At 43.7% G+C, this 72,089-nt stretch overlaps 1 protein-coding gene across 1 annotated transcript; it reads right to left on the bottom strand.

Annotated features, from left to right (window-relative positions):
* Positions 1-27,097: 27,097 nt before the first annotated feature.
* PTCHD1 (patched domain containing 1) lies at positions 27,098-62,466 on the bottom strand. Its single transcript, XM_082043762.1, has 3 exons — positions 61,645-62,466; positions 47,692-48,352; positions 27,098-30,026 (listed from the first exon to the last, which is right to left on the bottom strand). The coding sequence occupies exons 1-3, from the start codon at positions 62,071-62,073 to the stop codon at positions 28,372-28,374; spliced, it is 2,745 nt and encodes a 914-aa protein (XP_081899888.1). The 5' UTR covers positions 62,074-62,466; the 3' UTR covers positions 27,098-28,371.
* Positions 62,467-72,089: the final 9,623 nt, after the last annotated feature.

The following is a 72,089-nucleotide window of genomic DNA, read 5'->3' as shown; positions in this document are numbered from 1 at the left end:
TTTATTTTATTTTATTTTATTATTTTAAATTCATTGTACAATGGTTGTGACTGTTAATTTAGGATGAAGATTGTGCTAGCATGACTATGCTGAATTTTATTGAGAGTAAACTGCTGCATATACCTGAAGCCACACTAAAAATAAAAGTCAGGACAAGGCAATTTGCTTTATGAGCAGGGTGATTCACCAGGGGCAAAAGAAAGATCCAGGGGAATCAAACTGATGTCAGCAAAACATTAGTAACACATGAGGATTTATCATAAAAATCCAGTTCTGCTTAAATGTTTTTGTTGTAAACAACTGCTGCTGAAATGATGTGCAAGAGCAAACACCATACTCCACTACAGTGTTTGGAGTCTTTCTCTTTTCACAATCTAAGTGCACCAGTTTTCTTTGGCTTTCATAACTCTGGCAGGTAAAGTGTAGAGCGTGGTGTGAAGGGCCATGTAGTTTGACCGTTATTAGCACAAACACATGAAACAGTATTAAATAGAAAATAGAAATATCTCAACATTGTATCAAGTGCTCAGTTTGTATTTACAGGTCAGATTTGTGAAGATGACAAGTCTTTGTTTCCCTGACTGTTGAATAGAAGAGGTGGGAATTCTAGAGCAAATAAAGCTTCGCTGCTTCCCCCCACCCCCATTTCATTGCTTTGATTTATTTACTTTTTGTTAGCTGTATTTAACAGTTTCTCTCTCTCCTGGAATAAAAATTTGTAAATTCTAAATGTGTAAATGTGTCATTTGGCTTTCAAGACATTTTGTTCAGTGACAGAATGTGAAAATGCTAATTTGTTTTTACTCATTGACAGGGTAAATATGAAGCTATGAAGTATAAATCTTTTTTCTGGAGTTGCTGTTGAATTAAAACCCTATTCTAACTTTCCTTAAAATGGAAAGTTTAATTGGAAGCAAGTTGAACACTGTGACAACATGCAGCAAACACACGTATTTTTTCCATTTGTACATTGTGTACTTCTGGACATTTGAAATCAACCTGTTGGGTTGTATATGTATTTTTTATACTGAAATTTGGTGTGAGCAGGTTGTACAAAAAAAAAAAAAAGGCAATTATTTTGTAAAATGCACTGATAAGCTTTTTCCTTTCCCTAATAACTATAAAAGGCAGACGTACAACAGTAGAAAGGGCTCGCCTATCAGCAAAGCATATTATGCAATGGTGCTGAACAGAAGATTCCTCCTGCAGACACCAGGAACTCATTTTCCATGGGATATTAGGAGGCATTTTCCCTTTCAGTTTGAACTCACATAATGGCTTGTGGCTGGAAGGGACTTCCGGGGATCATCTAGTCCAACCCACCAGCTAAAGCAGGTTCACCAGAGCAGATCACACAGGAATGTGTCCAGGAGGGTTCTGAATGTCTCCAGAGAAGAAGACTCCACAACCTCTCTGGGCAGCCTGTTCCAGTGCTCTGGCAACCTCAAAGGAAAGAAGTTTCTTCTCATATTCAGATGGAACCTCCTATGCTTCAGTCTGTGCCCATTGTCCCTGATCTTATCATTGGGCAGCACTGAAAGGAGTCTGGTCCCACCCTCTTGACACCCACCCTTAAGATGTTAATAATTCCATTTGCTGCAACTCAGCCATCAGCACTTCATAACTCTGCATTAAAAAAAAAAAGCTGACCTAGAAATAAACTTTACCAGAAACTACAAGCATATTGGCCCAATACAACTTTGCAGAAGCAATAGAAGCGGATGAGTTTCTGTGCCAAACCAGGTTCAACCACTATTAATCCTTATTCTGCTGCAATTTAATATCCACGTTCCTCTACTCCATCCATGTTGCTATATTCTTAATCCAAAAAAACTTCCTTGTTTTCCAGGCTGCAGGCCTCAGGTGGGTGAGCTGGGAAGACTTCTGCTATTGCTGTTTCCAGCACAAGGTGGGGAGGTGCTCTGCATCAGAGCAGGGAGGTGGGCAGGGGTATCCCAATCCATGAGAGGGGTAAAGGGGGCACAGCAGAACTGGGAGAAGGATGGGGCCAACTGGAGCTTCAGGGAGGTCCCTTCTAGGACCACCAAGGGTTTTGAAAGGATTGTGGTACCACGTCCTTGTCATGTACTATAATTTTTCAAGTTGGTGCATTTTATCTTAGCTATCACGAGATGGAAAAAATTTGGGATTTTTTTTTTTTTCCCAGTTTCCGATTTTCCTCATGGAGCCACACAGTTCATAGCAGACTGTTCTGTTTTGTGTAAAGAAAGTGTCTTTTGCTCTGTTAGAGACTCTCATTGAGCTTTCTGGCAGGGTGGCACAGTAGAGGTTGCGTTCTGGTGGGTTTGCTCTGTGTTGCGGCAGGAAGGGAGGCAGCCTGGAGGGTGGCGGTGGTGGCACTGGGGCTGGAGAGAGGGGGCTGGACCACTGGTGGAACCAGTGCTTGGGGTGACATGGTCACCTCTGGGACTTCCCCCTCAGCGAGCTGAGCTCTCTGTCCTCTCAAGGCTGCTCACATGAAAAATGCTTAGTGGGAACTTGACCTTTTCTTTCTTGGTCACCGGGAGTCTGGGAAAAACAATAAGCTTTTATCAAAACTGTTATTTTCTTGCGAAAAGGTCACTACTGTGTAACAATGGGGATTATTTTTTGTTCGTTTTTATTGGCTGGTGTTATTGTTCAGTCATTTCAGGAGGGGAGGACAAAGAACCCAGCTGTTTCAAGGCACGAGTTGAGGTGCTATAAATACAAAGGGAAATGGGTGGGTGGGCTGGGCACTCTACGGGAGTCATAAGCTTTGATGAATGAACAGATTTCTTGATTTCCCTTACACTCATTGTTGGTTTCTTATGTTGAAGCATGGGAGAAACTGTCAGAAGATTTGTTTTCTGTTGGTTGATTGCTGAAAGTCTGAATGTTGAAGGCTACTGTTAGTGACTAACACAAGCACAAAGCCACTGAAAAGCCAACAAACTTGCAGTATTTACATGTTTTCTGTTTCTCTGTTTTGTTTCTGTCGAGGTAGAAGGGCTTCAAAAACTCACAAAACCGAAAACATGGGGATTTTTTGACTGATTTTTAATTACTTGGCACTTAGAGCCTAAATTACTGTTTTTTTGTGGAACGTCTCATAAATGTCAAGTTTCAAAAAAAGTATGTGGTAAACATTTGAGGGTGATACTGCATGTTTTGCATGTTAAACAACATGATGAAACATAATACAGCTTAACCATGGCATGGCAACATGTTTTCCAAAATTAACTGTGCCAGTTGCAAATGAATCTCATGGACTTATTTCAAACTAGTCTGGAGCACGAATGTTTCTTAGGTGAAGTCTACAGAAGAGAATGACTCTTATATGAATTATAAATATGCAAGAAAAATATAGGCCGGCAGGAGGTTTTTAAAAACTTTTAATCCTTTTTCGGAATGTTTCTTCTCTCAAGTTGTCTGTTAACAACTCTGTGGTTGCTTAGATGGGTGTTTAGTCTCATCAGAGACTCATCTTCACCAGCACAAATGCCCATTCAGAAGTGGTACCAAATAGCTGCAGAGCACTGTCCTTGTTCAATCATTTGTCAAAACATCCTGGTTCTATGAGTGAATATAGTGAATCCTGCAGATGAGAGATGAATTGAAAACTGACTAAGCAAATTGAAAGTCAGACGGATCCTTTCAGTGCAGAACCATCTTATATTGCTCATGGCCCTTATTTAGATTAACTCTTCTGTGTTTATGGACTAATGCCATGTAGTAGTAGGGCTGCGATACTAACAGTGCTTCCATTGAGATGAATAGCAAAGCCAGCTTAACACATTTCATGGCATCGGTGTTTCCTATAAATTAAGTGTGCAGCACTACATTTTATTGACAGGAAACAGTTAATTTGTCTCAAGGCATCTGGCTCTCAATTTCATCAACCTGCAGGATCCTTAAACTAAGAAGAATATACATAATATTATGTCAAAAAGATAATTATTTCCAGAAAGCAATCACTTATGTATGAAACATTCTACTGTTTCATATAACAAGCACTGGAATAACTGTCTATGCTATACCTAATTAGAAAGTAACAGTCTCAGGAGGGGATAAAAGCAAATAATTTTTCATTTGTTTATTGAGAAAAAACGTTATATATGTATAAGAAATATATGTTTTTTTTATATTTATTATATATATATATATGCACTTCAGCCTCCCTTTAGTTATTTTGATGCATTTAATGATAGCATTTCATACTTTATCAACTTCCATCCAAGCAGTTAACAGACGTTAATTGAGATCCATGGTCTCACACCTGTCACTTCAATGAGAGACAGTGAAGTGGAACTGGAAGAAAAGTGAAGGGGCTGGTGGCCAGAGCTGTGGGTGGCCCTTGGTGAACAGTGTGCTGAGAGTCTGCCTGCGATGCCTTCCCAGCACCAACAGCTCTGGGACCTTTGCTGCAGGAGCTGCAGCTTCTGATGTTGTCCTTGAAGCTTCCCTATCCAAAGTCACATTACTATATTGCATTATTGGTAGGTTTTCATAGTCAGAGAGACCAGCTTGGATAGGGACTCCGAACTCAGAAATTAGAGCGCAGAGAAAGATGAATGCTTTCTATTTCAAAAATCCTGTAATTCTGAAGAACCATCTTACGTGGCCCAATGTGTCATTTTTGTGAGCGTGGGGCTGTGGGGCTGGTTCCCTGAGCCAAACAGACAGTCATAACTCTTGGGAAAGCACCGGGCACCTCCTGATACCTGCTCTTGACCCACTGCCTCTGTCAGGGCTGAGGTATGTGGGGCATCCCCCTGCAGCTGTGGCTCATCTTGGGCTTTGCTACCATGCTTACGATGCAGTCCTCCTCCCACCATCCTCAGAAACATGACAGAGCCAGGGCTGGCCAGCATCAAGGGACACATATTTATTGCATATAGTAAGCATAGACAAGGTGTCGTTATTTCTATTATTAGTTAGCGCTGGGGCTATGGGAAATATGCATTACAAGTTTGCCCTGAATTTGAGAGCAGGCTGCAGACCCCACATCTGGTTTCCCACTCAGACTGCCAGCCCAAGGCTGCAGGTCTTTGCTGGATGGGTGAAGCCTTCCAGCTCCTGCTGGACCAGCCCCCTGAGGACACACAGGGAATTCAAAATCTCTCCTTAAACACTATGCCTACAGTGCTGGGGCAGAAAACACCAGCAGTGAGTGAACCTGGGGCATGGGCAGTGGCATTTGAAAGCATTTGGAGCTGTTTAAGAAGTATGAACTGTTTCAGTGATGGTCACAGCATCCCAGCTGAGTGAGAAGGAGCTCCCTGTTGAGACAGCAGCTCCTTCAGCTTCTTACATGTTGTAATGCTCACAAATGTCTGCCCAACGTGAGCCATTTTCCAAAGCTTCCCTTGTGCTGCTGGAGCCCACCTGGAGCTGCAGGCACAGGGGGTACAGCTGGAGCACCAGCTAGTATTAAGCTGGCTGGCTGCTGATTAGTTTGGCTATTGACAGGCTGGCTTCTGGTCCCACACCTCAGGCTTGGGCCTAAATGGTGATTTAGAGGTGCTGCAGAAAGATGGGTCTGTCTGGGTTTGACAGGTGATGCTGCAGCCTGGTTGGCACAGGAGTGTGAGCTGCAGTCAGGCAGTGTGGCTGCCTGGCACTTTGTACTCAGCTGTGGTAAGGGCATCACTTGGAATCGATGTAACAACCTTTCCTCATTTGATGGATTTGACAGGTTTGATGAAACTCCTCCTAAAAATTATACAGACCAGACCCACATGAACATCCTCCCCTCGTCAAAGCTATCCATGACCTCTGTAGCACTCATGGTATCAGTAACTATGATAGACGGTACCCCGTAGCCTATAGTTGCCCCATACATTCATATACACCTAAATCTGTAGTTGGGATAACAGATTATAAATTGATTATACAAATAAATAAATAAAGCTACCAGATAATCGATTATGTTATGATATCATTCTAATATATTATTTATTAATTATGAGTAAATAAACACACATACATAGAAAACAGATTATGTAAATAAATAGTATACAATTGGACTAACGTTATAAAAATTACATTCATCAGTCAGCCGTAACTGCTTTTAGGTGTGGATAGTAGGTATGTTGTTTGCAGAACAGATGCTGCTTATGTTGGGTGAAGCTCCTGATAAATCCCTCCACAGTACAGATGGGTACAGTCATCTGATTCAGTTGGGATTAGGTCTGTGTAATTTAGTATTGTGGAGAGAGATGAAAAGATTTTGGAGAGGGTGATACCTGTTAGTGGAAGGGATAAATTAGAAGTGCTGCTAAAAAGCTTTGGGTTTTACTTTCAGATACAGAGAAAGGGCATTATATAGAGAATTTACCCTGCAATCTCTGACTAACAGAGGACTGGCCACCTGACGGAGAAAATTACACTAGATAGTGTCGTCATTTAGTCAGCTGAGGTTATCTGGTTATCCAGAGCCCATATGGATATTCATTCTGTTTGTAAAAGCTTTCCTTAAATAAAGTAACCTGAATTGAGGCTTACTCTAGGATAGAGCAATATTCATATAATTATTTTTCTATGTTTTAGAACTTCCAAAATTTAAGCATTTATATTTAAAATGTTCACTGTCAAAACGTGTGTGCAATTTTTGTTCTCTGAAACAATCTTGCTACTTGAAAGAAAGAGATGTCTGCCTTGCTTGAGTGGAAAAGCTCCAAATATTTTAGCACAGGTAGAGCTCTAGAGCAGGACTGAAATTTGGGTGAGGAGTTGGGTTGATGTCAGGGTTTGTTCCTTCCTTTCCCTGTGAAAAGTGTGGTTTATGTTGTCTTATTTTATTCTGCATGCAGGGGCTGGGTGTCCATGGCAGAGAGGCATGTGGGAGTGGGTGCGGGATGGGTGGGAATGAGGAGGCAGGAGCAGGAGGCAGGACTGAGCCCTGTGGGCTGGAGAGGGGTCTCAGGCAGGACTGAACAGGAGGCACCAGGAGTCATGAGCTGCCAGGAGGGTTGAACCTGGCCTGAGGAATATAAGAGGTCAGGGTAATGTGTGCAGGGGTAAAAATTCACTTACTGCCATTGCCAAGTGTAGCCCTTTTGCTAATAGAGTGGCCATTTCCCATTGGCATCTTCAAGACACCTGAGCAGGGGATTATTCCCGCCTCATCAGACAGTTTGGGGCTGCAAGCATGCAAGTCGGCAAGCTCCTAGCCCCTTCCTCACTTGTAAGTGGGTTGCTTACAGCACCATAGGGAGACACGGGACAACAAAAAAATCAGTTTCCAAGTTGCTTCTGCAAACCTGACTTTGCTAAACTGAAGGTAATAAGTGCGGTCTTGAGTTACATGTTCACACACAGCATTTTTCATAGGCTGGCTATGGCGTACATGGGCTGGGGGATGTATCACAGCTATGGGGAGAAAAAGGCTGTCACCTCCAGGACCTCTGCATTATTTGCTGGAGGAACTGGGAAAGTGTGCAGTGAATAAGATGGAGCAAGGGTATGTCTCCTGGGATGTGCTGTTAAATACTGCCCTGGAGAACTTGATTTTCTTCCTGATGCTGCCTGAATTCCACAGGGATTTAAATCACATCACTTCACTGACATTTTTCACAGGTGATGCCTGTGTGTTCCTCAGTTTCTGGATTTCTTATCTGAGCCCTTCAGTCTGACTTGTTGAAATGAGATGAAGAATGCTTGGAGTTTCCAATAGAGACCAGGAGAGCTCTGCTTTGCTCTGGAGAAATATAGTGCAATAAAATGCCAGGTTCCCTAAAAAAGTTAAACTGTTAATGTTTCAAATGAGTTAACCCTGTTGACCTTAATTATATTTGTGCCTCACGCCTCTATTTGTAACATGGATGTAAGGAAGTCTCCTCATCTCCTGAGTCATTTAGGAGAACAAAGTTGTAATTTTTGGGAAAGTGCTCATATGCTGAGGAGTACATAGGGAGATGGATAATTCTGTCTCTGCAATGGAATTTGAGTAACTTGTCATAAGGTAGGCATTAGTGGAGCACCGCACCGAACAAAGATGGAAGCAATATAAGGAATTAACTCTGACAGTAGTAGCTGCTCTTTCACCATTCTCCCTACGAGGAATATCAGGTGAGCAGCTATGTCCCATCTATTCTGTGTAAAAAGAGAAAAGTCAGGAGTGTTGCGGAGAGGACAGTGTATGGCCACTCAGGTAAGGGCTACCACAACACACAGTTGATGGAGCTAAGCTAGGTTTGCAAAGGCACCTTGCCTCAGGAGCCCGGTGTTCAGCACTACCAGCTGCTCCTTGGGTTATGGTTGTACTGCACAACGCAGCACTGAGTTAAAGGCACCAAAAGAAAGTGCAAGGAGGGAGACTGACAAAATGCCATGTGTTGGTGCTCACTTGCTTCTGCCAAGCTGTGCCGAGTGTCCTTGCCCTTGGGTGCCCTCTGCTTTGAAACGCTTTTGCCCAAAAGTGCTCATGCACCTTAGAAAGAGCAGCCGGTGAGAGCTCACGGTAGCGGTAGGTACGCACATATGCGGAAGGGCTGAGTTGGAGAATTAATTTGCAATTCAAATGTAGTTACTGAGGTAGACAAATTTAATTATTTAGAGACATTCAAGCCAGATTTCTGAGTGCCACACTCATGTGTATTTGTCAAAAATGATCATTTGCTTCATTTACTCTGCAATGATTTTCATATTTTGAATTGTCACCTCAGCTCTTAAAGCTGTGATGTATGGCTGGCACTGAAGTATCTGAGGAACTCCAGACAAAGAGTAAATGCTTGGGAACGTGGCCGAGACTGCTCTTGCTCCAGTATGACAACAAGCAGGCTTCATTGCTTAGTGTTTGCCTTCAGAGCTAATACACACCACCATCTGGCAGGTGTACACAAAGAGAAAGCCGTGCATCAAAAAGTCAGATTATAATTGTGCCTAGGTGGGTAACCATGTGGAGGGGGCCAGCAACAGAAGCCCCACATTTCAGAGAGTGAAACCTCAGCAAGTGAATTCCCCACGAGGTAATGTGAGAATCTTGCTCACCTAATTCGCCTCAGTAATTTTACTGAGGTGAACTTGCCCGAGAAAGGCAGGCAGGGTCCATGCAGGTCTGGTGAAAGATACAGAAGGAATGTGCTTGAAACAGAGATAAAAATGACAATGCTCTGGTAGCGCAGAAATGGAAAGAAATGGCTAGTAGACGAGCAGCAAAATTTTGGAGAGCATACAACTGATTTTACTCTTTTCAGATGCCACATTATGTACAGTACATAATTTTCAGCCCAAGCAGATCTGACACTAGCATATTTTAGAGGTTTTTCATGTGGAGTGCCACACTGCAGCTCCAGGCCCTCCGTTCCTCATGATTAATGCATTCTGCTTTCTGTGTACGAGGAACCTCGAGCTGCACAGGTACATACCAGGCACATAAAGGGGAACAATTCAAAAAGGGATTTTCTCACAACCCCAGTGACTGGAAAATCCAGAGAATTTTACTTATTCATGTGACCTGACCTCATAGCTTTGGTGAACTCTAACCCTCTATAAATAAGAAACCTGCTTGTTCTGCCTTTTGATGGATGATTCTGCTTTACTGCCCAACATTTTACAACTGATGCAGTATTTCTGGAAAAGCTCATATCATGCAAAACAAAGATATACTTTTGCATCATAACAAAAAATATTATGGAACAGTGTCCTTAAAAATAGTCTTTATTCAATATTTTTATTCTATCAAATTTGTTTTCTTGCCATACCTGCTGTACATCATTGTGACATGTTCTTTTGCTAAAAGACTTCTAGAGGGAAATATTAAGTTTTCTTTCCTTCAGTATTATGTGCTTGGAGACCTTGATTTTTAAAAGGGAGAGAAATCTTCCTCCTGTTTTAGGGCCTAGATATAGATATGTTTGATTGTAGAGGCCACTCAGGAACATATCTGAATTCGTTCCCTTGCTTAGCTGTGGTCAGAATTCAAAGCACAGAGTACGCAAAACTGTAAGTCACTCCTTCTGGCTAATTAACATGATTGTCTATTATCTGTCTTCCCATCTCACATGGGACATGTAGAGAAGGTGACAAGTCTGATGGCTCCCTATGGATTGTCGTGGCTCTGGTATCTAGACTAACATTAAAATGAAGAATCATTAGGCTTTTGCACTGACAGGATGCTCTTGAAGACCTGAGCGCATCATGTTTTTGGGTATGCTTTCACACAATGGTGTTTCTCACTCATGCTGGTGCATATGGTGCAATGAGGTGATCTCCTCATGTGCCAGCAGACAGGCAGGGCGATGGGGCGACCTGCGGGTAGTGGTGCCTGTGGTGCCCCTGCCCGTCCCCTCCTCAGCACAGTGTGCTGGAGCTGGTGTGGTGGAAACCATTTGTCTGTGAGGAAGTGGGGCTCTCCTGTGCCATTGGGGTGGGGTAGTGCAAGGGCAGTCTGACCCCATCCACCAGAGGGCAGGGGTTGAGGTCCCTGAGGGAGCAGGGTTGGTGCCCCTATTATAGACCAGAGCCCCATCAGAGAGGTGATATCAGCTGTGAGACTGTGCTCCTGCCTCTGTGAGGTCAATGGGAAGGTGGGAAATGGGCATCCCCAAAAACTCCAGAAACCTGGCCACCCACCAGCCCCTCCAGACTGCCATGGGCCTCATGGACTCCCTGCCCATAGCCTCTGTGACACTGTGTCCCCCTGTGCTTACCCACAGCTCTCCACCACCAACACCTGAGTTTCACAAGTGTCTGAAAGGAGACCTACTCGCTCATTGGCTCTTAGGGTAGCAATGTTCATTTTTGTCTAAACTGCCAAGAAATTTTTGGACTGGTGCCATCAGTGAAGCTTTACTCTTATGTGACACTATTGCTGCCTTGTCTGGCCCCCGTTTGCAAGTTGTCTTATCAGACCCATCAGGTGGATGGATGGAAACATCAGTGGTCCTAGAAATGTGGTCTCAGTGTGATGATTCAAGTGTTTGAATACTCACTTTATGTGGCATGTTGTAAGTCTGAAGAGAATGAAATGAATAAGTTTGGGCTACTCATAAATTTTTCAGTGTACTTTGCAAAGGTGGTGGGGGAGGCTAGGCAGGTGTCGGTAGCAGTCAAAAGAAACAGCAAAAGAAGAACTATTGATGGCTAGTGGAGAGGTGTTCATTTACTCATTTATTTGATTTTCCTGTACCACTTCCTGGCTAGTTTGCACTAGGTCCAGTGTGGATTCATGAAATTTGAATGAGTTTACAACATTTTTTAGAGAGCAGTCCTTGCACAGGAAAAAGAAAAACAAACAAACAAACCAAAGAAGAATCTTGTATTCAATTATGCAAGAACAGGGAGAAAGTACAGAGCAGCTGACTCAAGGCAAATAGAGTAAGTGTTGGAGAACATTGCAGTGCTGCCGATCTATCTTCTAATGATTATTTATTAAGAACAGACAATATGTAAGGTCTCCCTTTCTGGATTCTTTTCAGCTAGGTACCATCAATAGGGACTGGCTAACAACTGTGGTTTTGGGATAGACATACATTAGGAGTATGTTAGAGGCTACAAAGAGAGGGAAGAATGGCGTGGATATGGAAAGAGTGTTGTGTTTGCATTTTACATAATGGAAACAACATAGATTTGAATGCTACTGTTCCTATTGATTCTTGTTGACTTCATTGAGATGCAGAGTTTGATTTTATGTGGCCGAACATTTAAGCAAAGCTGTTACTGGCTTTTCAAGGCAAAAATTCAATTACTGGGATTTCACATCACTTTCTATTTTCTCAGAATTATTTTAAGATCTGGTATCATCACTGCATTTTCCCAATATCCTTTTTATTCTTTACTGATTTTTCCTTTCTACCAAGGGCATCATTAAGGCATATTTTGTCTTATTTTTCTGCCTTTTTTTTTTTCCATTCCACTTATTTCTTTGCCTCCTTCCCCCCTGTTCTTTTCATCTCTTTTCTCTCCTTGCATGCTTTCTGTTCTTTCATTTGCCCCTTTTTATCTCCACCATGGAAGCTCTCCCACTTTAATAGGTCACCAACAAGCAGTCAGCAGTTTTAGATGGCCTGTCTTTTGCAGTAAAGAAAACAAGCCTTTCCATTTGTGAATAAAAATGTTCTTGATAACTTTGAATGCATTTCTCTAGCAGTTTGAAATGGTGAAAAGGAAGTCTGAGGTGTGCTTGTGAGGAAGACAATTCTGCAAAGGCAAATGCTGTGGTGTATATGACATTCTCCACTGAAAGTTAAAGGACACATGCTTAAAGAAGGCATTTGATGGAGGTGGATGCATTAAACATCTAATACAGTGAGTCTTGCTATCAAGTGCTGCTTGCAACACAAATATTTCATAATGTTCAGTTACTGAACCCCTTAATTGTCTCCACTGAAGTCACAGAGAAATTTATAGAACTGCCTCCACGTAGTGTGATCATCAAAAAAGATCTGAGCACATCTGGAAAAACAACTGTAGTCCTGTTTAAGCTTTTCTTCCTCTTCAAAATTTTCTTGCTGAAGGACCTTGCCAGTTCTCTGTCATGTTTTGGCATCCTTGGTATGTTACACACCAGCAACAATGCCTGCTGTGTTAGCTAGTCTGTCTGGCATCTCTGAATTTCATGACAGAGGTCCACACAAGCAGTTAATTGTTTGTTCCAAGAAGCAGATGGAGAATTCCTTCTGTTGGTCCCTGTACCATACCCTATCAACTTCTTTGGCCTAAAATGGGGGAGACTTCCAGTAAGGTGGTCATTTCCTTTGGGTAGGACTATTAAAATGAGATTTGAGACTACAGTCACAATCATTCTCCTACCACTTGGGTGCAAACCAAGTGTAAGCATATACATAATGGTGAATGAGAGCAGCTCAACCAAAAATATGGAAGAAATGAGGGACATAAGTGGTAGAAAAGGGATGTCAGGAGGAGTGCTTCTTCTGTTTCCATGGTAAATCTTGCTTTTCTTTAGTCAACTAATTTGGAAAGTGGAAGCCCAAGAGGGTCCCTAGTTTGGCACTGTCAGCAATTCCCACTCGCTATCTTAATTTAGATGCCCCCATCTAATTCAGATGCTCAAGTTAGGAGGTCAGCCCCATCCACTGCATCGATGGAGAGGGAGATCTTGCAGAGCCTGTTGAAAGCAGGACCTTAATTCAGTGTGAAGGAATCTTTGAGTTGAGGATGAAGGGAATCCAGTGGGTTGCTTGCCTCAGGTAGGTGGCATGAATACACAATTGTGGAACAAAGCAACTGCAGTAAAAACGCACTCACCTAAATCTGTGCCATCATAATTTTGAATAATGAATATGTGAGAGGAAACCAATTTGCTTTTAGATATCCCACAAACAGAAAAAAAAAAAATCAGATAAATTATTCATTGTGCATTATTTGCATAGGCCGATAGGAACTCGTTAAACGCCCAAAGACTGATTCACAAGAAGGAAATGGAGAAAGTATTTAGTCCGGTATTTCTCACCTCCTAAACTTCCAATAATTGTCTCTTCAGCGAATGAATTTGTCTCTTTCTTCTGCTGTTATTCTGTACTTCCTGGACCATCCTTACTGAACATTTTATAGTGGAGTCTTTCTGTGAGCGGGAGAGCTTGATTTCACAGCTACATATTACCGTGCATCAGAAAACAGTAGAAGACATCACATTTTCTCCACTTACTTGTGGGTGAATTGCTACAAATTTTTAAATTGCCATACTTAAAAGTATTAGCTACAGATACATAAATCTCCCATTTTTTAAAAACACATCCCAGCCGCTACAGGCCAAGAATCCAGCTTTTACGTTAAGTAATATGACAAGCAATTCTAGGTGCCTCTGTTTCTGAATACCCCATCTAAGTAAATTTAAAGGGACATAGCTTGGGGCAACCTGGGGGCAATGAGTTGGAAAATACTAGATTCTTGTAGAAAAGGGCTGAACCAGTATCTAGGTTGTTTCAAGCAGCTTTTTGTGTAACTTGGTCTTTACACCCTGGTTCCACAGCCAGCCTAGGCAGCATACTCTCAGTGCATACATATTCCTGGAATTAGGATATGCAAATTGAATTGCATTTGCTGCAAACTAAGCTGATTTTGTCTTATCCCACCTTCAGGGGACACGAGAAACATTTGATACCTGTCCTTCTTACACATCCTTTTCATACAGAAAAGTGTTACTGTGGTTCTCCTCAAGTTCATCTCTCCTAAACTAAATAGGCTTTACCACAGAAGGTGTATTTTCCTGACTCCTTGTTCTCATTCATTTCTGTATGCCCACAGTGTTCAGATGAAGACTCACCAGCTTCCAGGAGAGCAGCAAAAACATTTCTTCCATGTTTTCTGTATGTTATTCTTTTAATAAATTGAGTAAGGATTAGATGCAGTGGCTTTGTAGCACTGCCGCAGTTTTTACTCATGGCAAAGCAGTGACCAAGTGCAACCTCAGATACGCTTCTGCAGAACTGCTGTTTAACCAGTTTTTCCACACCTTGTGTTTGCACTGATTTCTCTTTCCCATGTGGATTTGCCTTTTCTGGATTTCTGATTGTTGATTTCACATCATTCTTTCAGTGGGTCGAGTGCATTTTGACATTTGTTCTCAGCCTTTGAAATTCTGCAGTCCTTCCTGACTTAGATGATATTTTATTAATATGCTCTCCCCTCCATTGTCCATGCTGGTAGTAGTTAAAGCACTGAATAGAGCTGGCCCTGGACAGCCCATGTGGGATCTTCCTTTCACATGTCTGCTAAAGGTAACATTGAATGTCCAAAATATATGGATACATACACATACAGTGCAAATGTGTAGCTATAGAGTACAGAGATGGAGTTGAAATTTAATATGGTAATTCCTATTGTGCCACAATAACTCTGGGATTTGAACACAATTGAATTTCATAGTCACTTTCTTTTCCAAATAGTGCCATTTGACACTGTAATTGCTTTGTATTCAAAGCACAGATTAAAACTGCTGCCACAAAAAATTACAATGATTCAGTAACCGTTGAAAAAATTATGCGGCCTCTCCCCATATGATTTAATTCTAGCACTCATCATACCTACACTAGACTCACCAACTTACGTTGTTTTTAAAGATTGGTAGCATGATTACCCCTTGCTCCCTCGGTAGTATTTTGGATACCTGTCACTAGATCATCTTTTTTGTTTCTGTGGTTTAGTGAGAAAAACAGAAAGCTGTTCATTTTGCCAGAATTACAGATTGCTTTCCTTTGCCAATGGAAGTTTCATCAGCTTAGGCTAGAGGTGAACAGGCTGAGATCACCCTTTTGCATTGGAATCTCTTATGTGCCTGCATGTGAGATAAATGAGGATGAGAATAACGGAGGAGAGAGAAGGAGGATGGCAGTGCAGGAGGGCAAGGTGCCAGGAAAAGCTGTCTTTAAAGAAAGACAGAGCTGTCTGGCAACGTGTGTTGTCGCTCCCAGAGTAGAAGGCAACAGTCCTGCTGCAGGTCAGCAAATCAGTGCCTTCACGTGACATGGAGATGTGGTGGGACTAACTATGGATCCTTGGGCAAACTGGCAGGAGGCTGGCTTTCTGGAGAGCTGCACCTCAGCTCCCTGGTTTTATGACATGCCAGAGGTTTACCTGTTCTCCAACCACACACGGAAGACTTTTCCCCCCCTTTCCTTTGCCATGGGGTTTGTGGCTGAGGGGAGAGCCTGAGTGTTAGAAAACCTTTGATGTTTCATTACTGGCACAATGGGTTGTAAACACGTTGCTGGAAAAATGCAGTCCTTTAAGCAGTGACCTAGTTAAAACTCCTACATCTGCAGAAATTTGGTTTTCCCACCTAGGCAGCTCCTAGCTAACCCTGGGTAAGCCGTCCCTTTTCTCTCCCACCCTCTCTGGAAGGCTGTAGCTCTCTCTTCGCAGGTGTAAGTCAATCACACGGGCATTGCATATTCCTCGCTAGTCAACACCTAGTCCCCTGGGCATTGACCGAGTCATTGCCTACCCATCGGCCTAGCCAGGAAGTTGTGTAATGCTGCAGAGACACAATGAAGAAAGGGATATTTTTAAATGTGTGCTTTATTTTTTTTTAAACCTGTATAAATAAATACAAAATGACAAAGAGGTTCATGTTTACTAAACATTGCATTTGATTGTATGACGTTACACAGTGTGTGTCACAATAGTTCACCTCGTAATTGTGTCCTTTTAGCTGTTGGTGCATAATTCTATAACTCATAGGATACAATTAGTCCTGAAGCTGCATCCAGCCACCCTTTTAGTGGAACCCCTGAGTGCTTACGATTGCAAGAGTGTATTAGGGGAGCGCTTGAGCCAATTGGCCAAAATTGGAGAATTTCATAAGAGAGGACTGGCATAGCAAAAGAAGAAGCTAATGGGAGGGGTAGAGTGGATTCTCAAGAAAATAAAAAGTATTAAAGCTTAGGAGCATTTTTATTTCTGATTTTCTTCCCCTTGGCAATAAACAGAGATATATCTGAAGTAATCAAAGTCAGCAGAGATCACAGATTCATTTAGGAATATGATTCTTTTCATGCTCACTGAGAGCAGGCAAATGGACAAACCTTGCATGATCAGTTTTTACCTGAAGAGCTGGTTAATATTTTGATAGGGGTAAAAATATACTCAAGCACTTGATGAAATGCTGATTCTCCAAACCACTTACCATCCTCAGCCAGTGAAGGTCAACTGTCAAGGTTTTACAGACTCTGGTCATGATTTTCTTGCTTACTTCTTTAAATTACACTCCATGTGCTTTGTCCTGTTAGTTCTCTCTAATTATCTTCAGAAGGCTTGAATAGAGCTATTTTATCTTCACATTTAGAGCTTACAAAAGTATTTGCTGGAAACAATTTTTGCACTGTTTGGCCTCTTTAAAGCAAATTGTTGTTTTCAGGTAGGTTAGAATTTTGTATATATTTTTCCCATTATTCTGAAAAATACATATTTTTCATATGTATTTTAGGAATAGTGGTAGCTGTAAGAGATGACACTTGGCTACTTGGGATCTATGATTGACCACCTATGTATGGTTTATATTTGCTCATTGTCTGACTTAATGTATATTGATGGGAGCTTTGTCTAAAGAAGCAATTACGGATTTGAATGGTGAACTGGTGACACTATACATAAGCCATAACAAGAATTTAGAAACTATCGAGAGGCTTTGGACTTTGACAATCTTTCCCTGACCTAATTTTTCATGGATCAGGGGATTTTTGGTAGCGTTTAGCCGATTCTGCATTCAAATCTGTGTTTCCATGTGAGTACCACATTTGCTATACTTTTCATTTGCTATCGCCTTTCTGTGAAGGGCTGATTGCTTGTGGTTCCTCTGCCCCGTCTTCCCTGGCCAGTGGAGTTAGAGCTCAATACCTTCTTTCCCTTTGGCAGCATTTTAAAATAATCTTGGTGGGTATCTGCCTTCCTGAGGAACTATTTACCACTTTACTGTTCCATAAAACGATTGTATCCAAACACTGGTACCCCACTGCTTTGATATTGGACATACTGCTGTTACCTGGGTCCGTGACAAGGCTGAGACACTACAGAGGTAACTCAGAAAAGATACGTTTTTTCTCAGCTCACCTTCTGCCTCTCCCCTCCTGCACAGATGTTTTTGTAAATTATTTTATACACCTTGAGTTTTTCAGACTCACTAAGACTTTCCCATCAGAACAAAGGCAGAAAGGTGAACCTTTTTTAAAAAAGAAACCCCAGTATTTTCTCCTGAAACTCTCAAATCCAACAACTCTAGCTTCCTTTCCTCCCCTTTCTGATGTCTTACTTCCACTGGGCAACATGTTTTGAAGCCAGCTGTTATACTCTGCTCAGACTACACTGAAAACCCATAGTTCTTGGCTTAGGAGTGGAATATTAAGCACCTTTTGAAAATTCGGTAGTGTAAAATGAGGTTAACAAAATCACTGGTAATTGATGCTGCCACTTAACAAAATCAGCTGCCACTTAACAAAAATAACAGGACTTTCACTTGCTTTCCAGTTCTCTTCTTCCCACTGTGGCCACCTCCATTTCCAAAAGTATCAACAGAGGATAGAGATGGCAGGTGTGGAAAACTATCTGAGGTGAAAAAAACAGTGCATATTTAAAAAGATTTGTTTGATCTAAACAAAGTGTCTTTCACCAAACAGTTATCTCAATAAAAGCTGCAATATGAATCTCAGATGGGCTGTGTGGCATGAAAGCAAAGGCTGAGGGCTATCAAGCAGTGGAAAAGCACAAGCTTAAGTATGCCTGGATGGCATCCATAGCAGTTCTACATCTTCGAGTGTCTACAGAGAACCAGATAGGCCAATTATTCTTAGAAGCTTTTAAAGAATGGTAAAGATATGCATGCTCTCTTTTGCAAGGCTGTCTGATGAAGGTGTAATAAGGCTTTGCCCTGCAGTGGCTTGGGTACGGGTTGTTACCCATCACACCTGTGCTGGCCCATGCTTGCCTCTGTGTCCTTGGTCCTCGGTCACTCAGGTGGTGTCAGATGGACCGTCTGCCTCAGAAAGAGGACTGACAAAACAAAACTCAACCTTTGGCTTCAAAGGGAGGAGTAAAACAGTTGTCTGTGACATGCTAGGCCGTGCTTTAAACAAGTGTTTTATAATAGCTGTAACGCCCATGAAGTCAGTGGAAAGGTGTTGATGTACACAAAGAATGCATCATTAAAGTGCTTTTTTCCCATCATTTTTTCCATTTCTCCTTCACCCAGGCTCCACAGTTTAAAGCTCTGTTGGTTGCAGTTGCCAATAATCTAAAACTCTTACCTTATTTTCAGCCTGGTGCTGCAACAGACCACCTGAAGAGCTCTCCAGGGCTGTGAGTACATTCGGGAGTTTTTCCTGTGCAGGTTTTTTATGGAGTTCTCTACAATAAATTTAGGCATTTCTCATCTGAGTCGGCTTTTTTTCCTCCCTTGATTTTCCTGTTTCCCATACGTATTTGTCATTTCTGCCTGTGAAATGTTCTCCATGAATTTGTTATTTGCTTCTCACTTCAAACATTTTGTATTCTGAAATCTTGGCTTTTGAAGCACACACTAGGCAAGAAAAAAGAACTCACCGATGCAAGCAAGCCTTGCTATAACACTGAAGTCATGTATCTCAGCTCCAAATTTCCCTTTCCTAAGCGCAATCCTTTTAACCTTTTCCTGTAAATTAGATCCTTCAGGTTTGGTGTCACCACTGGCTGCATGGCAATAACTCCTCCTTTGTTGGAGAGGTTTGAAGGGTGCCGAATGACTAGCTTAAACGGTTTTCTCATCCTCTCTCTTTACTCTCCTAATTTCTGCAACTTTTGTATTGTAAATCTACTGTATAGCATCCACACAGATAGTGATATTAAATATAATGTTCTAAAACTGAGCTTTGAATGTTTCTCCTTTCCAGATCTAATATGTCGTGTCACTTGTATGTACCTGAGGTGTGTCAGAGCAGAAAAATGTTGTTGGCTTTCCTGTGACAGCTGCTGTAGCCACTCTTCCAGTAAGATCCAAACCATTGGCAGAAACGGCTCCCAACAGAGGAGATAATAAGCAGGAATAAACCTGAAATTATAATGTGGCCACTGTCTCTGGAGCCAACACCAGGAGAGGCTCAGCAGAATACCACCTCTCTTGCAGGCAGGGATACTGATTGGTAAAACTGTCAATGGGCAAGTCTGGAACAGCTTGCAATAGCATACTGAGAGGAAACAAAAGAGAGAAATTCGATTGCAGATGTTCTTGACTCAGGAATCACCTTCAGAGAGCCAGTATTTGCCACTTCACGATGTACATAATCTGCCTGAGGCCTCACTTTATCCAGAAAGAAAACTGATCACATCTTCAAAAGAAAAGAAAAAAAAATCCCTCCAACAGAGGAGTATTTTATCAGGAAGGTATAGATATTTCAGAAACATCAAAAGTCGGCTGCTCTTCTCTAGGAAAGAGTAATGGTGAAATAGAGTGAGGGTCCATTTGTTATATTTCAGCAAGTTATGAGCCTGAATCTATCTGACTGTTCTCTTTTTCTGTATGATATTGTGTATATATCATGCTAAAGTCTCCAGCTCTGGGCTCCAGATTAGATTATGAATGATATCCACCTTTTATTCCAAAGCAAAGGTAATGGATCTATATTTGAATTCACATAATTAGGCAGCTGTGAATTTTTATTTTCTGCACATGGGATGACCCTGCCTTTTATTAGACAGCCTGAATATATGTTACAGCTGCAAATCTTATGTGTGCTCATCCTATTTTGCTCACCCCTTGTTCTGCCTTAGACCTTCCTTCCCTTGCAACTCAGTTTTTATATAATTTCTCTCCCATCTGTCTGACACAATAAAACCTGAGTATTTTCCTTTCTCAACAGCTCTGCATTTTTGCAGCTAGGTTCTTTCTTCCTACATTTCTTACCAACTTCTAACTACATTTCTGGGCTGGACTTTCCTCCTCTTTATATGGAGACAATGTAAGTAGGGTGTATAAAAAATACATCATTGGTATGGGGGTGTAGGCACTGTACATATATTAGTGGGATATCTCATTTTTCTGAATATAGCTGACAAATATAAAATAATTTTTACTTGTAGCATCGGTGAACAGATTGCTTATTATGAGATATAATCAGTATGTGAAGGCATATTTTTTTGCAAGTTGTGTTTTCTGGCATTGTTTGTATACATTTAAAATTTTGTTTCCAGCAAACTTCACCTGCTCAATTCAGTAATTTCCAGGAAGATAAGAGTCAGTCTTGCTCAAAAGTATGTCTGTTCACAGAACAGAACATATTTAAGGGCACTGAATGTGGCTGAAAAGAATCAGAATAGAATATTCTGCATTCATTTATAACATATTCTATTGTATATACTCTGAGTACCCAGCTACTATGTTCTTTATCATGATTCTTATATTTCCTGTATCTATAAATTTTCAAGTGAACTTTTATTTCTGCTAATGGACTGTTAGATGTCTTGGTTTTCAGTCCCTTCTAGCTAGATTCTTGGCATGCATTTCAGTTATTCTCCGACAATAAAGTGAAATCAGCAAAACAGATCCAGTTCTCCTCAATAAGTTCTATATTGCCATTAAGCATTACAAGTTTAACTAATGTTTACAGAATTAATATGTGAGCACACTTCACTCTTTTTAGCCCATAAGCCTGCCTAGTTTTGGTGTGCAAATTAGTTGTATAAAGAAGGAAATGTGGCATTTTGAAATGGCATATGCTGATTTCTATGCAGCTGTGCGAGAATTGCACATGGAATTCAGACATGCTGTTCATGAACATTTGTTGGACTCAAATGTATTCCTTGATAACATAAAAATCAGACTTACCATGCCTCTGTTCTGAAGGTATATGTATAGATGAATTTTCAGAATAAAACATACTGATTACACATTTGGAAAGCCTGATTTTTGTAAATTAGATCTATGGAGAATTGTACGAACAGCTCTTGCTAATTCAGACAAATGAGGCGCACCAGCCTTGTATGGGAGTTTTGCTCTTTTTAGTTCCTGTGCAATGCTTAGATGTAGCCTCTCTTACATTAGATTAGCAATTAGAAAATGGATATAATTTGATTTTCTGTTTCAGCCAGAATTTTTGTCAGTAGTGCTTGTGGATCCTGGATTTAAGACAACGCAAGAAAGAACAACTGGAAGGGACAAGTCCAGGAGCCATAACAGGTGACACAAGTCACCTTTAAATGGAAGACGCAAACTTCCCATTAACCTAAAGTGACCGAAAGCCTTTGGCAGCCAAAAGCCCACCAGCTCTCAGGCCTGCTGCTCTTTGCAGTGACTCAGGCTTGGGTCTGGCTCACCTGCTTTTTAGAGCAAATTGATTTTTATCTTTTTGCTACAACCAGGAGTGACACAGCAGCTGTAACTATCACCCTTGTCACTCAGTGCGGTGGCTTGCTTCTCCATCAAAGTAGTTGGGCCTGCAGGGGTGCTGCTCCCCTTCCTCAAAGCATTGGCAAAACATGTAAACAGGTGGTCTCTCTGGGTGTGGGAAGAAGATGATGGACCATAGTGATCAGAAGACCCTGGGGCGGTGGCTGTGGTTCTGCTGAGGAACAGGAGAGATGGTTCTCTCAGTGATGATGGGGCTAAGGTGTTGGTAAGGAAATTTTTAATAGCAATAATTTTGTTCAATAGTAATACTTCAGGTCTGTCTACCAGGTCTAGTTCTTGTCTGAGCAGGTAACACTAGTTCTTGGTCAATCAGTTTGTGATTTTTACCTTAGCTGTTGCTTTGCCTGCTCTGGCAGGGGTTCTGCTGCTGGATTAGCTAGAAACCCCCCGCAAAACCACAGGGATCCCAATAACATGGAAATTAGTAGATGTGAAGTGCATTTTCCCTGTGCTTGCTGCTGGGCAGCGTGCAGCCTAGGACAAGAGGGGCTACTGCAGAAGCAGCGTGCCCTTCATCTTTGGGATGTCATCAGCTCTGTGTTGCAGCAGGTGGCTCTGCACTGCTCCACCACTCCTTGCTGATGGGAACTGGAGAGGATGCACAGCCTGGTTATTTGGGTTAGGCCAGGTGAATCGGTTTGTTAGACTGGTCATGGCATGGGACTTCCATAGCAGTTTGGGAGCACAGGAAGCAAAGAGAGAGACAGCCATTTTATTTTAGGCTTATGCTATACATTGAGAATCATTATACAATTTTTTTCCCCTAAATTAATACAAAAATAGTAAAAATAGGTTAGAAAAAGCCCAAACAAAAACCCCTGACATCTTGCAAGCCATTTATTTGACACACAGATTAAGACTTCTTGAAGCTTCAACAACCTAGAATTCTTTATGCTTTTGTTTTTTCTTTTCCCAAATTAAAAAAATGTGATGACTTGCAGAACGCCAACTCCATCAGACTGATTCGTGCCTGAGAATCAGCATGAGGTGATGCTGAGGTACCCTCTCTCCAGGCAGGAAGCTGTGTCAGGACCACAGCAGTGGGGCAAGTGGTGGCATACTTGGGCATGCCACTATGTGCCATGGGCAGGAATACGTCTTCAAACCCCTTCCTGGGATTCCTTTGCCATGTCTTTCTCAAAAAAACCCAAACTGAAACAAAGAAGTTCTGCCTTGCACTTTCCTGGCAGCAGATGGGTTTCACAAGGGCTCCCTGGGAACCCAGCTCCACCACAATTTGGAGCTAAAGCTCCTCCCTTTTCTGTAATGAGACTGGGCAGAGGGTGAAGGGGAATAAAGCTTCCCCAGCCCCTGCCCTGGACTGGGTCCTCTGGAGATGCTCTGCAGCAATAGTGTGGAGCCTGGTTGTGCATAGAAGATGCTGCCCAATTTTCTGGAGGGGAAGGTGCTCCCTCCCCTTCACACCCCCTTCTCATCAGAGCAGTGTGTACCCAAGGAAGGCTTACTTATTTCAAAATATGGATAAGAAAATAAAAGACAAGTCATTTTATTGATAAGTGTAGGGATAAAGACATGGAAGAAATACTTCACCCCTAGGTAGCTAATTATACAATTTTATTTGTATGGATTGGGATTTCAACACCCACGAAGGCAGGTGGGGAGAAGGCTCTGGGTAATTCCTTTCTGATCAGGCCTTCCAAATAGTGGCTCCTCACGGGGCTCATGCGCTGGTTCAGCACAACCCAGCAGCTGTGTCACGATGCGAGGACTGGTTGTGCCTGTCCCCAGGAGCCGCTGGGCTCGGCTGTGGGATGGTGCCACAGGGACTGTCCCCGCCACAGCACCTGGTTTGGTGTCCCCAATACCCCCACAGCAGAGTCCCCAATACCCCCACTGCCTCTCCTGTGCTCCCATCCTGCCGCCAGCTCCTGATCATTTAGGAGTACCCACAGTAATTGGGGGTCCCCGGCCAACCCACGGCTAACTCCTGTTGACTCTGCTTCCTGGTCCCGCATCTCCTTGAACACACCATCTACTTTCAAAGTTCCCAAATAGGAGAAACATCAGTTTGCTGTGTTGTGAAACGACCACTTCTTGTCCCACAAAACCCACTTGCTAAAGAGCTGTTTCTGGCTTTCTCACTATTCTAAAGAGAAGTCATGTTTTTTCTTGCGACTCTCCTGAACTTTGCCTAGTCACGCCACCACTTTCTTTTGTCTTGGTTAGGTGGGATTTGGTGGCTCATAGGAGGACAGCCGGCCTAGAGAAAAGCATTTAAAAGTACACCTTTCAATTTACAGTATACATATTACCTGAATTCAGCGCTGGCTCAGAAAGCTTCTGAGAGCAGATGCGAATCCTCACATGGCCAATGTAACCTCAGGCCACTTTGGTGCTGTTTTCTCTCCAGGTTCATGCGGTTGACTGTGATATATGTGTTTGCTTGTCTTTGGAAAAGAAGCTCTTGTTCTTTGCCAGACAGGTTTTTCTCAGCCTTCACAGCTCTTATTTTAATCTAAACAGAACATTTTCATTTAAAGCTTTGGACAGAAAATTCTGGTTTCATCAATTAATTTTTTAAAGAGAAGTTATTCCAGCTATACCAACTTTTGTCTCTTTATTTTTTTCCTCCAATTGGAGTACTTGTAAATTGAAAATGAACTTGTGCTAAGCCAACATTAGGAATTATGTTACAAGAAAGCTGGACTGATATTGACAATCATATGCGCTTAGGTTGGTTCTTTTTTCCCAATGCTTTACCCCATAGTAAAAATATACTGTACACCATACCTTACCGTATGGAAATTTTAATGTTTGTAGAAGATATATGTGCTCAATGAGCTACAGTCCTATATGTTCTTGTTAGTCTTAGTCAACATTTTTGCTGTTAAATTTTAGTCAGTGCCTGACAGTGTATAATACTCTGTTACTCACTGGATTTATACAAAAATTGGGTCATCTATATTGCAAACAAAACCACAGTGATACCTGGGCTAAAAAGCCACTTAAGAGTATGACAAAAAACTGCTTAAGCCTAGGTAGTCTTCCAAAACAGAGGTTCACCCATAAGGGTAAAATCTTATGCACAGTTAGCCACTGGGAGTGCTTTGGACTGAGAGCAGAGCACAGCATCCACACCTATTAATCAATTGGTGCAGCCAGGACCAATTGACTTTGGTGAAGATAATTGCTCCAGAGGAAAAAGTCAAAGGGGAGGAAGGCCAAAGTGGGTTAGCATAGTCTGAAACCTTGAGAACATGCTGCTCTGGTTCGTGTTGAGGTATTCAAGCTACCTGCAGAGAAGGAGTATTTGGTGCATCTCTCAGACACATCAAGATTCAGGCAGAAATCTCACCGATCTCGGCTGAGTCCGCCTTGGACATTTCCATGGCTTTACCTCGCCAAGCCTGGAAGTGGGGAGAGGAGCGGCGGCTTCAGGTGAAACACGGTGAGAGATGTACATAAATTATTTTTGGCTCTGTTTCAGACTTCTGAGGGCATGGGGAGCCTTTAGAGACTGTTTCTTGCCTGGCCCATCCTTCCCTGTGCGGCAACTGGCCCTCCCAGTCCTGGGCAGCCAGCAGGAGCCACCAGTTGCTGGTGGGGTAACACAGTACTGGTGGGGAACTGCTAGGGGAGGAATCTGCCCTTAAAAATATTTTTAAGGAGGGGCTGGACTAATATGTTTCAGAAATGATTTAATGTTGTTGGCTCTGCCTTGGGGCAAGGGGGTGGGCTGCAGAACTTCTCACCCTGCCTTCTGTGGGCACCCAAGCACGTCCTGTGGCACTTTGCCACAGGAGTGTCTCCACATCCCTTTTCTGACAGGTTTGGAGATACAGGAGCAATTTTATCACCGTTTTTATCACCTTCCTTGAAGATCTCTGAAGGCCTCACATGCTGAGATTTAATGAGAGATCTGTGAAACTACAAGCTTGTCTTTGGACATCTCTTTAAAGGTGCTCCTATCTATGCATTTCAATGAGATGTGTAGCGCTTCATGGCAGCCATCCTTGCGCTTGGTGTTTGCAAGTGACAGCACTGGGGATAGCAGAGGTGTAAAATCAGTGTTTGCCATGTATTCCTCTCCAAAGTGTACAAACAACCCCTTTCACACATCTCCCATTTCCAGGTGTCCCATAAGCCAGTAGATTGCTGCTGCCAGAAGTGGTTTGCAAATCCTCTGTAACTCTCAACTAATGTGCTAATGCCCCCAGAAGTTTAAAAGCTATTGCAGCTGCCTGTCGAACAGCCAGGAGACAGGGCCATTGCTATTTAAATGACATAATGACCATGACAGAAAATCTACAGTGAAACCATATTTAAGGAATTATTTTTGTCTGGAAAACCCCAAGCCTGAGTCTAAAGAAAACAGGGGAAACAGATCTTTCCCCTTACTTCACATCCATTTGGCTGTCTTCAAGGTATCCGCCTGATGTCTGCCAAGGCTGAAGTTGTTGTTACAGCTTCCCTGTTGCTACCGCAGCAAATGTGTTTTGTTGAAGCAAAGAGCCTGTGCGTTCCTGGACACAGCTTCCTGTCCTTCTGGTCAGAGAACGGACTTATCCAGGGGAAAGTAAATGTTGCCAGCCGCACTGTCAACTTGTTTTGCTAGTCAGTATGTAACATTTTGCTTCAGGGTAAAATATCTGGTTACATATTTTCTGCTAGAAAGGAAATCCCAGAAGTATCCCTTTGCTCAAAAATCAATATTCACTAGGCAGCATTTGTGGGTTTTGCATAGGGCAGCTGGGGGTCACTGGGGTTGGATACTAAAGAGAACTTTCACGCAATGAAGCACACCCTGGATGTGCTAATTGCCATGTGGGTGACACAGGCAGCATCTCGAGCCACAGTGCTCGCAGTGGCCCAAGCCCCAGGGCTCCTGCAATATCCCTTTGCCCTCCAGAGACTGTCCTTGAGGCAAACCCCGTGCCAGCTGCTGAAAACTTTTCCAGTACTCTTATTTTCTGGACGAGCTGCAAAAAGGAGTCCGGCTGCCATACATTTACCTTGCATGACAAGGCAACAGCCCGCATGTTCATGAGACCACCTGATACACTAGTCAGCTTCCCGCAACTGGAGTTTTGCAGGCAACATATAGGCAGAATACTCTCAGCAAAACCTACAGAATTGGCTTACGTATCCCCACCGGGGTTCAGCTGCATTGATAAAACCTTACAGTAATGAGCCTGTCGCTCGTAAGGGTGGAGGGGGTGGAAGAGGAAAGAGAGGCTGCTTTATCTGCATTACTCCACATCACAGATGCTGACAGAATTATTGATTTAGAACTCACAGCTCCAAAAATACTCGGTAATGTAACTTTTTTAACTTTTTTTTTTTTTTTTTCTCCCTCAGATGTGATGTTTTCAATAGGCCCCTTAGATATGGGCTCTTTGGAGACTTGCTGCTGCTAAACCACAGTCCCAACCTTCGGTTCGTTCCATATAACTCTCACAGTCTGCTGTTTCTTGGAAGAGCCCATAGCTGCAAGGTCTATTGCTTTACAGGTACTCTAGGAAGATTGAGGGATTAAGTTATACATTACGTAAAACTACCCACTAATCCTCTTAGTGTGCATTACCAGTGAATGGCCTGAAATAGGCTCTCACTGAAAGAGCCCTAACATTCACTTTCTTGATGACAGTTTAGTATTTGAGGTTTGTGTCATGGATTTTGGTGCTGAAATATTCAGTACACCATCTTCTGTCTGTTGCTAGATCCACTCACACGTGTTAGTAGAGTGCTAACAAAGTTACAGTTGGTAAAGCAGGTTACATGTTTAACTAGTAGTGAGACATGTATAAAATAGAATTACATATTTTCTAGAGTGACAGAGTCACTGGGATTTTTTTTGTTTTGTTTTGTTTTTATATGAAAAAGAAACAGCTATAAAACCATGATTAAAAATGTTACAAGGGATGATTTACATTTTAAAATAATGCTATTTTTAGAAAAAAAATAAGTGATTTATAACATAAAAGTGTTTGGAAAGCGTTTGTTTGCTGTGTACTGCCTTCTTTCCTAGTACAGTTTGCTATCTGTTATACAGTCTTGCATAAATGTTTAGATTAGGGGAGAAAAGAAAAATTAAATGTGATGGCTAAGACCTATAAGGGCTGACTCACTGACTTGAGTTATTGCTCTGCAGAAAGTTTGTAAAGCCTTTACATCCAGCGAACATTTACTGCTACTTCAGCCTTGACAGTTGACCTTTCAATCTGATTGGGTTTAGCAACAATAATTGCAGTATCTGCAGTACGGGCGATGCAGATGGCTGCTTAGGAACCCAACTTCTCTCATTAGATCTTACTTCATGCGTCTAAAATTCAACCCCTCTTACCATGTGTGTGCAAATTCTCTTGTAATAGCTGTTTTAGGAGCTGAGCAAGGTACAATCCCCTAGCTCTTTTTAAAAATTTATCTTTAATTTCTCCCATCACTTTGAATATTCCTGGATTTGGATGAGAGGGGGGAGGGAACACTTCCAAACCCCTTCCCTCCCCAGGTATTTAGTCAATACTGGTTTATTTTCTTTTTTTTTTTTTCTTTTCTGAGTAAGACCTAGTGTAAAAAAGCAACAAACAAACAAGTTAGACTGTTGTAATTTGGTCAACCACTCGGGTGCTATCCATATCCACCATTTCAACACACTCTATTTCCTCACGGTTTTCAGGATTCTTCTTCTCTTTCCTCTTCTTCTTGGACGGTGGCAGGAAAGTCAGTATCACAGGTAAAATGGCAAAGCAGTGAAAGAAGGTGACTAATGCTATTAAAAACAAGCACCTGAACAGTGTACGGGTCAGATTTGAAGGCACAGCTGCAAGAGGAATCAGACCAACAATATAGCAGAGATAGCTCTGCAAAATAGCTACCCCATGCACTTCCAGGGCATTTTTCACCCATTTAGTTCTTGTGAACTCTTTGCCCAGGACAAAGGTTGATAACAGTGGAGCACAGTTGTCAATTGTATAATTAATTCCGTAAATTAAGCACAACACAGAAATACAATCTAGTTCCACTTTCCACAAGGTCATAAAGCCTATAACTCCAAACTCAACCGAGGCAACAGTTAGAGTGAGCCAGACATTGATCAGAGAGTCTGCCACCAGGAATGCAGAGAAGAAGAGCAAAAATAAAGCACTAATGCAGGAGTTTTGTAAGGGGGCTCCCACTGAAGAGGCATAACGATCCATGTACACAAATGATGGATTGAAAACGATGAATTTCACCTTGGAGGTGAGAGAGAGCTTCCTCAGGGTCTCCAGGAGGTCATAAAGTTCTTCTCTCTTGGTTTCCATTGTCTTGGCCACCAAGAACATCCTGGAGGCCACGACATCAACTTCATTGTTGTATTTCTTGGAAAATATTATATCCTCTGAAAAATGGGCAAACTGAGGGGCCTTCAGGAAGGAGTTCCTCAACATATCAGTGAAGTTCTTCTTGGGCAATCCAGTAGATATGTTGAGTTTCCTAAGGTAATTTAAGTAGCTTTCAAACCAAGATATTCTCACAAAGCCCTTGGTATACTCCAGCACATCCTCCTGGACACTGGTGTTCCAATACTCGATCGACTCGTAGATGTAGAAGCCAATCACTGGGCTGTAGTTACTGAAATACTTCTGCTGGGCAGTCGTATACTCAATGGTCCGTGTGGCGGTCGCTACGATGTTGCTCAGGTCCGACCCTTCACTGACCTGCAGGTAGCCCATTAAGGCAAAGGAAATATAAACAAGGTAAAAGAGAACTACAAAAGGCTTGACATAAGTGTTTGTTATCCAGTCACAATAATAGCGTTTCAGGAACCAAACCAAAAGATGACTCTCGTAAGTGTTCGTTTCCTCTGAATCCGCCGTGTCCTCGCTGAATTTGGCTGTCAGAAGAAACCTATACCATGCAGGCTTCTCTTGCAATACCTCTGGCTTTGGTACCTTTCTGCAGAAGATACTATGCTGGTAGTTGTTTTCAATGTAGCCAGTAAACACCAGGCTGGAACCATAAAAGGAGAGTACATAGAGGTAGTTGAAGAAAATTGCAATACAGGAATTGCAGCAGAAAATCCTGGCTGCTTCAATGTTAGTGAAGGGACTGGCACCTATTCCAAAAGTGACCAGGTACATGGCAGTGGTGAGAGAAAACGAGAGCATGGAGTCTGCAAATACAGCTGCAGTCCTCTCTTTAACATGTTGATCTTCTCTAGTTTTTCTCCAGGAGGACAACATTTCAAAAGTCCCATATAACCCATGACCTACAATAGAGAACAAAGCCAGTGTTTAAAGTACTCGAATCAACATGTGGATAAACGTAAGGCAGACATGCTAAAAGACTCAAAGGAGAAACAGCTGGCCATTACCAATGCTTGAAGTAAACGTCCTGCAGAAGAGAGAAATAATTATGGAGGTCTAAGGCACAGGAGCACATTTGCAACCTGACTAGCAAACCTTATTGCCAGAGCTTGAGGAGAATTCTGCATTGCTGGTTCTGGGTTGATGGGTTAAAAAAAAAGGATTTCTTTCTGGTTGGTTGTTTCGTTTCATTATTTCAGAGTGCCTGTGATGGAAGATGCTTTGAAATTAGTTTTTCCTGATGATGGGATCTGACCTGTGGTAAAAACAAAGAAATACGACCTTGAAGTGCCTATGCTGGAAGCAGAGCATTGGTTGGCTGCTTTGTAGACCGTCTGTAAAAAAATGAAACCTTCATATCAGTTGAATATTGTCAGATAAATCAGTCACTGATTTCTCCACTTCCTAAAGATTTTCCATCAGGAAAAAGAAATCCTAGAAATGGAACAAACAAAAAAAGCACAAATAAATTTGAGACGCAGAATGCTAGAACTGATATGGAACTGTTTAAGGCATTAGTATTCTTACTTTAATATGTCTAAGGGCTTGTAAAACCAAGTATGGCTCTATTTTTCTTGGCAGCTCCTACCTTTTGTAACGTATTTAATTAACTCTTAAAATGGTTATAGTACTTGTGAAAGGAGATAAAGACCTGCAGACCTAAAATCCTGTGTTTAACCCCCAAATGCAGGTAAACTGGGAAAAGTGCATGGTTTTATCTTAATCCCTGCTTGGTCATCTTCCTCTTAGTGTTTCTTTTTTTGTGATCGATAACAAAGGCACATTTGGAGGACACAGACCTCTGCTCTCTCATAGTAGACCTGAGCTGCAAACACAGCCGTCAAACAGCTACCAGATGAATGTGTCTGAGATAAAGGTAGGTTGGTGTTTTACACAGAGATGAACATAAAAGCATAGTCCTTGTATCACAACTAAAATGTAAGACTTTAATATTTTCTCATAATAACTCGCATCATGTTCATCTTTACTTAAATAGATCCTTTCCATCTAATCCCACCCTCTTTCCTGCCTTTTTATAGCTCCTCCTCCTTATTCTTTTGCTGGTTTTGCTGTCCCTTGTCTGCCTCTCTGGTCTGCTCTTGCATTCTTTCTAGAAATTCCCTAAAGTCAGTCCACAGTGTTTTGCTCTTACCTGTTCCCTGATAACATTAGATAAAATGATCAGTGCTGAATTAGTTGCTGATGACACTGAAGAGCAATCATGGGATTTTTGAAGCTGATGCTCCAGTCAGGCAGGTCAAGGTAATTCAGAGATCTCTGTTAGAATTTCAGGCTGCCTGCAGAGTATCAAAATTGCTGTATCAGCTCTGTCCTCTCCCCCATAGAGGATTATCACTTTAGCTGCAAGGGCTATGAATAGTGGTCAAGAAATCACCAAACATACGAAGTATTCTGATGAATGAGAAAACTTACTAGGGGACTTGGAGTGAGATGATCTTTACAGTTCCTTCCAACACAAACCATTCTATGATTCTATGATTCTGTTCATTTTTAAATGCCTCATGTAGGCTAAACATGTAAATAACTTGAAAAAATAACCCTTTTGTGGTCAATACCTTTCCCTGCAGGGAGAGCTGTACTTGATATACTCTCATGTATATCAGATATCTTACCTACATTGCTATTTGGAGTCACGATGTGGACCATGTCTATCCGATTTGTAGCAACACTATGCTGTTGGTTTTGTTACAGCATTTGGCATTCATCTTAATTTTCCCAATGTTTTACAGATGCTCTCAGAGGCCAGGTCAAACCTGTCAATTTGATAACTAGCACCGTGCCCCCTCTTAAAGCTAATGGGGAATACTGGAACTCCCCAGATGTAAAATCAAGCAAAAAGAACAATCAGTGACTGGTACCCTGTTGCTAATTATGCTTCAAATAGTTATGTTCTAGGCTCAGTAGGAAAAGCTATTAAGCTTGCTTTCAGTGTGTTCTTTGTAAAGACAGACTGACCTTTATTTAAATGTAACTGATTGCTTGCCAAAGCAGAGAGTGAGAGGTTTAATCCATTTATGGCTCCCATAAGTCCTGCAGACAGGCTCGTCTCTGAATTTCACATGCCATCATATGCATTAGCTTTGAGTGAGCAAAACAGTATAAAATGAGGTCATTGAATATTACAAATTACTTCCATCATGAGCTTTAGCTATAGCATGTTTTTGTAAAAAACATTTCCGTGTTAATAGGCTCTTGCCTAAAAATACTCAAATAGCTGCATTAATTTGGAAAGCCTTTGACTTCGTGATGAGTAAAAGAATTTAGAGCTAATTAAATACGATGCTGAGCATGACAGTGTTAGGGTCACAGTTGAACTTGATGACCTTAGAGGTCTTTCCCAACGGAAATGATTCTGATTCCATCATTCTATGACTTTTTAACAGGTATAAGATTTCGGATATTGTCTGATAACGTGACTTCTGATACCACATATTTTCTAGTGTAGGAAACATAAACCCACAGTTTGCTCTTATGCAATCTTGAAGACTACCCTAAAATGGAATCTGTTTCAGAGAACTGCTCAAGTAAATGCATGAAGAGGCAGCACTGCCTGTGCTCCACGAAGCTAACAGAAAAACATTTAGATACTCTTCTATTTTGGGATAGGTTCCTCTTGTTGTTTGCTACACAATCTCTGTGAAAGGAACTGGTATTTTCCTTCAATTGTACAATTTGTGATTCCTCTGTCCATTTGTATAATAACTACAAAATTCTCATTTACCTTTAGGAAGACAAGCCTAAATGGCAAACTTGCATACTTTTTGTATCAGTGGCACTACAACCTGATCCAGTATCCTCTGAGAAAAAGATTAAGCCCAAACTCATGCACAAATTAGACACGGCAGTCTAAAGATTAGCCCTATTTAGCTAGAATGGGATTTACCCAACCTAATTTACTCCTCTAAATACTGACTGCAAGCACAACTTGCGGGGACAATCTCCAGTGTTCTTGCTGATGCTTGTGTAAGTCTAACCCACAGACATTAGGGCAGATAGCTCCATGGAAGCATTCTCTGAGAATTTCTTTCACTGTTCTGCCATTTCAGAGTTTCCATTTTTTTTTTCATCCCTAACTGATTTGCAGCAATTACCTCTATTTCTACTGCTGGAGCTATGTCTTCCCTATATAATAATAATGAGAAGAAGGCAATCTTTTCCTTGCAAATAAATTCTGTAATTGCTTGAACTGATTTTCCCTTTTTACTAGAGGTTTAGCCACAAATCTGTAATGATTTAGAGCAATTTGTTCATTATTCACAGTCATTCCGTAAATAATAAATATGAACCCAGACAGCTAATGGGCTACTGGAAATCTTTTCCTGTTGACATTTGCTATTACGATTCACTAGTCATGCCCTCCAGTCAGGCTGTACAACCATGAGCTAAGAAGAAGGAGTACATGGAAAGAGGGGATTTTTTTTAAGGAAAAGAGATTCTGATGGGGCAAAGGAAAATCTAAGGGAACAGGAGGAAGGCATGGGTGAAAACGGGGACCAAAATATTTTTTTCCTTATTATCTTTTTCTACTACTTTGCATTGTGTAGGAGATAGTCCTACCACATGTCTTGGATGAATGAGGACAGAAATTCTGGCTTTTGTAGCCACAGGAAATGAAGAAGACAGTCACTATGATTTCTGAGGAGCTTAAATTTTTTACAAGCTGAGGTGGGCTATCTTTAATTTTAGAAGCTAATAACAATACCAGCAATAAAAGCAATAAATTATGCCTAGCTTAAATACAGTGCTTTTATGAGTAGGTGAAAATGCTATAAAAAGTTTCATTGGCCTCTTTCAGGATCAAATCTTGGAATTACACATGCTCTGCAAAGTCAATGTAGAGCATGCATGAGAGAAAAAAAGCACTTATAGGAAGCTGTAAAAACTAAGGCAAAATTTTCTGCTGCTTCCTATTATCAAATTATTTACCTCATTTTAAATGCTACTTATATCCAGGCACTGCAACTGTTCTTTTTAGTACCATTTTAAAATCCCCAAAGAGAAATGCATCCTTTCCTCTGCTAAGTCGTTGTTCAAGCAAGAAGCCTTTGCAAATGGGCATCAGTAGCCTGGGATTAAAGTTGGCTCTGCTCTGGCCTGGCAAATGGCAGGACAGAAGCAGAGAGCAGTGAAGGGATTTAAAGCAGCCCCAGAGCCTGTAGGAAGGCAGTGAAGTGACTTCCCAGACACCGGAGCCACAGAGCACCTCCCTATTCACTTGGCCTAATTGCTTCCCTAAAACAAAGGCTGCTGTCTGGTTTTGTTGTTTAAAGATTAGGGGATATGTTCAATTTTGCACTAAAATCGTGAGGTTTTGACCTTACCATGGCGAGGTTTGGGTATTCAAACAGACTTCTTAAGTAAGAGAAAGTAAAGAGGATGACTGAGAATGAAGTTTTGGTTTCTCTTCTTGCAGTTATACTCATCTATGAAAGTAGAGATAACAGTACACTGTGGCATTCATTTTTTTGTTCTTATTGTTTTGAAGGTTTTATGTGAGTGCGTGTGCACTGGAGTACAATCTCTTTTAATAAAATCTCACAAGGTGTGAAGTTCCAGCCTTCTGCGTGGAAGGTTGTGTTTCAGGGGTAATTAATTTTATTTATCCCATTTTAATACACCAGCACACAAAACACTAACAGTGATTGATTTCCATCTCAGTGACGCTGAATACTGCACCAGTACGTATGTTGCCCACTAAATGCCAGAATTAAGACTAATAAAGCACCAAAGTGTCTTCCTAAGGGGGCAGACTCCTCTAGCAGCAGAGCTGGGTTAAGAGGGGTCTCCCCCTTCTCAGGTACCGTTTCCCCTCCCCTACCAAAGTTTGCTGCTCCCTCATCGCTAACAATTCACCTGTTTCTAGTCTAAATTGGACTAAAGGAATGGTTGGGATTAGAAACACCAGCGACATTTATTTTGAGGGTTACTTTTTAATATGAAATGTTTTACTGACACTGATGGCACAAAAGACTGGCTGAAATTGGGAATGAGTCATGGTAGGACGCATGGGAGGCTTTTAAACTGGGTAGGCAAAAACCTGAAGTGGAATCACATTCTGTCAGAGTTACTGGGGTTAAGTCTGGATTTTGATTTAAGGTTTTGCTTGTATTGTAATGGCTGCATCCTTGTAACACTATCGGTTCAGCTGGATGAATGCTGCCTCCGGTTGATTTAAGCCTAAAATAATCTCACTGAACAGGAGCACTTGTCTGCAAGAGGAATTTAGTGTGCTGTGAAAAAGTGTGTGAATTTACAGAGGGCTAGTTATGTTGCACCAGCTTTCTTTGTGGAAATCTGTGAAGGTCAGCTTGATTCACATTCAAAGTGGGGGTGAAATGTCATCCACAGAGACAAACACAGAGTGAATTAACATCAAATAGCTAGGATGCTATAAATTCATATCCCAGCTTGCTGCCAATGCAGGCAAGGTCTCAAGAACTGCACTTGTGCAGAATTAGTACGCAGGAGATTAGCATCATACTGCAGGAATTGCCCCTTCCAAAATGATACCTGTAATAACATATGATATAATGAAGGTGCAATGAATTTTCCTAGCTGATAGTATTAAAAATAACAGTGTACACTGCTCAACTCTGGGATTGCTTTCCACAGTAATGTCAACAAAGAGGCTGAGATAATTTCCCCCTGCTGACTTATTTTTTCCAGCTAGATCAGTGAGCTCATCAGCTCTCATCTCCTGAAAAGCCAAGTGAAACTGCTAATCCAGACTTGCTTTGTCACAGGAGTTGGAATCAATCAGTTATTGAAATCAACCAGTTGTTGACTAAAAACATGAGTTGCCTCATGCGGCCTCTTCCAGCAGGCACGGTTTTAACTCGGAACATACAGTGGGTTCAAAATGCTACTGAATATGCAGGCAGAGCGAGAGAATTTGCATCCAGCTGAAGCAAACATCTGGCTTCATACTCCATTCCCACTAAAATAACAAAATACTAGAGCTAACGGAGATCCTTCAGCATGCAGACAGAGTTAGCACCAACCCTAACTCATATGACAGTTCTCATTGAGTTTATCACAATTTAGTGGCATGGGTTGAGCCGAAACAGTTAAATCATTGTTAACATGCGGTTTCAACACACTGTGGGTTACTCTCACTGAGGTACACCTTTGTGGTCCATCAATGCTGCAATGCTACAGTTTTGCCACATGAATGTCAGACCTCAAGGACAGTGCCTGTTGCTGGACATCCCACCACGTGCAGACTTGCCAGTCCCAAACACTTCTGCTGAGCAAACAAAACACACTACAAATCCTACTGGCTTTTCCTACTCTTGCCTGAGTATTGCCTGGGGGTCACAGTTCAAGGTGTAGAGTAAAATCCTACAAAAGACTAACATGCTATAGGTTGTTCATCTGATCAACCATGTTTGCAGGCAGCAGTGTTTGTCTCAGGAGAATTGTGGCAACGGGACTGAGGGCTGTAGACAGTTAAGTAGCCTTAAATGTGTCCTCATTTGTAAAGCGAGCAAAGTCCCACCCACCCAAGCACAGCCTGGCTCCATTTCATACCTCCAAGCACAAGTTCAAAGCGCAACTAAGCATGAGGGTACATGCAGGTGTGACACCTGGATTTAGAACAACACCTGAAGAGCAACACGGAATGACATGTAAGCGTATGTTGTACCAATTGCAATGCCTCCTTTACCTCTTGTCACACAGACCCCTATGTGTCCGTATTGTAACTGGATTATGGATATGACAACACAGCTCAGAAACACAACAACAATGCTGTTGGGACCAGTAGTTGCAATTATTGCTTTAAAGACTACTTAATTTTACATGTATATCAATATGGTGTACTATGCCTGCAGATGTTAACATCTGACTTGGGATCTTCCCAAAAGAGGAACATACTGAAATTAGGTACGTCAGTGTGTTAGGCATCTAGGCATGATGAATATTAAGCGATTCACCCTCAGTTGCCAGGCTGATCTCTCCAACAGCACTGGTCAGAAAGCCCCAGGCATGCCCATGTATTCCTCAATTCACTACTGGGATCAAAACTACAAGCTCTTTGGTGCATTCACACCAGAGAAAAATCTGCCTCAGTCTCCAGAGACAGAGTTGTGTTTTGCGCTGTATCTACTTGGCAACAAAATAAGAGAAACCCAAATGTTTAATAATATACTCCCAGTATCTGCTGTGTTTCACAGCTGTGGGTGGTTGTGCCCACAGAAGCACAGTGAAGAAGGGAAAGTGTCCCTGCACAACACACCGTATTGGTTGGTGCCTGCAGAGGAGAAATCTTCAACTGGTGCTCAGCGCTTCATGCTATGAGACCACAATGTTATTTTTAGTTGTAGATCCTGCAGAAAGACTCTCTGGGCTGTTAAGCCTGAGCTCAAATTGCTCGATGCACAGGCAGGAAAACAGGGTGCACCCTGAAATCCAGCAGGAGGTTTATGCCTCATTTAGTTCTGGTCTAGCGCCACCAAGCACAACGTAAAAGGGGACTAGGTTGCTCATAAGACTGATACGGATCTGCCGCACCAGAGTCATTTTGATCCCAGTCCGCTGGCAACAAATGTCTGCCAGAATATCCTACCTTTCCTATATTTCTTAACTTAACTTTTGGAAATGCAGCACAGGATTGACTCTCTGTTCTCATGTGAAACAGCCTGTTTTGGTCAAGCGTAGCCCTTTCTGAGTTATACTAAAAAGTACACATTTGCACACAGAACGCACTGAGAAAAACAAATCATGATCATGCTCTCGGTCTCACCCTCAATGGTTGGGACAGAGTCAGCGATGCTTGGGGTGCATGACGCATCCCAGTTATAAACTCCCCACTGCTATCTTTCATCATGGCAAACAAGCAACAATGAGCCAGTGTTTCAGGAAACAGGGCAAATCACAAGCTAATTTTAAAAGCGTGATTTACATATGGCTGTTGAAATGAAAATCATCCTACATTTAAATCCCTAGCTCTGAAGAAATACATACACATACACATGTTGGCATTCCTGTCATTTTTCTACCTAGCTAAGGGGAATAGAAACAAAGAGAAGATGTATTTTAAATAAGCAGAATTAAACAATGCCTCAGTATCCATAGTCCTAGACTTCACCACAGTCCCTAATCAGCAATGGCAGTAACAGGGTCCACCACTTTGTATTTTTGGACTATGTGTATTTTAAAGCTATTCATTATTAAAAAGCCATCTTGTCACTTAATATTGCATTTTCAAATTCTTTTTTAAGCAATACCAAATTAAATTCAAATCGATGGCCTCTTATTATAATGATTATATGGGTAATTATGTGGGTAATTCAGCAAGTATGTGGTTAATTACGAGTAGTGCCATTGATTTCAATAGAGTAAAAGTTACTGATTTAGGCTTTGGGAAAATGCTATTTTTTGCTTGTTTTTTTATCATTGAACCACTGTAATATTTGAGGTTTTGTTATTATACAGATAGCAAGAATGTCAGATAAGCACATTTTAAAAGACAAAAATATATTTGAGAGAAAACTTGACTGGCTTTTTATTTTGAGAAAAATGGATATGCAAAGCAAGTTAGGGTTCAAAATCTACTTTTACATATACAGTGAATATTTAATTCCACTTAAGAATTGGTAAAGGCTTGTTTTGGCATTTAAATAGCAGGCTGTCAACTCTGTTTAGACAAATGACTTGCTTTCCTCTGTTTTTGTGAAAGACCTGGCAAAAGTTAAAAGTCATATTTTGTTCAGTGCAACAGAAGGAGCAGAGCGTTAGCGAAATCTGGTTTTAGCTGCTGGAATATTTATGTCTGCACAGCACAATAATCTCCCGACTACCCAGACTGTGCAGATCCAAACCAAAAGCATTTGAGCCAAACCCGTGCCATACATGCAAGGCTGCTGTTCTGGGGTAAACAGCAGGGAAGCATCTAACTCCTGCTGGCTTTCAAAGAGTGTTTCTGCCCTGCTCCTCCCTATAATGCCTCTTTGGAAACATCAGAAAATCCCCAGGAACCACCATGTCCTGCCTAAACTGTTATTTGAAGAGAGAGGGAGAAAAGCTCAGTTTTGCGGCACAGAGGATGACAAGACGGGGGCAGACTTTTTAGCAGGGCCTGTTGCAATAGGACAAGGGGTAGTGGTTTTAAACTAAAGGAGGGGAGATTCAGGCCAGATATGAGGAAGCAAGTTTTTGCAACGAGGGTGGTGAAACACCAGCCCAGGTTGCCTGGAGAGGTGGTAGATGCCCCATCCCTGGAGACATTCCAGGCCAGGCTGGACGGGGCTCTGAGCAACCTGATCTAGTTGAAGATGTCCCTGCCCATTGCAGGGGGTTGGACTAGATGACCTTTGAAGGTCCCTTCCAACCCAAACCATTCTGTGATTCTATATCAGCAGATAAAATTGCAAACTGTTTTTCCCCATGAAGTGAGTTTCTGACAGATTTTATGCACGTTGTGTAAAAAAATGACTTAAATGTAAATGAAAGCTACCTGCAAACACCTCTAAAAGGTTTACCGTGTTACAGAACAGCCAAGTGACATACACTACATGACAACTCCTGAAGACAGAGTAAGACAAAGTGAGTATATCTGCGGCAAAATAATGTTTAAAATCTGTTTTAAATTCCTGAGACCAACCCCCGAAGGATCAGTTGCTTCTAGGAGTTTTTTCTTCTAGGAGTGTTTTCCTAGAGGAATATGGGCCAGTGGAATATAGATTAGCTTACCACACTTCAAGTTCCACTTTTCTGGTGAGAAAGCTGCAACTAAAACATCTCAAGCATACCCTTAAATTTTGTTGTTTAAATGATGTTTGTCATTACTCTTACTTACAATATATAGATCAACTGTGTGTGAAATATAATGTTCAAAAAGTTGAAAAAAATCAGTTAAAGCATATACAACCTATTATTTTTACTGACTGGGGAAAAAAAAAAAGTCATTGCAAGTTTGGAACTCAGCTTTGGTTTTCTATCAAGCATCCAGATGTAGCTTATTACAGTTTAACTTAATCCACTGCCAGTATTCTCTGCCAGAATGCAGAGGTCTCATGACCTGAAAATGGCACTTCATATGAAATAAATGTATATTGGAGCACCACCAGTCAAGAGGCAATGCCTGATCTTACCCTGTGATTGTGAAGCACTTCATTTCAATATTAAACTGTCTTCTGGACAGACTTCCTATGGATACAGCTCCTTTTTTCCAAAAAGCATAATATAAAACTGAGTCATCAACACTCTTCTGAAGCCAAGAAGCACGTACGTGCACAAGGATTTCAGTGGGGTTTGTAGGGGTGAAAGGGGGACATGGACGTATCTTGGCTGTGTCACCATCACACATGGCTGGCTGCAAGTTCTACTTGCTGTTTTTACATGGCATGGGAAAGAGCTGGTACAACAGTGTCTAAATTCTCTGCCACCATTTGTATTTCAAGTCCATTTCCTCCCCATGCATTAGTGGCTTCTTGGTGTTTGGGTTCCTCAAGGGGCTTGGGGCACCAGATCCTTTAGGAGGAAAACTGGAGAGATGGGGACCAGCAGATGCAGGAGATGGTTAAGCACCTCGCCTTTGGGTGGAAAACACTGACTTTGGTGAGGGAACTCATTGGGACACTGAGAGAGGAGAGGTTGTCTGTGGACATACTTCTGCTCTTCCCCTTGAGGAATGGAAATGCTGGTGATGCCTGAGGGACTGCAGAAGATGCATGGCTGCTTAGAGAACTCAGGAAGAGACCGAGGGACTGAGGTGCGAAAAAGGAGAGGAAAAAGGAAATGACTACGAAAATGACGCACCTGGGATTCTGCTCAGGGTAGATAAAACCAGATAATTGTATTTATTTCTTAGAAGGGGAATGAAAGGAACAAAACACAAAATGTTTTAGGAGTGTTAGCTGAGTTCTGCAGGGTTGAACTGGGAAAGCTGAACAGATGGAGTGACAAAAAACCAAGTGTACTTTCAGGGCACTGTTAAAGCCCTTTGGCAGCGTGAAAAAACAAAGGATGGGAAATCTGAAACAGCTGCGATACGACTGCAGGGTATAGTAGGGATATTCCTATTAGGAAGCCAAGGAAGTTATTCAAGAATACAGGGAAAAGGGTAGGAGCAATGGGCCTAGCTGTGGTTGAGAAGAGGGGAGGATGGGAGAGAACAGAAATTTAAAAAGCCCCCAAAATGGCAGAGGGCACATGCTGGCAGGAGAGGGGAAAACAGGATAAAAGATACAGGAAGCTCAGGGAGACCAAAAGATGCTGAAAGGTCTGCAGGCATCAGGAAGGAGATGCCCTGGCCTGGAGCAGTGAGGGGGGAGAGACCTGCTGGAGGCTGCTGGAGATTGCAAGCAAGATGGAAGAGATGGCAGAAAGGGGCAGTGGGGCGGCAAGCTACATGTTTCTTCCTGGCATGAAGAGATGGCAGAGGGGCAGACGGTCAGGGAGAGCGAGAAAGCTCAGCTCAGGGAATAAAAACAAGAGAGACTCAGTAAGATTCACATTTTTATTAACTGACAACGGGAAAATTGGTGGAAAAGTACTATACAAAGTCAAACATTCATGTGTGTATTACCTTTATGTGTGGACTAAAGGACACCAGGGAGACCTGTGCAGGGGCTGGTTCTCTCTCTTTGAAACTCTCTCTCTATAACCACTGTTGACAGTTCAGGTTTATTGAATATAGCAAACACTTGGGTACTTGATAGGGAGGATAATGAATGCTTTTACGGTATACAAATTTGGCATATGTTGCAATTCCCTACTAGCATGTTCTTCTAGAAATCTGAAGAAGGAGGTGGGCTGGGTGCCTCATCAGCCCCGAGATGGAGCTCCAGCAAGCTACATGTGCTGGCCCAAGCACCCTCGTCTTCTCAGGGTTTTCACACTGGTTGTTAGCTGTCCTTCTTGATTCAGCTAGCTGTTGCCTCCGTGGTCCCTAACATTCAGCAACCCTTTCATTGCCCTCCTGTGCTTTTCACTCCCATAATCAAAAACAGTGACCTCCTCTCTCCTTTTTTCCTACTGTTTGCCTTCTGACTTTCTTTCTCAACTGCCTGACACTTCCATAGAATCAGAGAATGGTTGGGGTTGGAAGGCAACTCTGGAGATCATCTAGTCCAACCCACCTTCCAAAGCAGGTTCACCAAAGTGGATCACACAGGAATGTGTCCAAGCGGGTGTTGAATGTCTCCAGAGGAGACACAACCTCTCTGGGCAGCATTCTCCAGGGCTCTGGCACCCTCAAAGTAAAGAAGATTTTCCTCATATTCAGGTGGAGCCTCCTGCGCCTCAGTCTGTGCCCATTGCCCCTCATCCATCGTTGGGCATCACTGAAAAGAGTCTAGTCCCATCCTCTTGATGCCCACCCTTGAGATATTTATAAACATTGATGAGATCCCCTCTCAGCCTTCTCTTCCACCTGCTCCTTCCCAGTTGTCCCTCCCTGGACCTACTCTGTTGACTGTCTTCCCCTCCTTTCTTCCCAGAAGGGGCATTACTGACACAGCAGGATGTGACGGCAGGGTGGAGGGAGGCAGTAAGAAGATGTATTTTCATTTTTCCCTGTTTTGGCGAGTTTTGCACGAGGCTGGTTATCGTTTCCATTTACAGTGTGCTGCAAGCTCAAGCCACTCTTGTAACTGCTAACTGGTTTTCCCCTGCCAGCATCGCAGGCTAAATATAAGCCCGTGGAGCCGGCTCTGCATTCCTCCCTGCCCGTATCTGGCAGTGCCTGGCATTCCACTGCAATTTCACAGAGCTGATGCTTTTCACGAACTTGGCAGCTGAAGAAGAGCCGCCTCTCCCCGAATAAGCTGTAGGAGTTTCCAGAGGAACAGGAAACAGATTGCTAGTTTTCTTGTCAGTGCAAAGGGCGATACTGCAATTCTCTCTTGAGTCTCTAAGTTAAATGCTGCGTAGCACCACTGGGCGGTAAAAAAAAGCCATGCCAAAAACTTATTCAGCCAGCTTGTTGTCCAATGGTTTTGTTTGGTAACAGTTTTTTTTTTTTTTTAAATGAAATTGATATTTTTAAAGGATTGGCAGTTATTAAACAGCATTTAATGCATAAGGGAAACTTATGATGAATACATTAGCATCTGTGCCAGACCAAACATCCGTAGTTTTCAGTAGAGCTGGCAATAGGAAATCACAATTTTAATCCTGCTTTCTAGCTGACACTATAAATCAGCTATTTTAAATTCAGCCGAATTGAAGAATTTAACTTTTTTTGTTCTTAGGGTCAAAAAGGAATAGCCTTCATTCAGCTAAGTACTCCACATGAACTAGGCATGCGAGTAATCTTGTCCTTAAATTACTTGTTTAAACACTGATAAATGCAGACAACAGTTTTAAAAAAACGCGGCGGCATATACTAATTCAAAACCTGCCCAGATGAATGGTGGGAGCCCACCAAGTTTCACAGGTTTTAGGCTTCCCTTTCACGTTAGAAGCACCTGTATAAATCCAGAGGTCAAGAAGCAAAGTCCCTGGTTTGGCTTGACTAGACATCCCTAGAGAAGAAGCCAGTCGCGGCCGCAGCCGGCCTGCCCTCTGCCAGCTCACCCTCCTCATCCTCACAGCTGCGCCTCTGGTGGCCAAAGGGGACCCTGCTATTGTGGTCCCTGCTGGGCAAGGAGGTCTCTGGCAACAACCTCTCCTGGCTTCACCTTTTGCCAGTCAGTTAGCAGCCAGTGAGGGCTACAAAGAAACATGCCACAACACAAAAACCGTCACAGTAGTGACATGCTCAGGCTATGTACAGTCGTCAGTGTCTGAGTTACTCTGGCTTAATGAGTTACCTTTCATGAGCTGAGTTACAGTAACCTGCCTTAATTAAAGAGTAAAGTAAATTAGCATAAACTACCGTGAAGGTGATTAAACCCAAAGCAGCTAGTGTTTAAACCAGTATGTCAGATTTAACAAGTGGGGCAGGCAAAAGATGTTCCTGCCTACAATTACACAGTCTGAGCTTAGGAATGCAATTTGGTAAGCCATGGCAATTTAATAACATAAAGTTGTCCTATTGATGCAAAAGCTAAGGATTCAACACCTACAAAGGTTGGTACCCTTCACTATAGCTTTTGCATTCTTGAAAATGGATAATGCAGAAGGGATGTCACAGAAAACAGGATGAATGAAATCAATGAAATTACAGAGCACGTTGACAGGAGTATTTTTCAGACATGTTGCCTAAATAATTAGAATGGGCTTGTGACTAAACAAACTACTTAAAACTATTCAGAAAGTAATTCTTGAAAATATGAAAAAGTCAATAAGTGCAAAACACTGCTGACCAACTTCAGTTAATGCATCTTGGAAGGGCAGTGACGGTCTCAAGATGAACTTAATGAAGAGGAGCAATGGTGTGAGACAAATAAGCTATAATTCAGCAAGGACAAAGGCTAACTTCTACATGTTGGCTGGAATAACTGGTTGTGCAAACAGGGTGGAAAGTGACTTGAAGGATCTGTGAACTACCATGTGCCACCAACCAAATGCCAACCATTTCATACCGCCGAGAAAAAAATTAATGTCATATGGGGATGTATGAAAGAGGAGTGCCATATGCAAGATGTGTGAAATCATCCTCCTACTCCACTTGCTGCTGAAAGCCTCAGTCTGAATCCTGCGCCCAGATTTAGGCACCGCTCTCCACGAAAGATGTGGAACAGCTAAAAGCAAGAAGGTTGCTGGAAGTCTGGTAAGCACAGTCTGAGGAAACCAGGGATGAAAAGGAAGAGGACTGGACAAGTGAGAGTAGTCCCAAATGTGCAAAGAAAAATAAAAGAATTTGTTTTCCAGATGCAGTGGATAAATAAGGAGGACAGCTGAGCTGCAGAGGGGAATTGAGGATAGACATGATGCAAATGCCATAGCGCAGTGAAACACAAGGGGAAGTGGCCCAAGGAGGAGACAAAGCACAGGGTGAGAAGTATCTGTTAGGAAAGATGTAATCTTGTCCAGTGGCAGAAGGCAGATGATGTCTGGAGAGTGTCCTCCCTCCAGCCTGATGATGCTGACCAAAAGTTAAAAATCCTCAGCTGCTATAAACTGCGGAAACTTCATTAACAATTTATACTAGTAAAGGGGCCTTGCCTGAAATGTGTCCAGCGTAATAATTTCTTCTATTTAATTTTTGCTTTTAGCCATGAGATTATGAGTAATAGCCACGGGGCTACACTGTTAGGCAGAAATCCTTTAGCTTTCTAAAGGTCAGTTAATCTATGATCTAATCTGATGCTCACTGAAATTAAGTGGAAGCAGTTCAGCGGGCTATAATGGAGCATGGTTTGTATCTCTAGCCTTCAGTTACCTTGAGTTCAAGAATCCTTTATAAGCAAAACAACATAGGAATGAAATAAATTTTGAAATGCACACCAAATCTTTGTTGTATTGCAGGGGAAAAAACCAAACCAAACCAAACCAAACCAAACCAAACCAAACCAAACCAAACCAAACCAAACCAAACCAAACCAAACCAAACCACCCCACAAAAACAACACCTGCCTTTCTAGCTGTCTACTGGTTTAAAACAGTTCTCCTTAAAAACTCCAGAATGTCTTTAGTGCCTTCTGTTCACCTGTTGATATTCCTGTCCCTTGGGAGATTTTATGCAGCTGGGGAAGCAGGCAAGATTCATGCGAATTTGGCTGCTCTGTCTTGACTTGTTCACAGTGAGATAGGAGCTGCATATTGAAACCTACTCCTCTTAAGAGTGGAATACTTAACCTAAGCAAGGCCAAAAAAAAACTCAACCAAAACCAAACAAAAAACAAACCACCAGAAAAAAAAGGGAAAGAAAAGTCGAGCTGGCTATACAGCTCAGCAGTATAGAACTGCAAAACTTTTCACAGTTATCTCTAAGTCTTTAAGGATTTCAAGTCTCAGCATAGTCACTATCAGTGAACTAAAGATCTGAAAGGTTGTCTCAGAGAGCAGATGCTTTGGTCTCCAAACAGAGCTAATATTTCGTATTTTCAAGTTGCTCTCCCCAGGTACTTTCATTTCATTTGGCTGGACTTTAGGCTGCTTTTCTACTACTCTTGCAATAAATATTACCTCCTATGTAATATTACATGTAATATACACTACTTAGTTTGAGGAATTTAATTTTATAATACATGCACAGGCATAAAAACCCACAAAAGAAACCAAAGACTCAGGTCAGAAAGCCAGATTTCTTCTGCCTCTTCCTCATGCTGCATTTCCTTTAGATTATGACACAGTTTAATTTTCATGGATGTCATCCGAAAATGAGAGCCGATGTAATCAAATTCTTTTTGTCACTGAATATATTCTGTAAGTTAACTGCTAGAGAGATGCACTGAAGCATAGTCTTTAATTAAAGTGCAACAATACCACAGCTACCATACGGACATGGCACTGGAACCTGGCGCTGGATATAAAAATAGCTGTGCTGAAACGTATCGTATCACTACACGATGTGACTAAGTCAGTGGAGACACTCTTACACTTGAAACCTGAAGTACTACTGAGCACTGATTTTCAGCTGGGGAAGCTGTGATCAAATCAATGCATGTATTATTCTCCACAAATGAATAACGGCATGAACGAGGACACATTAAACACCTACAGCGCACAAAGCTTTTCACACTGGTTCTGAACCAAACACAAAGAGGCTGTGAGCTCTCCAGAGCTCTCTTTTTGTCTCCCGTGAAGTCTTCCTGCCTGTCTGAATACAACACGCGGCATCCCTGCAAATGCCCTGGTGCCAACAGGAGAGGGCACTGATTTCGGGCCGGTAGCGAGCTGACCGCCCTTCTCTCCTCCTCTTTCCTACCCTCAAGGAAAATAAAATAAAACAAAACAAAACCACCCTGTACCCTACACTGAATGAAGGCGGTACAAAAACCAAGGAGATGAAGATACCTCTGCCGGCACCAGAGCTGGGGAGCATCCATTGCCGCTTCCTACACAGCCCTTCATCGCGGGATGCACTTGGCACTACCCAGATGGGTTCATCCCTGACCCGGGGAGGCAAAGCTCTACACCCCAGGGCTGGGTAACCTTCCCTATGCTCTCTCAGCCAACACAGGGGCTTCAGGAGAAACACAACCCAGAACTGACCCCCGCCCTTATCCCACAGTCAGGCCCCTGACAAGCCAGGACAGCACCGCTCTGCTCTCCCAAGGAGTCAGTGCTCTCTAAACGTGCAACGTGTGCAGTCCCTTTGACGTGCCAGCACAGCTGACACTATCATTGCAGCATGGGGACCTCTGCAAAGCTTTCCCTCCAACACTGGCCATCAAAACCAGAATCAAACATCCACAGGAAAGCAGCAGCTGGGCGCCTGCTCTGCACAAAGCACGGCATTTGTGCATCCTTGTTCCTCACTACCATGCAGGCACTGCGTCCTATGGCAGGGCACTACACCACACCAGAGCACCAGGCGTGGTTTTAACATCCCGGCACAGTACAGTTTAGGCAAAGAGGCTGTGTGGATTTGGCACGGGGCAGCGTTGCAGGGAGGAGGAGGCACCAGGAGCCATGCAGTGATGCTTCTCCGCTTGCTGGGAAACGTGTCAGGGAGGCACAAACACACAAAAGAGAGAGATAGGAGATAGTTACCTAACATCACGAAGGGGATTCCCAGGAAGGTGGAATTGTATTTCCCACCAGTGAGATTGATGATCCCAGCTGCAGTCAGGGTGGCAAGGGTCACAGTCAGCAATCCCAGGAGGCCAAGCCAGGGTTTGCTGCGGACACAATCCTGCATGGAGCAGCAGAGAATGGCCAAGGTGACCACAAGGACCAAGCTTGTGATCAGGTAGCGTTCTGACACCCTGCTCGTCTTCTGGAAATCCTCCTTCAGCGAAGAAGAAGTGAAAGGATACATTTTGACTTTCCTGTTGGATTTCTGGAAAAGTTCAACAGTGTCACAAAAAATGGATTCCCACTTCTCTGCCACCATGTCATTCAAGGAGTTGATTGCCTGCAAGTAGTAGGTGAGCTGAATGGCTTCTGCAGACTTCACGCGGTCTTTGCTGTGCACAGTAACCCCACCAAGCTGATGCCCGTTATACACTTCCCTGCCATCCTTTAAGTGAGTAATCGGATAAGTGATTGCAAAATTAGTTCGATTAGAAGAACGAGCAGCCTTTAATTCCTCCAGTACATGCACTATGTCGTCCACTATGCATGTCTTGTCATTGTTCAGGATACATATATGGGCAAACGTGTAATTGAAACCAGGTCTTTGAACTTGGATCCTGGTCACAGCAGAGTGCAACTACAAGGGAAAGAGAAATCACACACGTTATTCATCAGTTCATCTCGCACAGTAGCAGCCAGAAAAACAGTGGCTCCTCACCTCTGTCCCTCTCCTATTTGATCTAAGCAATAACAACAAAAGTTGTTGACTGCAGTATTAATAACACACACATTGCAAAAAAAGGAAACATGCATTAAAATAGCAGTATTATTCCCCTGTGTCCTTTGCTGATAACTCGGGTGGGTCATGATTTGCATCTGTGCCATGTGCATCTCTAAGCAAATTCAAAAGGCCCGCGCCTCCACTTTCAAGCGACCTGGGCAAACATAAAAGAGAGAGCTACAGCTTGATTGTGTCTGGGGACGCTGTTGTGCCTGGAATTGCCAAATTCCTCTCTCACAACAGACAAACTTCAGGTACCTAAGGCAGAAGAGCAACGTGACCGGGGGTGCCACCTGGGCAGGATGCACTGGCAGCAACAGGGGACTGGTACTTGCTCCAAGTACAGGACAGGCCACAGCTGCATGTCCCAAGCGCAGAGACAGCAAAGCAGAAGTAACATAGCTGACATTAATTAAGTTATTTTTGAGCATCAGAGGGGCATAAAAATTACCCTCCCTTCTTGAAAAAAATGTAAAAAACTCTTGCAACCTTCTATGTATCCATTCTAGTCTACATGGCAGAAGCAGGAAGTCTAAAAGATGGTAAGGGAACAGCTCCAAGAGACTGAGGTTACAATACTTTTCAAAAGTGGAATATTGAGTTTGTTAATGTTGGGAGCCTCAACAAAGTGCAAATAATTTTTTTTTTCCCTCATTTTCCTTGCAAAATACGCAGGCCTCACCCACCACCACCACCATTTATCCCCTGTACTGCTCTAGTGCAAAGAGTACCAGGACCTTCCATAAGGATGCTGCCAAGGCCAAGGCGATATTACCCACCACCAGAAGGCTGAGTGGACTTTCCCCACGGCTGTGATGTCCTGCATCGTGGGCAGTCACCAAATTCAGAAAGGAGGTCCCTCTGCTTTTTTTCCAGCTGGCATTGGGGGTACCTGACATCCCAAATACCGAAAGACCCTGCACGCTACTGCGTACATGCTTTGTGCACAGCTTGGTGAGAGATGTGATTCCCTGAGGTCTTAGCAGGGACAATGCAGAGGGACACGTGCCCCTTGTGCTGCTCGGTCCCAGTGACCCCGTGGAGGCCCCAGGCCTGGTGGTACAGGCAGCCACATCTGCTGCCATGGGGGGAGCAAATCACCAGATCCGCTCTGAGTAACTGCAAGGATTTATCCTTCGGGATAAACTGAGGGAAACGATCGTAGGAGCATTGCAAAGGTGTGGCAACACAGCATAAAAGAGAAGGAGAAGCCCTCCCTCCCCTGCAAAGCGGGGAGACCACAGCTCTTCCAAGGAGCTGAAGAGGCAAATTAAGAGTGACTCCAATCTACTTTCCTTAAAGGGTGAATAGTTATTTTCTGCCTTCAGATTTTGAGCCAGGTGCAGAGAACTGGCCACGGGGAGATGATTTTTTTTTTTTTTTTAATTTTATTTTTTTATTACTTGCATAATGCTGTTTTCCACTGCAATCCAAAGAGGGCAGGAGGTTCTTATGCCCAGTAAAGGGGCTGGGATTAGATGATATTTAATGGAACTGCTTTCTTCTGAAGACAAACACTGATTAAAAAAATAGAAGATTGGGTACCTAAGAGCAGTAGAGCTTATATACTCATCTGAGGGCAATTGACAAAATATCTAATAATCAGTGCTAAAATCCTGCATCTGTTAAATAGTCAGTGACTTTGGCGTGGTATTTCAGACCTATTTTCAGAAAAAAACCCCCACATTGATAAGATACTGTGATTTTTATTGTTTTGTGATTACATTGCATAATCTGTGATGGGCATAAATTTAGTTATACCACCTCCATTCCTCAGGATGGTATGACATAATTTAGGCAAAGATTACAAAATTCCTAGATTCTCAACTTGTTTCTCTAGCAGCTTGGGGTGTACTTTTCCACATTTGAGTAATTTTTAATTTTTGACAGAACAACTGTTCAGTATTGACATTAGAAAGACAGATTTGAGAAATGAACTGAACTAACAAATCTTTTCACAGTACTGTGAGAACACAATACCTGGACATAATGAGAACCAAAATTCTCCATTGTGGTGGGAGAACAACCAACTGTCTGTGCAACAGGTTAGGGGCTTTTGTACGACTTTCTTCTAAAACAAAACAAATTAAAATATTTGCAGGAACGTGTCAAATAAATGAGCCTGTATGGGGAATTATTCCTGTCTTTCCAGTTTGTTTCTCCAAAGTTCTGCTTTGCAAGAGCTGTTTTGGGGTACAAATTCAAATGTATGCTGTTACAGTTTGGGGAAAGTGCGCTGATTTACCGAATCAAAGACAGATAGCTGATTTTTTTTTTTTAATGGCAGCTACTGTATGGTTTCATTTACAGCGGTTGTAAAGTCAGATGTCATATAAAGAAGTGCAGCTGTGGACAACTAGGAGGAATAGAAGGATTTTCCTGCCTATATTAGATTCACAATACAACTCTTTCAGAGAGGATACACTGAGTGACACAATGCAGAAGAAACTAAGCTGTCCTGCAACTTTTATCAAACGATGTGCGTTGCTATTTACCTACCCTGCCTCACTGCTGCATTTCCTTCCTTCCACATCTGAAGCGCTTCCTTTTAATATTTAGGTTATAAAATAACCTCATCTGTCACAGCTGTTACTTCATCTTTAGCGAAAGGCTAGGAGCTAAATGTCGTATCTAAAATACTAATTTCTTCTTGGAAACGATCCTCTCAGACTCAGAAGCCCATTCTGCAGTGGTGACCCAGCGCTTCCTCCAAGGCCGTGCTGGGCTGGGTGCCATGCTGGGGGTCCTGCCCATCACATGTCCCAGCCATGGGGCTCCAGGCAGGAGAGGGGGCAGCAGCCAGTGCTGCGTCCTGGCGTGCCCCAGCAGCCCCTGGAACCTGCTGCAAGCTCGTGTGGTTTAGAGCAACTCTAAGATGTACTCTGAGCTTTGCCAGCGGCCACAACATTTGGTCTCAAATTGGAGGCAAACAGCCGAAGAGGACAAAAACCCTGCCATTCCCTCCGTCTCTATGAAGCATGCCGAGCACTGCCCCAGCGTGCCCAATGATTCAGCTCCAGGAAGCCTGACTCAGACTTTTCATTCTCGGGACAAACACATCGCTTTACCTGCACTTGGCTTTTTCAGACCAGATCCTAGAGAACAAAGCTCTGTGGCAGCGTGGCTGCAGGCTGTCTCTGTCCCTTCGCTTGCCCATGACAGCCCGTGTGCCGTGGGGCTGCTGCCTCTTCCCCGCCAAGAGCTGCAGTCCCACAGTGCTCTCCACTCTACGGATTCAGCTGTGGCCACCCAGGTTTTTCCACCCTCACCCAGAGCCTACACCCATGGCCCTGGGCAACTGGCTGCCACAGAAAACACAAGGTCTAAGAGGTTACAAGGGCATGTCCTGTAAGTTCAAGGGACTACACAGGCTGCAATTGGGCTTGCCTATGGTACACCAGGAGGTCCCCCAGGAAACTTTGGTTTGCTAACAGGAGATGGTAAAGGCTGTTGGGTGATGGGGGCAACATGAGCAATATGCTAACGCATATCGCACTCCTCACTGCAGCAGATTTTAATAGAAATAACCATATTCTGAATAAACCTGGCACCTAGTACTGGGACAAATGACTGACCACCAGATTCTCATTTATCCAGCTCTTTTCTCATCCTTACCAATCCTATTAGGAGAAAGGAAGAATTAAAGGACTAACAAAAGTTGAATGAATGTTTTTTCTTGAAGGGAGACATGCACTGCTTGCTCATCGCTCACAGCTTTTTCAGCTAGCTTAACAGTGCAAGGAACCAAAAAGCAGTTTACTGCTGAGATGCCAGAGCACTGCAGCATGAGAACAGCACAGCGTTGCCTAAGCTGCCTCGCCATGGTGGCACATCATCTCTGAAAGCTCTCAGGCATGAAATAGTAACTTCCACCTCCCCCTTTCACTGTTTAAACCATGACCATCAATTGCAATGCCCCTCTCCTTTCCAAAAACAGTGGTTATGTGTGTCCCATACCACACCAGAGATTTCTAGAACAGCTTTTTCTTTCTCCAGCCATTTGCATTCAGTAACATCTTGTTCCTGGTCTTTGTTTACTCTAAGTCCCACGATCACTCAAGGTATTTAGTTTACTAAAGGTGGCTTGAACTGGGAGACAAATCCCTTTCTGCAAATACCTCGAGGTGAGGGGTGTTTGGGTCCCACATCTCCACAACAAGCCACGTTTCAGCCTGTGGCACAGCTGACAGATGAGACACGACGAAATCACACTGCCTGGGAGGGGATGCCAGGACTCAAAAGAGAAAATCCCTTAATTTATCCTAGGCTAAACCATTTCCTCCAGGGCCTCAGAGTGCCATGGCTGAAAAGATTTCTTCAAGCTTTTTTTGGCTGCTGGTCCTCCTGCCTCTACCACTGGCACAGGAAGGCAGGCACTGGGAACCGGAGCCGCCCAGGAGGCTCGGTTCCGCTGTCCTGGGATGGCCAAGCACCATACCAGGCTCTGTGAGAAGGCTCTTCCCTGTACAGAGCTTGGCGCAACTTTCAGTAGTGGTGGCAAAGCTGAACCTGAAGGCAAAGGGGTTGTACTTAGAGATGTATACTCAGGACAGAAAGGAGAGCTCGATTTTATTCTTAAGTCCATGCAAAAAATGCAAGGAAGTCCAAGAAGGGGTGAGGAAAACCTCTAGCCCCTTTGCTTTGTTGAGAATTCATTTCTTTAATTAAAAAGTGAGCAGGTATTACCAGAATTTTGTGAATTTAATCAGGTAACAAAAAAGTCTGCAGCCTCCCTGCGAAGCAAACAGATCCTATCCCAGCAGGGAGGGGTTAGAAACTGCTGATTCATTTGCAAAATGGTCCAGCCCCAGCAATCTTTTAAGCCTATGTTACATAAACTGCCACCCTCATCAAAACCATGGGCAAAGGAGATGAGGCACGAGGACCATGCAATGGCCACTGGTATCCCACACAGGTCTCACCTCGCTGGCAGCACAGCTTTGCTCCCAGGGAAACTGTGGTGGGAGCGACAGCAACATGCAACAGGACACCTCGGTCTCACCAAGCACCTATTCCTGCTCCGGGAAAGACATCCTGACTTGGGCGGGAGCTGCATTAGAGTCGCAGACACCATTTTTAATATTAAGCATGTGTGCAACCACCTTCTGCTTATCATATATACCACAAAAGTGTGTTTGGTTTTGTTGCTGAACAGTGATGTGCGGTGTTTTATAGGGGACGTTACTCATCATAAGGACTTGACTATGCTTTACTACTTTACATATAGCCGAAGGATGGCCTACCAAACAAAACTGGCTAGATACATGGATGTCCTCCTGTACTGCGAATGATATGGCACATACATAAAGAGACATATTTTACTCACAGGAGTAAGGTCTTTGCAATGCCATATTACTTTTGTTTTGTTTTGTTTTTGCTATTATTTGACTCCGTTTAATCTTTTAGTCTATATCTGACAGTTTAAATTGAAAATGAGCTTCACTCTAATCCATGCTGCCAAGTCCTACAATTTTTTTACTGTCATTTTCACCAAGACTGTTTTTTTCTCTGAGCCCTGGAGCCTGAACTATTGTGATTTTTTTTAAAAAAATCTCATCTTTCATTAAAAAAAAAGAAATGTCTGATCTCATGGCTATGGAGGAAAGTCTGAAAAGGCTCAACAATAAAGTGAAGAATGAATTCATTGTCTATTGTTGTTTAAAATCTGTTTTGGGTTCAAGACTGGAAAACTAGAAAGCAGGACGAAGACAATGATTTGAAATACAGACTTCATTTTAATGTGAAGTTGATTTACTTTTTTGGTAATTTTTACAGGTAACTTGTGCCAAGGAAAACTAAGAGGAGAAAAAGCCTTTAATAGATTGCTAAAAATTTCTCCACTTTTTCTATGATCTCAGTAATCTCTGGCATTTCCTATCTTTGCAGAGTGCTTTTTTATTCACTTCAAGAGATGGCCTCAGTCAAAATGCAAAAAGGTTATGAGAGGGAAAAGACTAGCATAGCTCCAAGCTTAATTCACGAAAGAAAACACAGTGGGCTCCGCAGACACAGGCAGAATTAAACTATGAAGAGTGTATTTGCACCAGAAGAAGGAGTGGAGAGAGAAGGCAAGGGAGCTCCGAACAGGGCTGTCCTCCCATCAGTCTGAGTACCAGGGGTCCAGGGCAGGATCACAGGGGGCTGGTGGGCACCAGCCTCTTGACCAAGCCACTCTGGCCGATGGAGAACCCGTGCACAGCCGATGGAGGAAGCCAACAGATCCTACCCGCTCAGGAAAAAACGTTAGAAGCTGCAGCTGGAGAGTGTGCAGCAAGGAACGTGAGGGGTAGCTGGGGTCTTTTTCTAGCAGTCCTACAATCAGGTTTCCTGAAGAGACACTAAGATACTGATTATGCAAGCTATGTATTTTTGAAACTCATTTTTTCAGCTGTCCAAAATATGGTGAATTATATTTTCTTCAAACAATTTTCATGTAAATAAAATCTAAAAATTGTTCAAACTACGAGTCATCAACTGAGGGACTACTATTAGTACTCAAAGTGGCAGATGTGCATGCATTTCTATTTCCATCTGCCTTCTTAGCAGCTACAGAAAATTGCTAGATATGATTTTTCTTTTCTCATCTGAAGTGGAGAAGCTTTTCTAATCAATACGGTCTTAATTCTGAGCACTGCCCTGGCAATTCTGCCTGAATTCGTCCCATCGAGAGAAGCCCGCTCTGTTTCTTGGCCTGACTGCAGCTGGAGGACAGGACCTCTCTGCGCAGTCTGGCACATGGCTCTGAGAATGATTTTTCACAATGGGGAAAAAGACAAAAACTTTGCTTCTGCAGCTGATCTCGCATCAGGTCTATAGTGGCCTTCTCCATGGGTCCCAGACCTCTCCATGAACACCTCTCCATCCTTGCAGCACTTCTCAGCGAGCTGGTAACACAGTGCAGGCTTTCAGGAAAGGCTCCTCCAGCAGAAGTGTGACCAACTGTCCCTTCCTCGCTGCACAAAAAAAAACCCTCAATAGCTGCAACTTCACAGCCCATCATGTTAATTAATAAGTTGGCTCCTCCCGTCTCACAACAGGAGAGAGGGGGTTGTCCTCCTCTAAACCCCAACTTAAAGACAAGGTCCAGACATAGCTTTCAGGAGGCCTAAATGTGGTCACTAGGGAGTCCTGGCAGCTCTCCCCAAGCCATGTGGCACTGCCTGGGGAACTGGTGGCCCTGACCTCCTATGCCTGCCCTGCTAGCTTGCTGTGCCCTCTCAGAAGCTCACCCAGAGAGGTGATGTCCAGTCACGTGTTGAGAAAATCCGTCCCCTGTGTGTTCTTGTTAGACAGGAGGTGAGGCCTGACCTTCTCACGCAGGAAAGGCAATGGCACATGAGGTGCTGGGTGTCCCCAGCACAGGCTGCCTGGCTGGCAGCAGCTCAGGGCGCAGGTTTCTGTGGGAGCCTTGCACCACAGTGTGAGGTGGGAGGCAGTGTGGGGGGACCCCATGCCAGCCAGGGTGGCTGGTGCTGCTGGAACAGGGCAGGGGTGTGGTGGGGACCAGTGGGACCAGTGCCTGTGCTGGTGAGGCTGCACCTCATATCCTGTGTTCAATTTTGGGCCCCTCACTACAGGAAAGACATTGAGGTGCTGGAGAGAGTTCAGAGAAGGGCAGCGAAGCTGGTGAGGGGCCTGGAGCACAAGTCTGATGAGGAGCGGCTGAGGGAACTGGGGTTGTTCAGCCTGGAAAAAGGGAGGCTGAGGGGAGACTTTGTCGCTGTCTACAACTACCTGACAGGAGGTTGTAGCATGGAGAGGGTTGGACTCTTCTCCCAGGTAACAAGTGACAGGACAAGAGGAAATGGCCTTAAGTTGCACCAGGAAGGTTTAGATTGGATATGAGGAAACATTTCTTCATGGAAAGGATTGTCAATCGTTGGAACAGGCTGCCCATGGAAGAGGTTGAGTCACCATCCCTGGAGGTGTTTAAAAGACATGTAGATGAGGTTTTTAGGGACTTGCTTTAGTGCCAGAGTTAGGTTGTGGTTGGATTCAATGATCTTGAGGGTCTCTTCCGAAAAAAATGATTCTATGATTCGATAATTCTGTGATACAGTTGTCCTCCCAGGCACGGGGAACTTCAGGACTTCTGCTCCAGCCGCTGGTTGGCACTGCGGGAGAGATCAGACCCCCTCACCCACAGGAATCGTGCCGAGGAGCTGCTGCTGCTGACACCAGGAGCTCAGGGGGGTTTCTGCGTGTGCTTCCATGCTGTCCTTGCAGCATGCTATTTATCTTCCCCCTTCCCTGGCTGTGCCCAGATCTTACCTGCGTATCTTAATTCTCATCTGTTTTCGCATAAGATACGTTTTAGCCCTGCAGCATTGTGCTGCTATGACAACAGGCTTGCACTTCTGCTGCTTTCACACCCTTGTTTTTCTTATATTAGGACTCTTCCCCTCATCTTACAGCCTTGCTCTAAAGACATGAATTCAACCTTGACTTTTTATTAACAGAATCCATTATATGTTCTCTTAACTGTTGCTCTAAGTATTTTTGGTGCTGGAGCTACCTACAGAAGGTGGAGACCTACTATATCCATTGCTAGATCTACAGTTAACTGCCTGTGTCCAGGCATTCAGAAGTAGCCGAAGTTTTAAAATAAAGGGTACCTTGTAATAGCCAGGATCGTGATTGACCCAGCTTTCAGCTCTGCTGAATGACCAGAACCCACTTCCACCGAGCTTGAAAATAATGGCTTAAGTGTGCCGTGTTTGTTTAGCAAAGCAATTGGAAATACCACAGACACGGGAACATAAATATGGTTATTTCCTCCACGAGCTTCCTCACACGTAGAAAATAAGTGAGGAAATCCAGGAAGACCATAGATAGAGCCTGCAGGCACACACATGAACAGGGACCTAATAATTAAGGAGCAAAGAGAAGAAATAAACCCCCAAAAAGTATGAGGTTTACAAAATTTTGAAGTTTAACTGTTTTGTTCTGCAGTAATCAGAAGTTACACAGTTCTTAAAAAATTGTGTCCTTAAGCAGAAATACTTGATTTTACTATTTGCCTGCATGTTCAAATAGATATATAATCAGTTATCTAGATCTATTGCTGGTCAGTTCACATGAGAGAGGCAATGTATAAGCACTGTCTGAAAATATGTAGTTCGGGGAGTTTTCTTCAAAAAAATAAACCCTTGTCTACAGATTTGCATAGAAGCAAACTGCAAACACAATCCCCTTCAGTAAGGCATGTTAGATTTCATTCTCTTTTCATCTTTGTGTCTTGCTACATTAGGTATTTTGCCAAAAAATATTAGTACTGTGTTACTGTTGTAAACACAATAACATAAGTGGAAGAGAGGATATCCTTCTGCAAAAAAGGGAAACCTTTCACTAAAAAGAAAAAAGGCGTTTGTAGTATAATGCAGTTAACTCACTGTAAGTAGAAAGGAGCGAACAGGCTCCAAAGGATGGGTGTCTCAAACTTTGGCTAAATCAGAATACATTTTCTGGGGTTGAAAAAAATCTGGCTAGGTCTGTACGCCTTCAACCTATCAAGTTTCTAGCTGCAAGTGGAAATACCACCATAAAATGGTAGGGGGCTGCTCTTACACTATTTTTAGGTGGAATTCTAGGCTTAGACAACTTGTACAGACTTTACATAATCATTTGAACTTCTACACTCCAAGCACTTTTTAGAAATACAGAGGTAAAAGCACACTTTCTTCAGTTTGGTGTTTTTACTTCCTACCTCTTTCTGTCACAAGAGTGAAATCCTGAGGAAGAAAGGTCCTGCACACCAACAGCATGGGATGCCACTGCCCTGTGCTCAGCTATAAAGTAGGTACAGCAGCGAGGAAAATGTCATGATTGCCCTCTCACAGTACCTCAGTCTCCATCTCTTGCATACCTAAGACTCTACTGAGGCTTTTTGTTAGATCAGCTATTCAAGGCCAGAGATTCAGGATATGTTTAGGTTTCTCCCTTTCTTCTGCAAGTGACTATGATAGCTGTAAACGCAACATGGGGACGGCAGGCCCAGAATGGTTTAAGCATTTATGGGGAGTTATGGGGACTAAAGATGGAGATTTATACAAAAATAAATTGTTTTTAAAAAAGGTATTCAGCATCATCTCCAAGTCAAAACTGTTCTATTAGGCAGCCACACACCTTCCTGCTAATGAGCAGGAGGGACCTTGTGTGGAGCAGCTTGTACATTCAGCAAGACCTGTCACCGCCATGTGAGCAGCCAGCGTTGCGCTGGCAGATGCTCACTGTCAGCAGGGAGTTCTACCACAGCTCCTGTTCTGGGAGCGATGCTTGAGATCTGGGCCCAAGACAGCTGTGAGGCTCAGCCCTTCCCTAAATCTCTTCCCAGCCCAACAAGGTTTCATGCGGTAGTGGTAATGGTGAGTTCCTCAAGCTGACAATGTGCCCACGAGGAACTGCACTAAGCCAACCACAGTATTTTAGGGATGACACCAAGTAAGTTATTTAATTAACTAATTAATTGATTAGGATGTTAGAGCTATTAACTTTTGACAACAACAGTTATGTTTCAATTTCAACTGCTCAGACCCCAAAACTTTGTATCCCTTTACTAAGGTGACAATAATGGAAGCTGACTTCTTCCTTTGCTGAGGCAATCTCTTTCCCTTGCCCTGTGACTGGGGTAGCTGTAGCAGTTCAAGGCTCATTCCCTTCCCTCCTTGGCTGGTGAGGTGGGATACAGCAGGTAAGAAAACTGAGAAGAGATGCTGCAAGAGCAGGCGGCACCTGCCTGGGCCAACCATCCTTCTGGGTCTGCCATCCTCCTGCAAGTGTGTGGAGATGCAGCAACAACAATGCAGGAGGAGCCAGTGTCCAATCTCATGCCTCTCATGAAGGGGTGGTCATCCTTCTCCAGAAAAGGAAAGATAAGCAAATGCTGCCATATAGGTTCTCTGCCCGGACCATGCCTAAATGGCAAGGTTTTCAGGAATGCAGGTGAGATTACTCCACGGTTTCACCCAGGACACTTATTTACAAGCACAGCAGTTTGAGTTGGTTGGCTCTGGACTGGGGCTTGGGGTATGAACTTCAGATACCTTTGCTCTCTTCTTCCCTCCATGCAAGTGGACACATACAGGAAAACCTGGATGGCTACCTTTCCCTTTCCTCGTCCCTTAGTGAGTCTGGTTGATGCAAAATGATGTAGCCCTGCATCACCACGGACATAAAAATATCGGGGGCTGGGAGCTCTCCCTCCTGCTTTGCTGTGCTTTGACCTGCAGGGCCATCCATAGGGTTGGACAGGCAGCTGCCCGAGCCTGGCTCTACCCACAAACAGAAGAATAATTAGGACAAAGAATGTAATATATTCTACACAAGACATACTGGAATTAATTAGATAAATAAAGAATTGGAAATAATGCATCAAATATGCACAACAATGTCAGATTAGCAGTAAGAGTAAATAGTCAAATGGCAATGGTGCTCATTATCTCAGTAAATGGAAAAAAATCATTTTGTCGGCAAATTCTGTCTATTAAAAATGAGGCAGTGTTAAGAGAGAACTTTCTAAGTTATAGCTCTTCTGCTGATGTGATAAATCTTACGCAGAAGTTTGCTTGTGGAAAGATTCTGAGTACCATTTATTTGTGTGTCACCATGCTATTGATAAAACTACAGATCTCCAGAGAAAGCAGTACAGAGAAAAAATCCATTATCATTATTATCCTATGACTGAGTAAATGTGCACATACTGGATGCGAATGCAATTCATGGTACAAGAAAATGAAGGAATGAAAATCATCTCTCTGGAGTTTTCTCGTTCACCAGTAACATTCCTGTTACTGTACTTAGTGAGTCGATGCTCATTAAATCTGTTTGCTGATTACTGTTGGGTAATATGTCAACAGCAAAAAAAAAAAAAAAAAAGCAAAACATAAAATACTGAGTGGCTCTGCACTGTAGTTCTGTATGTGGCTACAGTGGAAATAAAATACAAATACATCCACTGTAACAGTTATTTCCGTGTTTAGTAAAGAGTGAGGTCTTCCCGAAGTCTCTTCCAATAGGTATTTGCATCTATTTTCTCATTTTAGAAGAGACACTCCCTGATGTTACTAAAAAAATTAACATTTGCTTCTGTATGGGCCGACAGTTTGACATTCGGGGCGGGGGGAAGCAATGCTGAGTCTCTGGGGTTTCCACAAGGCAACAGCAAAAATGTGCAGGATTGAGCTAGCCACACCTCTGGTTATTTGTAAATGTTCTTTTCCTTTTTCTTCAGTGAACAAGACCCTCTTAACATACAGTTTTTGCACCTGTCCTCCGCTTTTCCAAGATTGATCAAAACTACCGCGGTGCAAACTAGAGTACCAGCTTCAACAAATGCAGATTTCTGACATGTTATGACATACAGTACGGTGAGATGTCCTGTTAGATTGTGACTCGCACACTGTGCCGCTCAAGTGACAGGGAAAGATGCTGCCCGCTCTAACTTGAACCGGCAGCACAGGCTGCATGCACCATGCCTGCAGCTGAGCTGGATTTTTTCTTCATCTATGAAACCAGCATTTTCTGTGATGGTGGGCTGGGAGTGGAGAGGAAAAAAAAATACTACCCGCTAAAAATAATCAGCTGAGTTATGTCATTTGCCTTCATGAGCTGTGAGAAGAAGGTTTTGTGCTACCCCTCTCCAAGCAGAAAGTGCATTCCAGACAAGGCAGCAGCCCCCAAAAGCGTTGTCAGCAGCTTGGCAGATTGGTACCTAACTGCTTTTGAAGTTTATCAACCCGAGTCGCCTTAACTCGGGAGGACGACTGCGAGTATAGAGGCACTGAAAAATTATTTAAGCAAGTACCCTGCCCTTCTCGCTCACCCAAAGCAAATAAGCCCAAAAGATGGGGGAAAAAAAAGATGAAAAACCCAAAACGGGGGCGGGGGGGATAGCGGAGCCGCCAGCGAGGGCAGGGAGCGCGGTGCCGGCTCCCGCGGCGGGCACCATCCCAACTGTTGCGGGGAGGTGACTGGGTGGCTGCGGTGGCAGCGCCGGTGGCGGGCGGGCAGAGGTCGGCGTGCACGGGTGGGTCCGTGCGGGCGAGCAGGTGCGGGGACCGGGCTCGGGGGTGGCAAGCAGTGGGGCGGGATGCGGGGAGCCGGACCAGGCAGGGTGGTGGCGCCCGGGGCCAGGGACTCGCCGCGGTTACCTTAAGGATGAGATCGGTGTGGTGCTGGTCCAGCATGTTGGCCTTGCGGAAGGAGGTGATGATCACCCTGCCGTACCTCCCCGGCGTCTGCAGGTCGGAGTAGAGCCGGTGCTTGGAGCGGTTCACCGGGAAGAGGCTGTCCACCAGGTTCCTCTCGATCTTGGCCAGGCTGTGCGTGGGGGCCAGGAGGTGCTCCACGCTCTCCTCCACCTGGTAGCGGCTGAAGCTGGCGCCCAGCAGGATGGAGATGAGCACGGGCGCCGAAGCGAAGAACACCGGGTGGCTGGCGACGAAGTGGCCGAGCCGGGAGAAGGACGTCCCCAGCCCCCTGTGCAAGACCTGCCGCAACATCCTAGTGCGGAGGGCGCGCAGGAAGGCGAGCGCCGCGCCGGGGCCCCCGCAGCTCCCCCACGGCCCCCGCAAGACCATGGGGCAGCCCCCGCCGGGCGCCGCCTCCCCGCCGGCCGCGGCTGCGGGGGGCCGGGGGCCGCCGCCGCGCGTGTGTGTCTGCGTGTGCGTGCGGTGTGTGTGTGCGCGCCTGCCCGCCGGTCTGCCTGCGCGGGGCGGCTCGGGCGCTCGTCCTCCCGCAACGGCGCCGTACCCGAGCGGAGTTTCCCTGCGCCTCGTTTCCTGACTTGCCAACCCTCCGCTCCTCGCCGCGGCCGCGGAGCGGCGGCGCGGACCGCCGCGGGGGGCAGCCCCGCCGCCGCGGCCCCGCCGCCCCTCGCCGCGGGATGGGGAAGGGGCAGCCGCCGCTCAGCGCTCCCCGCCCCCGCCGCGGAGTTTGCGCGGGAGGGGGGCTGCCCGGAGACTGCTGACTAATCCCCCGGCCGCGGCAGGCGGGGCGGGCGCGGAAAGCCCTCCGCGGCGCCCCCGCCGCCCTCCGCCCAGGGGCGCGGGGCCACGCCGGGCGCCGCCTAGCACGGGGCGGCGGGGCGCAGCGCGGCGCCTCCCGCCGGGGCCGCCCCGCGGGCCGCGCTCGGGACGCCGCGGCGCGCCCCGCCCCGCCCGGCTCCCGGTCGGCTCCGCCCGCCGCCGCCGGCACCGCCGCGCCGCCACATCCCCGCCCGCCCGGGCCACCGCCCCCAGGGCGGCCGGGTAGCGCAGGCTGCTCGCGTCCCCGACGGGCGGGCAGTGGGGGCACGGAGCGGCCGCCTGTCCGCGGAGGGGGAGTTGGGTGTGTTTCGTGGGGAGCTTTGGCTTGGGGAACCGCCACCAGAAACGTCTGTGCGCTGTCCCGCGCGGCGGGCACGGGCCGCGTCACGGCGTGTCCGACGGCGTACACCGAGTTCCCGGCGCGCAGCCCACCGCGGCGGCACAGCCCGCCGGCTCCGCGCCGCCCGAGTGGGCATGTGCGAGAGGCGCCGCACATGCCCATTAGGGAGGGCGGGCGCCGGCAGGGAAGCTGTCTGTGCCAGCCTCCTTGTCCCCGGCCGCCCGGCACCGTCCCCGGGGACGCCCTGGACTGCCCCGGTACCTCCCCGCGCCGGGAGTCCCGGCCGCCCGCCGTGCCATGCCCGGGAGCGCGCTGCCGCTCACCGAACCGCAAGCCGGCAACCCCGACAGCGCCTCCCGGCAGCGTGTGGCTCAGCGCTTTGCCCACCTGTGCTTAGGTCACCCTGTCCCCCCGTGGGGGAGCGATCGAGAGGGGCGACCTCGTCTTTAGACACAAATTGCAATTCAATAACAGAAAGAAGCAGAAGTGCTCGTGGTGGTCGCATCAGCTTTGGCTGTTGGCATGTTCGAGCACACTGGCACCTACCGTTGTCAACTGGCCCTGGCTGTTATTTGGCAAACCAAAGGTGTTGGTATTATGAGTCCGGTTACTTCTCAGGCTGGTGGTTTTACAAATGGGCAAAAAGGAAGTTTCTGTTTGACAGCTCTTACACCTGTTGCTGCGTGAAACAGCAGCAGCTCCCTGTTTTGGTTATTGATAGACTGACAGTCATCCTTCCTTTTACATTTCAGTAGTGTCTGACCTAAGCTAATGTTTTGTCACAGATGCTTCGTGCACAAAACCTCCTTGACATCATTCCTGTCTCTTCACTCACGGCTAGCTCACACAGCTTGAATGCTAAACTCTTTCCATGTTTCACTGCTTCTAACAGTAAGCAAGTGAACAGCTTGATTAAGCAGTGGCCTATTACAGCTGGTAAGGTCCTCACATCCCCTGGTTCTTCTGGTGTTTGTGCCCAAGCCCAGGAAATGCTCCTGGTAGAACCCTGCCTGCAGGGCCAGCGTGGCTGCACACTGGGGTTCGTAATACCATCATGCCTCTGTTTGGGTCTGCTCCCAGAGAATCATAAAATCATAGAATAGTTTGGGTTGGAAGGGACCTTTGAAGGTCATCTAATCCAACCCCCTGCAATGAGCAGGGACATCCTCAACTAGATCAGGTTGCTCAGAGCCCCATCCAGCCTGGCCTGGAATGTCTCCAGGGATGGGGCATCTACCACCTCTCTGGGCAAACTGGGCCAGTGTTTCACCATCCTCATTGCAAAACATTCCTTCCTTACGTCTAGCCTGAATCTCCCCTTTATTAGTTTAAAACCATTACCCATTGTCCTTTTGTAACAGCCCTGCTAAAAATTCTGTCCCCATGGAGGTGGGTCCCCACTGCTTGTATCAGTCCTACATCAGTTTAAGAAAAAAAAAAAATTGAATATAATTTGAAGAAAACATCAAAGATGGAAATAGAAGCAGAAGCACAGATATAGGAGAGTATTGGGCCCAAGTTTGAATAAAGTTTGGTATCAGGTCAGGCCTCAGAGCCCAGGTCTCTTGTCTCTCAGTGCAGCACTCTCCCCTCTCTGCCTGTTTCCAGCTGTACATCGAGCACAGCATAGGCTTAGTCACATGATTGTATATTGGGGGAAACATCAGCGTGTGCCTAGTGCCTCATGTCATTAGCAAGAAGTAAACAACTAAAGAGCTTTTGTCATTGCTGCTGACAGTATCATCTGTGCTGATTTTATTTTTTTTTTGGTCTCCATTAAAAATATTTTATCATTATTAAAAATAAAGGGGATTATTAATCATTTCAGTAACCAGCCAGTGACTGATTCGCAATTCTCCAGAGTCTCTCAGGTAGTATAAGGTAGTTTAAGGGCATGACATCCAGCCCAGTTCTCAGCACAATAACATTTGGTAAGCTATAGGTGACTCCGGGAAGAATAGATCCACATTGCAGGGGCAGATAGGGAAACTGATGTATCAGTAGTTCTGCTGGATGTTGTTCTGTCTTCCCAGACCAGTGTCTGTTTTATTGCCTACTGTAACAAGCATCAGACTGCACTGTTAGCTGTGGTGGAAATGACATCTTTCCAAAGGTAGTCATGGTTTTTTCCTCCGCCACAAAATTCTGGCTCCCCTTGGCCCAGGGAATTGCCTTGCCTTTGCCTGTGGGGTTGCCCATAGGGGAGGGATATATAGGGGTGGGATGTGAGGCAGTTTGACATGTGCTGCTGGAAACACAGCTCAGCTGTCTGTGCTGTAACTACACTGAGTGTGATGTTACAACACTGCGAGCATCCCATGGATGCTACGAAACCAGAGGGGAAGACCTCTGTGTACTCCTGATTCTGCAGATGGTGAAATCAGCTTGTTACTGTCCGTCACTGCTCTGGCACTCCAAAAATTGCCATCAAAATAGGTTCTGTGTTGATATGGTTGTCAGGAGCAGAGCAGCTGGAGGCCTCCCACAGTACTCTGTGAGGAGCAAAGTGTGGCTGAGCTCTCGCCTCTGCTGTAGGGGAAAGCTCCAGTAACTGGAACTCTTGCTGCTAACTCGTGCTGGGCTGTCCGCATTAACCTGCCAAGCCTTAACCTGCTGGAAGGGCAGGATTTGTGTCATGAATATGTGCTACTCTGCTACAGCTCTCAATGGCTCTTTAGAAAATAGATAATGATGTCTCATTGCTCTAGAGAGTTTCCAAACTAAATTAAGAAGAGAACGATGGGAAGAGATGACCATACAATGAGGTGCAGATGCGGGGAAGAGGGCTAATGAGGGGGAGGCCAATATGATTATGTCCTTTCAAAGCAAACGCCTCAAGGCAGCTACTTTTGGGGACAGAGTCTAAAAGGGAGATGGGGAAGATGTGACTCATAAAGACAGCATCTGCACAGGGTTTGAGACCGCTCTGAAGAGCAGACCTGTCCACTGTGAAACATTTGTTGATTCTAAAACCTGTGCAAAGAGACTGCCTCAACCCATGCTCAAGAGCCCTGAAGGCCAAACAGGTCCAGTGGCTTAGCATGAGTCCATGCTGTCGTTCCTGGGGTCTTCAAGGCCTAGGTGAGTCGAGAACCCCCCAGCCCAGGCAACAGGCTTTAGCCTTTAATGAGCATGAGCAGGATGCTTTGAACATCCATAAATGAGCATCTCTCTGTGCATCTGCTCGAATCTTGTTATGACAGCAAGTTTTAAAACTAATGTGAGAGGAGGAAGTGGACAAGCTTTTATTTAAAATAACCTCATCCTCCTACTTCCAAAAGCTGAGAGAAGTGTTGGAGGAGGGGATTCCTGATAAGTAACTTCAGATGAGTGAAGAGGGCCTAAGGGGAAAGGAAAGGTGGCAGGAGCAGCTGGGATGGCTGTGGGAGGTATGCAGAGAATCAGGAATTTGCATTGTTTAGTTAGGCATGAAGAACCAGAGAAGATATTTTAGGAGTGCGTGCAGGGGATTTAGTGCTGCAAATGAGGAATGATTTTTGCAACAAAGCACTGAGCAATGTGTGATGCAGGTTCCAGCTGGAGCTTGGAGAGAATGAGGTTACCTATGGTGAGGAGATGGGTAACAAAGACTTTTTTTTTTTTAAAGGGAACAAAAAAGAAAATTCAAGGAGAGTTTACTAATTATGGCTGGATTCTTAAGGGATGCAAAACCTTTTTCACTAAAGTTCTCTGCATTACACCCATTTATGCCTGCTGAAAGTCTGGCTGGTGACGTGCAAAAACATTATGCTTTGTTCCAAGGGATGAGAACGACATGTAGCCAGCCCACCCAACCGAGCCCTGCTCTGTATTTCTTGGCCTTAGGTCTGGGACCTAGGCCAATGCCAATTAAATTGGTGAGGGCACAGACAAGGTTAACGGCAAAGTTAATCTCCCATTGCTGATTGGTGAGAGAACCTTATGACTTGTAGCTTTTGTCCATTTACAGTTAACAGAAAAGTGAAGCAGAAGGAAGCCATCTCTCTGTTTCCAGCCCGAGTCCCATCACAGTAGGAAGATTACCCCCAAGTATCCATTTCTTCACTGATACGTGCAGCACTTCTCCCACAAGGATGGCAATTCACTTGTACTGAGAAGGACTTTCTAGAAGCAGCCATGGGAAATTGTAGGCTGGTCTCAGTGAAGTTAATAGTTTGTATTTAATAAACGAAACTGTTAATTTTTCTCTTATCTCCTCGGTCCTACCTTCTCTTGGCTGGCACCAATAAGTGCAGCATCATGGGCATGGGCATGAACAGCATGATCACAGTTTGAGAACCCCAAAACTAAGGTGATTTTTTAAACTCTGCAATCAGAGAAAGCAGAATTTTTAGCATGTGTGATCTCTTTCAGAACAAGTCCTTTGGGGCATGAAGGATGGGGCTACATGAACAATGCCTGCCTTCTTAACCCAATGTACAAACCGTGAAGCAATCCATATCCACAGATTTCATTGCCAAGATTCAAGATGGCCAATTCCTTACCTCCTGAAACAGGCTACTGACAAAATCAATTGTGTTAAAATTTTCCCTTCAGCATGTGTAAGCCCCTAGTGTTCACCAAATGGAATGGAAGAGAGAGGTAAAGATGAAGAAAAGCTATGGCTGTGCACGCACTTTGGCTTTTCGCTCCCCAGGGCCCTGACGTTCTGCCACCCGTGACAGGACATACACGCCCTAATTGGACTTGCTAATGCAGATCTTGGGAGAAGTCCTAGGAACTGGAATATTGTTTTGCATCAGCTAAAAGGAAAGAAATCCTCCCTCCTGCTCCTGCATGACATCTCCTTTTTGCTGCCTGTCCTGTAAAATGCACATACGTAAATGCTCCTTTCTGGCCTGCTCCTCTTACTGGATAGAGAGATATATAAAAAGAATGTAAATTAGCAAGGAATACTTAGACAGCTGGCACCTGATTCTTTCCTGAGTGCCCTGATGGTCACTCTTCAGCAGCTCTTTGCTGATTCATGAGGACTGCTAAGAGCAAGCGTGTGTGACTTATCTTTCATAGAGTGTAATAAAAAGAGGGAAGTGCCCTGTGTGGCTGGAACTGCAGTTCTGTGGTCTGTCTCTGAGATGCTCCATTAGCCTGCTGCTGGCAGCAATGACACAAAAACTGGAAATCCCCGATTGTACCATTAACATGAACAGATTGAAAAAGCAAACTGGAATGTAACAGGGAGCCTGCGCTTTTTTTTCCTCTGCTTGTATGAAAACTCAGTAGAGGGGAAGGATGGTTCTGTTCCCTTGCATATTGGTATAGCCTACACAAAAACACAGCTCTGCTTTTATTAGTGTTCTCCCATGTTATGTCAGATCTAGATTTACTTCTTAAGCCAAAGCCTTTGAACCATCACTCTCTGGCTATATTTTTGGCTAGGCCATCTGATATTTGTGATTGAACAGATTAGTAATCATGGCTTCTCACCTGTTTATTTTAAAACAGGGACTGCTGACACTTCTACTAGCCTTAGGGAAGGGTCTTTCCTTCGCCATAAACAATAATGGTCTGAAAAAAGTCCTTCCTTGCAGAAAGATGGATTAAGTTCTTATTTTGAAATGCGGCCTAAATAGTCTTGATGTACTGAAATGTTACAGCTAATATAAGCAGACGAGCCAATTTACAGCTTTCATACTACATTTTAAGAAACAAAACAAGCAGACAAGACAGCACAATAAATCTGCCTGGTGTCCTAGTCTGATTGTTAACTGAATGCAGTTGTATTAGATAACTGGATGATACAGCTTCCTAAAAAACCAGGAAATGCATAAATTTTGTCAAGATCATGAATTTTTCCAAATAAGTAGAGGACATACTTACACAATATATTCCTTGGAAAAAAGTCTGTGAGCCAAAGAAGAAACATAGCTGTGGAGGTGCTACCCTGTGTACATAATATAAAGTTCATATTAGAATAACCCCAGTGATACTAGAAAAACAATTATATCATTCAGGATTCAAGGGAGCAAAAGAAAAAAGAAGTATGATTTGTGAATCAACTGTTTTAGAAAAATAGGAATTTGTAATTTAATTATCACACTTAAATCTATAAAATGTATGGGTTCTTTGCTAAAGCACTGGTTTAAGAAATAAACAAGTTTAAGTACAAAATAAAACATTACTGGGAGTTTAGTAAATATGCCTGGAGTTGCTGGGATTTTGGCAGATTGTAATTGCCAGAATAGTGTAAATGTTTTTAATGTGTTGTTGTGTTTTTTTGTGTGTGTGTGTGTGTGTGTGGTTTGTTGTTGTTGCTGTTGTTTGTTTGTTTCCCTCTTTATGTGTCTTAATAGAAAACTGGGCAAAACAAGATAGTTGCAAGTGAAAGCAGAAGAAAACACATGGAGCTATTGAAATGGGTTAGCATCTGATTTCAAATTTAGGAGTAAATGCATACATACGCACACATATATACACATATACATGTGTATGCACACATATACACTATATATATGTATATGGCACATATGGAAATACTTTTAGCTATCTATATTTACATAGTCAGGCTTAAATGAAATAAAGGGACATTTAAGTCAGATACTAGCAAGACCTTCCAACAGTAACATCTTTCTAGTAGCAATGTGGAGCACTAGGGTCACCTGGGAAAGGTGTAACCTTTCCAGTGTTGAGGGATTTTAAAAGCAAGTTGGATAAATGTGTCAGGTGTGATGTAAGTATTGCTAAGCCTATCTTGAAGTAGAAAAATGGACTAGGTGTCCTTGAGGTCTCTGTCAGCCAGCACTATTTCCTGTGACTCTAGGATGTAGCCAAAGGATAGGCTAGGTGCTACACATCCACATCTGATGAAGTATAAGAAAAACAGCCTGTGATGTGGAGATGCAGAGACACACTTATTACTAAGCAAGAGGACAGCTCCTCCACAGCTCACCTACAAGAACAGAAAACGTGGGCTTGGTGGTGGTCCCTGTCACACCAGCCAAACTGTATAGACAAGGCTGATCAGCCTAATTCTCCCCTGCCCTACTGCTTCACATTCTGACTTATGTCCCCTTTATAGCCTTTGGCTAGGCTTTGTGTCTCTAAAGCTGTTAGTAAAGACAATTATCTAAATATAAATTACAGATGTACAGCTTTGGGACAGCACACTCTGACTCAGAATCGTCTTCATACTGCTCTGTCACTTTCTCCCACCTGCATCTAGATTGGATATTGAGTCATATTGACAGTGTAGTTGGCTATAAAGCAAGAGACCTTCAGTAAAGGACATATAAAAAAAAAAATCTTAATTTTTCTCCAGTCTTTCAGAATGTTTATATGAACTTGTATCAGATTGACTAGGTTTTGGACAAAATCACAGAGGTTTTGTATCATTTACAGGATACTGCACAGATGATGGAACAAGAACTGAAAGCTGTAGGATGAGGTCCTACAACTGCAGTATGGTCATGGTCAATTCACTGTTAATCCCCCTTTGCCTCAGTTTCTCCATCTTTAAAACTGGGATAAGAAAGGTTGTCTGCCTCTCAGGGGGAGTGGAATGAGCATAATCAACAATTTAACACCACTTAGGAAATAAAATACGATATATACCAACGTGGAGCTGTAGAGTATTCAGACCAGAGAACCCTTATTTGTAAGATCATTCTCAGTGTTATGTTTTGTTATGCTCTATCAATTGTTATTAAATGTAAAAAGGAGCCAAGTAATACAATGAAAAGTAAAGGGGAAGTGAGTCTTAATTGCTCTTTAACCAGCCCATTTTCAGCTTCCCACAAAAATATGCATCCCATGTGGCCATTGTCACAGCGCTGCCCCAGTGCTTTCTCAGCATATATAAGGCAAGTGCACCAGGTATGTGCTTGGTATGAGTTTGGATGTACCTCCACACTGTTTCTCTGCTGTGCCTTGAGCTGCTGCTGTCCTTTCTGCCTGTCACAAACATGCCTTTCCCCTGCATTGCTGTAAGTAACCATGAATGAAGTCAGGGACTGGCTACAATCAGGAGAAAATAGTGGAAGAGGACCAATTAGGACCTTTAAGTAGCAAAACGAACAAACAAAGCAAAACAGCTGCATTATTTCAATGCGGGGGATTTGCCATTCATACATCCCTTATGTTACATGTGATCACTGAAAACCTAGCCCAGCCATATTTGAATAGCCCTTAAAAATGTCCAGTTACTTGCTTTCCCCATGTTGCCGTGTAAAGAACATGCAGGACAGTAGCTGAAGAGTTCTTTGAGGACTATGTTTAGGGTGAGACAACAGTCTGCCTGGCTTTATTTTTAAGCACTAAAAATCTCTCATGACAAAGCATGGAATGTACAGTGCTGGAAGAAACCCACTGCAGTAAGTCACAGGTGTACGTTTTACGAGCAGGTGGAATGCATGCAGCATTTGATAGAGAGCACTTATTCTTAAGTTGTACATTTTCAGTTCAGAAGCATTAGATATTTAAGCAGGTGTGTATTCAAAGCAAGAAAACATCACGTTTCTTTTTCTCTTGCATGGTTTTCATAGGAGTGGCTTGGTTTTCCAATTGTTTCTGGTGTTCCTGAGATAAAAACAGAAGGAGGAAAGTATCCTACTGTACAATGTACATTTGATCTTCAGAGGGTTTTTGGGTTTGCTTTCTGTGAAAGCTGCACTCCAAATGGTGCTTTCTGCTCACGAATACAGAATTATATTACTACTGTAAATGTAACATGTTATTTTACATTTTAATCGAGGAGCTGGAGTTCTACCCGGGTAAGTGCCCATCAGCATTAGATGACACACAATTAAAGCAGAGTGTCAAAACCTAATTTTCTAAGGCAAATGTTTAAAATCGCATATGTGCCTATTTTTGGATCAAAAGCCCTTATCAAGCTGTACACTGGCTTTCCTAGCAAATACGAACGTGCGCACCATAGCAGTATGAATCATCAGCTTGCCTCTGATCAGAATTCAGGGTATATTCTGATTTGTGTATAATACTAAATGAGTTTGGCTTAGCACCTAAAAGCACACACTTTATTTTGACTGCATGGGAATATCATATGAGGAAAGATTGTTTTATATTTCAGTGAAATATACTGTACATTTGAGGAAATCATTAAGAGTACTATTTTCCTCAAGGCTGCTGCAAGTTTATATTTTGGTTCATGGGAGATGAATGTTATTCCTAAGACTAAAACCAGTATTTCATTATTCAGTAATATTTCTGTCACAGTAGTACTTAGAGCCCCCTCTTGCTGTTCCTGTAAAATTCTCCCCAAATTCACTAAATC

The sequence above is a fragment of the Streptopelia decaocto genome, assembly GCF_964273445.1.
Source record: "Streptopelia decaocto genome assembly, chromosome: 1".
Taxonomy (NCBI): Eukaryota; Metazoa; Chordata; class Aves; order Columbiformes; family Columbidae; genus Streptopelia; species Streptopelia decaocto.
Note: the sequence above shows the minus strand (reverse complement) of the source record. Positions and strands in the feature narration are given on the sequence as shown.

Excerpts from the sequence above, each read along its gene's own strand:
- PTCHD1 (XM_082043762.1), bottom strand. The coding sequence starts at position 62,073 with ATGGTCTTGCGGGGGCCGTGGGGGAGCTGCGGGGGCCCCGGCGCGGCG. Across the intron at positions 48,353-61,644 it reads ACACCGATCTCATCCTTAAG|TTGCACTCTGCTGTGACCAG; the intron begins GTAACCGCGGCG and ends TTTCCCTTGTAG. Across the intron at positions 30,027-47,691 it reads AATCCCCTTCGTGATGTTAG|GTCATGGGTTATATGGGACT; the intron begins GTAACTATCTCC and ends TCTCTATTGTAG.